Source organism: Lissotriton vulgaris, chromosome 3_1 (assembly GCF_964263255.1).
Source record: "Lissotriton vulgaris chromosome 3_1, aLisVul1.2, whole genome shotgun sequence".
Classification (NCBI taxonomy): domain Eukaryota; kingdom Metazoa; phylum Chordata; class Amphibia; order Caudata; family Salamandridae; genus Lissotriton; species Lissotriton vulgaris.
Window position 1 is genome coordinate 1847897310 of NC_141689.1, and position 72089 is coordinate 1847969398.

The window sequence follows — 72089 nt, forward strand, 5'->3', positions numbered from 1 at the left end:
AAGTTCATGATGAATTGGCAATTGAGTCAAGTCAAGTCAGAGAATTGATATAGCGCGCTACATACCCAGAGGGTCTCAAGGCGCTTGAGGAGGGGTGGGGAATTACTTGTCAAATATCCACGTTTTTAGTTGCTTTCTGAATGCTAGGTGGTTCTGGGTAAGGCGAAGGTAAGTGGGAAGTGAGTTCCACGTTTTAGCTGCCAGGTAGGAGAAGGATCTACCACCCATGGTGGTTTTGTTGATGCGAGGTACAGTGGCAAGGGCTTGGTTGGATGATCGTAGCTGGCGGGAGGGGGTGTAGAAGGACAGTCGTGTGTTGAGGCATTCTGGTCCGATTTCATAGAGTGCTTTGTGTGCGTGGGTTAGGAGCCGGAAAGTGATCCTCTTATTGACGGGAAGCCAGTGGAGGTTTTTCAGGTGACCAGAGATATGTTCTTTACGCGGGATGTCTAATATGAGTCTGGCTGAGGCGTTTTGGATTCGTTGGAGTTTTTTCTGGAGTTTAGCGGTAGTACCGGCGTAGAGGGTGTTTCCATAGTCCAGTCGGCTCGTGACCAGAGCGTGGGTGACCGTTTTCCTAGTTTCGGTGGGGATCCAACAAAATGTTTTTTTGAGCATGCGAAGAATGTTGAAGCAGGATGAAGAGACGGCGTTGACTTGTCTGTTCATCGAAAGTGAGGAATCCAGGATGACGCCCAGGTTCCGTGCGTGGTCTGTCGGGATGGGTGCTTTTCCAAGGGCTTCTGGCCACCAAGAGTCGTCCCATGCAGAGGGGGAGGTACCTAAGATGAGGACTTCTGTTTTATCTGAGTTCAGTTTCACACGGCTGTGTTTCATCCAGTCGGCTACTTCTTTCATTCCTTCGTGTAGGTTAGTTTTGGCGGTGCTAGGGTCATTGGTGAGTGATAGGATCAGTTGAGTGTCATCCGCGTAGGAGATGATGTTGAGGTTGTGTTGGCGGGCGATGGCCGAGAGGGGGCTCATGTATACGTTGAAAAGGGTGGGGCTGAGTGAAGATCCTTGTGGTACGCCGCAGATGACTTCAGTGGCCTCTGACTTGAATGGTGGAAGGCGGACTCTCTGGGTTCTTCCGGTGGGGAACGAGGTGATCCATTCTAGTGCTTTTCCTTGGATTCCGATGTTTCTGAGGCGCTGTAGAAGGGTGCTATGGCAGACTGTGTCGAAGGCTACGGAGAGGTCGAGGAGGATGAGGGCGACTGTGTCTCCAATGTCCAGTAGAGTTCGAATGTCGTCTGTTGCTGCGATGAGGGCGGTCTCAGTGCTGTGTTTTGCTCGGAAGCCGGACTGTGAGGAGTCGAGGGATTTGTTGGCTTCGAGGAAGGCGGCGAGCTGGTTGTTGACAGCTTTCTCGATGACTTTGGCCGGGAATGGAAGGAGCGAGATGGGGCGGTAGTTTTTGAGTTCGGTGGGGTCCGCTGTGGGTTTTTTCAGAAGGGCGCTGAGTTCAGCGTGTTTCCAGCTTTCCGGGAAGGTGGCGGAGTTGAAGGAGCAGTTGATGACGTCTCGGAGGTGCGGTGCTATGATGGAGTCTGCTTTGTTGAAGATGTGGTGAGGGCATGGGTCTGTGGGGGATCCTGAGTGGATGGAGTTCATCAGGCGGATGGTGTCCTCAGTGGAGATTGGGTTCCAGTCATTAAGGATGTTCGAGGGGGGTGAAGGTCCAGCAGATGGTTGGGTGGGTTGGTCTCCGGGTTGGTTGTCGAAGCTGTTGTGGATGTCTGCAATTTTGTTGTGGAAGAATGAGGCTAGGGAGTCGCAGAGGGCTTGAGAGGGGGTGATGTCGTTAGAGTTGGCCGAGGGATTGGTGAATTCCTTGACGATGTTGAAAAGTTCCTTGCTGTTGTGGGCGTTGTTATCTAGTCGGTCCTTGAAGGCTGTTTTCTTGGCCTTTCGGATCAGTTGGTGGTGTATGCGGGTGGCGTTTTTGAAGGCGTCCTTGGTGCTGGTGGTTGGGTCTTTTTTCCAGGCCTTCTCAAGGGAGCGGCAGAGTTTCTTGGATTTCTTAAGATCATCGTTGAACCAGGAGGCCTTCTTGCTGCCAAGTTTGCTTTGTCGTTTTTTCAGTGGTGCTAGGATGTCGGCGGTGTTGGATAACCATAGGGTGAGGTTGGTGGCGGCTTGGTCGGGGTTTGGGGAGTGGGCTGGGGGGTTTAGAAGAAGCGATGAGGAGATCTGGTCGATGGTGATTTTGTTCCAGTTTCTTTGCCGAGTTGGTTGGGGGTGGTTGTTGGGTTTGGGCTTGTTGTAGGTAAAGTGAACACAGCTGTGGTCAGTCCAGAGGAGAGCCGTAGTGTGGCTGAAGGAGACATGATTGCTGGAGGTGAAGATAGGGTCGAGTGTGTGACCTGCGATGTGGGTGGGGGAAGTGACCAGTTGTTTAAGTCCGAGGTTGGCGAGGTTGTCCAAAAGGGTGGTGGAGTTGTGGTCGTTGTTCTTTTCAAGGTGAAAATTGAGGTCTCCCAGAAGGATGTAATCTTTGGAGGGGAGCGCGTGTGGAGTAATGAAGTCCGTGATGTCCTCACTAAATTGTGCGCGGGGTCCTGGAGGTCTGTAAAGGAGGGTGCCTCTGAGTGTGGTCTTGGGGTCGATGTGGATCTGGAAGTGAAGGTGTTCAGAGTTGGCGAGATTGACGTCTGAGCTGGTTGAGATGTGGATGGATTTCTTATGGACGATAGCGATTCCTCCTCCTGTGTGGCCGGTACGGTCCTTGCGTGTGATCTTATAATCTTCTGGGATGGCAATGGTGATGTCTGGGGCGGAAGAGGCGTTCATCCATGTTTCTGTTAGGAAGGCGACGTCCGGAGAGATGGTGTCTAGTAGATTCCATAGGTCAATGGCGTGCCTGTGGACCGATCGGGTGTTGAGCAAGATGCATTATAGGTGGTTAGGGTCGGGAATCTGTGGTGTCATCGTAGCGGAGTTGTTGTCGGTGCCGATGAATTTGCAGGAGTAGCATGAGAAAGGTCCATGGGTCTGTCCAGGAGCGGCTTGGACGCAGTTGGGGGAGCGGCTGGAGTTAAGGGCAAGGAGGGTGGTGGCATCGTAGGTAATGCGGGAGGGCTGGGCAATGCGAGGGCCAGGGGGTCTGGCGCTGGGCGCGGTCCAGGCGCGGACGGGCGTAGACGGGCTTACCTTTGGCGCACCTTCGGCGTGTACGTAGCGCGTGGACGCTGCGCGTGGGACCATCTGACATTAATGGACAGTGGAGGGGGCGGAGCGTGGGAGGGGCAGCAGGGAGGCGGTAGTGTGGCTGAGGGGCGGGTCAGGGGAGAACAACAACAACAAAATGGAGGGTCCGAGGGAAGGCAGGCAGGGGTATCACAAAGAATAAAAATGCAGCGAGTTAACAGTAAGCGCAATCTGAGCACAAGCGCTGGTGAAATAAACACAATTACTGATGGTAAATTGAGCAGTATTCTGGATAATACATGCGCAGACAAGCCAATAGAGAACCCAATAGCCTGAGCGAGGTCGCGCTGCTGAGAGGCAGGGTTAATAAAAGCGCTATGCGAGTGAGGCGCTAGAATATTAGGCAGCGGAAGTTCAGTGATCAGCGCGCTGAAAACGATACCAGGGAAGCACAGAAAACGATAGCAGCTGAAGCACAGGAGGAGCGTGGTGGAGCGACCGTCCGGAAGCAGGTCCAGGTGGTCACAGTTAGGCTGGGAGAGAGGAAGGCTCGATGACCGTGGGTGGGAGGGGCAGCAGGGAGGCGGTAGTGTGGCTGAGGGGCGGGTCAGGGGAGAACAACAACAACAAAATGGAGGGTCCGAGGGAAGGCAGGCAGGGGTATCACAAAGAATAAAAATGCAGCGAGTTAACAGTAAGCGCAATCTGAGCACAAGCGCTGGTGAAATAAACACAATTACTGATGGTAAATTGAGCAGTATTCTGGATAATACATGCGCAGACAAGCCAATAGAGAACCCAATAGCCTGAGCGAGGTCGCGCTGCGAGAGGCAGGTAATTAATAAAAGCGCTATGCGAGTGAGGCGCTAGAATATTAGGCAGCGGCAGTTCAGTGATCAGCGCGCTGAAAACGATACCAGGGAAGCACAGAAAACAATAGCAGCTGAAGCACAGGAGGAGCGTGGTGGAGCGACATTATTCCTCCTTTCTCTTTTAGAAATACTATTGTGAAAATTGCCCATGAAGGACATTTAGGCATATGCATTTCTTTCGCCAGGAGATGTATCAGAGAAATGTTCTGGTGGCCTGGTATCGATGTATGTGTTGAGCATTTCATGCACATGTGTGCCAAATGCTCGGATAGTGATAAGTCAGCCATTGTTTTACGTTCTGAGCCTCATCCTGTGGATTTTCCTCTTGGTCCATGGCGAAAACTGTGTTTGGACATTATTGGTCCATTTCATGTTTTACCCAAACATGAAGTTTTGGTATTGTCCTTATCGACTACTATTCGAAATGGCCATAAGTCAAGATGGTTAAGGAGGTCACTTCACAAAGTTTCATAGAATTTCTTGATGATATTTTTTGTAGAGAAGGCATTCCCCAAGAAATTTTCACCGACAACCACAATTTATTAGTAAGGAAATGGAATCTTTTCTGGAGAAGTGTGGAATTACACATAAGAGAATAGATGTTTTCTATCCTGAGGCCAATGGTCAAGTTGAGCGTTTTAACCGCGTTGTGAAAGAAGCCATTCCATTTATCAATTAAAGTGGGTCTCAATTGGCTTAATACTTTGCAATCCATGTTGTTGGCATACAGGACTTCGCCAAACTCTGTCACTCTAGTTAGTCCATTTAAACTTCTAAGAGGACGCAACTCAGGTACTAAACTTGCTCCTTGGTGGTTAAATTTTTTTTTAGGTGAAGACAAAAATCTCACTAATGGAGACTATGAATTAGTTAGACACAGAGTCGAAAAATGGGTACTGCGAGTAAATAAGGAATTGTGATTGGTGTTCTAATTCACATAAAAAAAGGAGGGTGTTGCAAAAAGGCTTTCCTGTTTGGTCAGTCCCCAAAAGAGTCATCGAAGTTTTCAGAAATGCTGTTAGAGTCGAAGGTGGGAGTGTCTGGAATTTTAACAAAATTTCTTTGGTTAAAGGAGTTGTAAACCTACCAGATGATTCCAGCAGTAATGTGTTCTTAGATGTTGAGCACAGTAATGTTCCAGTTAACCATGATTTACCTCATTTTAACCACATTTATTTTCCTAACAGGAGGATGCAACATCATCTTTCCCTTGGGAGGTTCAATGATTTTGTCATGAATTAATTTAATTAAGAAAAAGGGGGAAGATGTGTCGTGTATATTGAGCGTGGCTGTCACAAGCGTAGTATTCTTTTTGCCGCTCATGACTTTCTCTCTCTGAACACTCATGTTATGGTTTGATTGTATGAGAGGGCAAATTCACCATTACAGCATTGTACTGATAACTTGGGAATGAATCACACAGATTTCTTTGAATAAACTTCTTCGAAGGAACTTATATTCTCCGCTTTGTAATTATCATTACTGGATACTTCTTAACAGCACTGCTCTAGAGCCACCCTGCTCAAGGGTGGCTCTAGGGCAGTGGAGTCACTGTCACTCTATGGCATGCTGCTTCATAGGCCTGCCTGCAAGAGTGGAGGTGAACTTCAGAATGAATTAGGGCGGACAGGCCTTCAAGGTTAACCCACACTGGCTACTGCTAGGGTTCACCTGCTGGTGCTAAGACACCAGGGCTTTTAAGATCTTCCTGGGCCTTCCAAGGTCTAGCATGGGAATGGGCTCCCTCGGGGAAAGTGATCTAGTGGACTGGTCATGAAGGCTGAACCTGGTTCCCCAGTTCCAAATTCAGTAGCTCTGACCATAGTGTCACATCCTCTCCCCCACTGAACACCATACTGCCACACTGCCCACAAACCTGCACTGCACTGACCCGATATATAAACACCTGGATGTGACTCAATTCAAATTACGCGCTGGACAAGAGCAATATGCTGCCTAAAAATACATTAACAACATCCTAGAAAAAGCAAACACTCATAGGGAATGCAAGATTAAGTAAAGCATGTGAAATGTAACCAGGAACTACATGGTTACCTTTTCTCATTATTCAGATATTAGTGAGTGCGTTTGCCTAAAATGTTAAGGCCATGACTACAGGGCACAGAAGGGACCCGTTAAAATGCTGATTGCTTATAGCCTTACAAATCGTAAGCAATATGGTTTAAAAGGACCACATTTGTGAATACAGAACCGCGGTATGCATTCTGTTTTCCATTTCACCCATCTAGCAGGTATTTCAATACCTCCAGGAATAGTGCACTTTCCCACACAGGGAAAACAATGTTGTTCAAAGAGCGACAAGAAAACAAAAATAGTGCTTCACCGGCAAACACCGTAAAGTGGCGCTAATGAGTTTAGGTGTTAAAAATCAATCTGGCCACCTTGCAACCATTCTGCCTTGCTTTAGTTAGTTATTTTTCATATTTTGAATGTTTTATTTCTCTCCACCCTGGGGCTGCACGTAGAAATGGAAAAATGTCAGAAAAATACGAGGTTTCCAGCAAAAGTGTTTTTCTTTTTTGGATCCATTTCACAGGGGAGCAAATAAACGAAAGCAGGAAAGAGAAGGTAATTCCTGTTTCTTGAAGTCTCGGTTTTCACTAAATAAGGAGGAGTTAGATAGAAAGAGAGGGAAGATGGGGAAAAAAGAGGGGGGGGGGGCAGCTGCCAGTGGCAGGTGAACTGGACACTGTCCTTGTCTTCGCTATGCATGAAAGAAAAGACAGAGTCCTTTTCCTTCTGTGCCCGTTCCACCCGTCCCCAAAACCAGAGCCTTAACTATCAGCCTTGGTTATTTCTGCCATCAGGGAAGCATGTTTAAAATAATAAAGTTGGGGAACAGACTATGAAATTAAAGGAGTAGGGGCACGCCGTGCCTTGCCGATCCCTCCCACTTCGACCACTGGTTACAAATACAAACCACAAAGGCAGTGGTGAGCAATGAGCAGAGTGCATACCTAGGGAAGCTTTCAGAATGCCCACAAAAAGTATTTTAGCAACCAGAGAGATGCGTTGTCTGGTACAGAAAAGGGGGTGGTGATGAACAGAGTGTCTGAATTAAACAGACCACTCTTACCCAGTCCAAAGATCAGGGCTTGATCCATCACCGTTATTTATCTCACTGCCCCATCCCAGCTCAGACCCTGGCTATATGCAAATCAGTCTGTCCCTGGCCCAGTGCATCATGGGAACAGGGCAGACTAACTACCAAGCCAATTCTTCACCAGAAAGGAGACAAGCTACCGGGGACCGGTTTCTGGCATTTCAGCCGTCTTCGGCCCGGCTTGCTTGAATCCTGATGGAGCAGTGAGAAAGGGACTCATGTCTGAGTTCATCACCACCCCCTTTTCTGAATCATTTTTGTCCACCATAAGCGTGGAAGGGTATACTCAGATGTGAGTCCCTAGCTCATTGCACCATCAGGATTCAAGCAAGCCGGGCCGAAGACGGCTGAAATGCCAGAAACCGGTCCCCGGTAGCTTGTTTCCTTCCCAGTATAAGAATTGGCTTGGTAGTTTGGTCTGCCCTGTTCCCATGATGCACTGGGCCAGGGTCAGACTAATTTGCATATAGCCAAGTTCTGAGCTGGGATGGTGCAGTGAGCTAAAAAACGGTGATGGATCAAGCCCTGATCCTTGGACTGGGTAAGAGTGGTCTGCTTAATTCAGACACTCTGTTCATCACCACCCCCTTTTCTGAATCATTTTTGTCCACCATAAGCGTGGAAGGGTATACTCAGATGTGAGTCCCTAGCTCATTGCACCATCAGGATTCAAGCAAGCTGGGCCGAAGACAGCTGAAATGCCAGAAACCGGTCCCCGGTAGCTTGTTTCCTTCCCAGTATAAGAATTGGCTTGGTAGTTTGGTCTGCCCTGTTCCCATGATGCACTGGGCCAGGGTCAGACTAATTTGCATATAGCCAAGTTCTGAGCTGGGATGGTGCAGTGAGCTAAAAAACGGTGATGGATCAAGCCCTGATCCTTGGACTGGGTAAGAGTGGTCTGCTTAATTCAGACACTCTGTTCATCACCACCCCCCTTTTCTGAATCATTTTTGTCCACCATAAGCGTGGAAGGGTATACTCAGATGTGAGTCCCTAGCTCATTGCACCATCAGGATTCAAGCAAGCCGGGCCGAAGACGGCTGAAATGCCAGAAACCGGTCCCCGGTAGCTTGTTTCCTTCCCAGTATAAGAATTGGCTTGGTAGTTTCGTCTGCCCTGTTCCCATGATGCACTGGGCCAGGGTCAGACTAATTTGCATATAGCCAAGTTCTGAGCTGGGATGGTGCAGTGAGCTAAAAAACGGTGATGGATCAAGCCCTGATCCTTGGACTGGGTAAGAGTGGTCTGCTTAATTCAGACACTCTGTTCATCACCACCCCCTTTTCTGAATCATTTTTGTCCACCATAAGCGTGGAAGGGTATACTCAGATGTGAGTCCCTAGCTCATTGCACCATCAGGATTCAAGCAAGCCGGGCCGAAGACGGCTGAAATGCCAGAAACCGGTCCCCGGTAGCTTGTTTCCTTCCCAGTATAAGAATTGGCTTGGTAGTTTGGTCTGCCCTGTTCCCATGATGCACTGGGCCAGGGTCAGACTAATTTGCATATAGCCAAGTTCTGAGCTGGGATGGTGCAGTGAGCTAAAAAACGGTGATGGATCAAGCCCTGATCCTTGGACTGGGTAAGAGTGGTCTGCTTAATTCAGACACTCTGTTCATTACCACCCCCTTTTCTGAATCAGCGTTGTCTGGTAGGCTTCAATCTAAACAAATAGGGGCCCATTAGGATGTCGGGCGGTGGCACCACCGCGTTGCTGGCGGTGCGGAAAAAAGCCTTTTTCCGCCCGCAAACACGGAAAACAGGTCCGCCATATTAGCATAGCCAAACATAGGTCAATTCCCATCCGCTGCGGTGCGACGTGCACCGCCATCAGAGTGCGCCCGCCACCGCAGCGGTGTGAGCCAATGGAGACTCACCGCCGTGAGGAATGACATCCGCCCTGCTTCACAAGTTAGGATGCCCCAAACAAGCAGACGCATCGCAGCGAAGACACCACACATTCAGAGACGGCAGAAGCTTGACAGCGGAACGTGAAACCAGAGTCCCGGTCCCCTCCACCCAGTCACGACTGCCATCGACCCCGCTCTACACGTGTTCCCAGTGCTGTTCCTGCTACATCACTATCAACTCATGGACCGCCACAGATTCCGCCGCCGGTACGCAACTACACAAATACAACACACAACACACGAGCTGACTCAGGGTCCAAATCCACAACTGACACCCTGCTGGGGGCAGTAACACATCCACAAGGGCACCCACACATGACTCACCTACCACCAAGTCACCCCTCTGCATCCTGGACACACTTCTACTGAGAACTTGCAGCAATGTCCTGGTCACGTCACCACAGCGCTGAATACAAGGGAAAACATGTGCACAATGCAGAAGGCAGGTCCAGTCCAAGGCATGGACAGGATACCAAGACCCCAGGGACACATCTCCTCCCACCACACATCAGCACACCCCATGAAGGCACAGGCCAAGTGCCCATCCTGTGCACTCCCATGCACAACAACAAGCCAGGTGAACTAACACAATGCACCATACAACAAACAACCAGGGAGACAGCCACTGAAGGAGTGTCTGCACAGGAACACACTACACACAACACAGTTGCAGGGAAACACACCACAACACCACCACACACATGGAAACAAACTTGAGTACAAGCACCAAATGAACAAATACAAGGAACAAACATACAAATGGACGCACAGCCAACATAGTCACACATACATACCACACGCTGACATACACACCCAAAATGCAGACAGCAATGGAGCACAACAAATCAGCAAGCCAAAGTGGGATGTACACAAATAGAAGTCCATGGAGACACACAACAAGCATGTGCACATCACATGCAAGACAAGGAACACAGAACACCCCCCTCAGACCATAAAACCACACATGGCTGGTGCAGTCAGTGAAGTTGAACCACAGGCACCACAGTGCAACAACACAGTGAGACAGAAAGGCATACCAGGTCTAGGCACAAGGAAGAAAGGAAGGACTGGAAGTCAAGCTGGGAACAGCCACACATGCATACAACTACCTCACATGAGTACACCACCAGCACAACACACAGGGCCCATATACATACTCCATCGCTGGCAAACACCAGGAGCAATGTACATACATACCCCCCACACAACAGCAGCACACAACAGCAATACCACACACAAATAAACACACACCCTGGGTGTAACCACAAACATCACACACAGGGATGCCACAGCAAATGTCTGCATAAAAACATCACACAAGCACATAACCCAAAGGAAACACACACAGACCCACAACAAAAACAGAAATACCCTGTCTGCCAAGCTGTGGCAAGGCAATGGGAGCACAGACACAACAGGAGTGCACAACCGCATCACTCAGGAACAAAGCATACACAACATACCACAAATCACACAAAAAGTGCCCCATCACAGAACAACACAGCCACATCAAACCAACTACATATGCACAGGCAAAAAAATGAACAAACACTGCAGGACATCAGGGGATGCACATCAGGCAATGTCAAGGCCACATACACACAGCACTGTATGCACAACAAGCAATTTGTGCATACCAAGCATACCAGTAACACACAGACATGAGTGACACAACACCAACATATACAACACAAATCAAAACAGCACAAATGCAACAGCACACACAGGAAGTGAAGCAACAGCACAACCAATACACATACATCGAACACAACCACAACAGATGCACATATCTGTGACAAAATGGTGGAATCAACTTGAACATAGCACTGGCCAGCACACACAGCTGAACAGCAGATGAGCCACCATGACTACCAAACAGCACAAGAACACCACAAAGGTACAATTAGGTAAATAACCAGAGTGGTACATAGCCCCAGCCCAAAGAAAGGCACCACACAGCACAATGTCACAAATGAAGGGATGAGGAGGCACACACACACACAAACCAAGGGGACAGCTGACATCCAAGTGAAGTGTACTGCACATCATTAGTGGACATGGCAGAAATGCACAGAACAGAATCAGAGGGAGTCCAGTCCCACAAAGAGTAGGCACAAGAAGCATACATAGGTGGGTTTGCCATTACACCACACACACCATGCCATACAGGAGGATAAAAGGCACCATGTGCCTGCAATGCATGAGAAAGACAACCACAATGGCAGTGTGAAGCAGCAGGTCTGCACAGTCTACACAAACAGAATCAAGACACATGGATGATCAAACAAACAAAATACTGATGTGCCAGTCACACACTCTGCACACTCACAAGTGACTAAAACAACAAGTAGGAGTCAGACAGAACAGCATGGACATACCAACACACTGCACACCTCTTGACAACCCAAGAGCACACATCTCATGTAGGCCATGGGACCAGGATGACGGGCCATCACAAGATGACCATATACATACGCAGCTGAGTACACATAACGGGATAACACACATACATGATGACATTGCCCAGCCTGCATGTAACCCTGTGCACAGAGTCACACTCTGTGCTGGCAGTGTCCCCCAACCTGACATGTGACCAATGTAGCCAATAATTTAAAACCTTGAAATGAGACCTGCATCACAGGTCAAATTAACACCACAGATGCCACAAGTATCAGTGTCAGAAAGAACTGAAGTCCCTGTCACTCCTGTGAAAAAAGAGTAGGCAAGCAAAGACCGTGGCAATGTTGAAGTGCCATATAGAGCATGGGGCACAGCCAAACATATGCACCCACAAAAATAACTTTAACGGAGAGAGCTACTCAGTAACGAAAGCTTGCTAAACAAAGCAGGAGGTTTGCGGGGAACAACCTTTATAACGCAAAAACGTACATCCGAGGTTTGCATAACGTGGACGGAACCACACACTAGAGGGCTGCCAATGCGGAAATAATCTTACCTGGTGTGGTGGAATACACGAAAGTTGGATCAAAAACACAGGCATAGCATATTGGAAAGGCTGTTTTATCGCAGTAGGAGCCGCGAGCTAACTCAAAAGGAGATGCTTCGCATTTTGGAGAGACTCACGAGCAGCAGTTGGGGGCAGAACTCAAAGCCCCAGAGAGCAGTGGGGCCGTGCGAGGACCGGCAGCCCCTAACTTTATGACACCTGTGAGCATTTAATTATCCATGGATTCCTGCGTCCCGGGCAAAGGGTGGGCCATCTGTGGCACGCAGAGGCTTGGCTGGGCCACCCCCCTTTCAGGATTTATTTGGACCTGGTTAGCCTGATTGCTATATAGCTATTTTTGTTATAAGTGTACGCATTAGACTGTAACAGTGTAACAGCATTGCTATTGGGTTGTTCACTCCATCATGAGTAGGGGTACCCGCAAGGGGACAGGGGGTCCAGGGGTTGTAGGTACTTTGGATGCATTTCTTCTACGGGCTGAGTCAGTCTTAAATCATGAAATCCAGCTAACACAAAGGAGATTCCATGGAACCTTGTTTTGCCCTGACAGCAGACCCCCTAATCAATCCCCTAATACCTATTGATTCAACACTAAATAGTAGTGTGCACGATGACGAAAGGTCAATACCGATTGTTGTCAAAGTGGCAGTACACCATGATCTTAACCCTCCTTCTCCCACCCCTCCTCCTCCTAGACAGCTTTGCACCCATAAGCAAATGCTGGTGCAGGCAAAGGAAAGGGTTCGTGTTATTTCAAGCAAAAAAAGGAAAGCAGCCACATTACCAACAGCAACTTTTCAAGCTAGCAAAATAGCTAAAACGAGGGGGGCATCCAGGGCGACGAAAAATAACTCTATATTGCCAACTACAGGCAATATTTCTAGCCACCCAGGCGAAATGTCCAGGCCCTTCTTGCCCTAACAGTGGAAGATCAAGTGGTTCATATCCTTGGTAAATTGGAGGAGAGGCTAGCGATTTTACTTGAGCTAGTACTAAACAAATTATCAGATATAGATGCAAGGCTCAAGTTAATTAAGCAACACACTTCCTGCCCCAAACATTTACTTAGTTTAGAGGGTGGTAATGTCCCTAATGAGACTAGACCAGCTACAGTGCATCCCAAAACCCTCTGCCTCTTCGGATGTCAGAGCTAGCACTACTAAAACAGTATGTACTTCTATAGCTAATTCGACAAAATTTCACTCTACAGTAGAGAAGGCAGGGAATACGATAGAGCACACAGAGGGTAGTGACCCGGTTAACTCGGGGGTAGATTCGACACATAGGAGGGAATCCCTAAAGTTACCACCCAAATCCACACCGTATACAGTCATACTTACCAATTTCTCATCACTTAATATAAACTCTGTGGAACATTGGTCCTCCCTAAAAAACAAGGCCCTTAACCTACCACATACCAGAACTGGTTTGGGTATGCACCTCTTTCAAGAGTTCAAAATGATACGTAGAACTCCGTGGATAGGTTTGTCACCCAAAGGGTGTAGGGGTGATTGTGTTGTTCTGAACTTCGGGTCCACAAACCTTGTAAGGACGATCCGGGAAAGGTCAGGGGCTAGGCATTTGAGTAGGGATGGTATTTCTATCATGCCACTCGGGTTTTTCTATCGTAAATCTATTGCACAAATTCCCAAATTGGGCAGTCAATGGTGTGGTCGGATCACTGAAATAATATCGAGAGACAGAATATCGACCATCAAGAATATCGTTGCCAAAATATCGACAGACAAAATATCGAGTTTCTATCTACAAACAGGTAAGTACAAAAATATTGAGTTTAAAATATTGTTTACAAAAATATAGTTTTAAAAAATATTGACTTTACTAAAAACAATGTTAAATTAAATTAATAATAAAAATTAATTACTAAAATATACTTTAAAATACTTAAATTAACTTATAATATTTAAATAAATAATGAAAGTACAAAAATAAAATGTTTTAATTCATATTTCTTAAAACATATATATATAGTAACAAAATATAATGAAATAATACCCAATATTATTAACGTACAATTACAAAAGTGTAAAAATTACTATTCCCACTCCAAAGAGTGCAAGCATAGGGAAAGCGTTGGATAGCGTAGGGGTTAAAATTACTATTCCCACTCCAAAGAGTGCAACAGTAGGGAAAGCGTTGGATAGCGTAGGGGTTAAAATTACTATTCCCACTCCAGTGAGTGCAACAGTAGGGAAAGTGTTGGATAGCATAGGGGTTAAAATTACTATTCCCACTCCAGTGGGTGCAACAGTAGGGAAATCTTTGGATAGCATAGGCGTTAAAATTACTATTCCCACTCCAGTGGGTGCAACAGTAGGGAAAGCGTTGGATAGCGTAGGGGTAAAAATTACTATTCCCACTCCAAAGAGTGCAACAGTAGGGAAAGCGTTGGATAGCGTAGGGGTTAAAATTACTATTCCCACTCCAGTGGGTGCAACAGTAGGGAAAGCGTTGAATAGCATAGGGGTTAACATTACTATTCCCACTCCAGTGGGTGCAACAGTAGGGAAAGCGTTGGATATCGTAGGGGTTAAAATTACTATTCCCACTCCAGTGGGTGCAACAGTAGGGAAAGTGTTGGATAGCGTAGGGGTTACAATTACTATTCCCACTCCAAAGAGTGCAACAGTAGGGAAAGCATTGGATAGCGTAGGGGTTAAAATTACTATTCCCACTCCAGTGGGTGCAACAGTAGGGTAAGCGTTGGATGCGTAGGGGTTAAACTTACTATTCCCACTCCAGAGAGTACTACATTAGGGAAAATAAATATTTCATATATTATTCAAAAATCTACAAATGAATATCTATTAATAATTAAAAAATAAAAAAAATTGTTATGTAATATAATAATTAATATTTTAAAATTACTAATTAACAATAATTATTTCAATTAATCACCTATTATTACAAATTAATTAAACATTAACAATTAATATTTAATATTTAAAAATTATTTTACAATTATTTCCAAATAAATACATTTTAATTAATTGTATTATTTATTTAATTATTAATAAATTACTTCCCCCCTATTCACCTATAAACCCACAACCCGCTACAGAAATTAAATTAGTAAAATGTACATAATTACCAATTAATCAACTAATAAAAATTAATTAACAATTATAATTAAATTAATTACCAAACATACATTTATTAACAATTAATTACTAATTACTATCAATAAATACATTTACATATTTAATTAAACTAATTTAATTACTTCCCACCCTATTCCCCTATAAACCCACAACCCGCTACAGAATTAAATTACGCAATAATTATAAAAAAATATTCATTAAATAAAATTATTTATAACATAAATACACACTTTTCACACATATTATAACATAATAATACACTATAAACAATTATATATTATTAATAAATTGATATTTTTTACTATCTATATTATATACTTCGATATTTTGACTATCTATATTTTTAACAGTAGATATTACTTCACTTACCTTAAAAACGATATTTTTGTTATCTATATTCTGTCCTGTCGATATTTTGTCCAGTCTATATTAAAAACTCGATATTATGTCCAATCGATATTTTGGACTCGATATTATGTCTGTGCACCGGTGTGGTCTGCAGGCCCAGAATCACTATGATTACAATGTGCCCGTTTGCAATAGATTTGAACCATTCTCCAGTCTTGAGAAAATTGACTGACTAAGTCGTTTACCTCTATCACAACATAATTCCCATACCGAATCTGAGCCGGGAAAGGGTGAAGTAGTGCAAGACCCAACACCTGTAGTTGCTTCCCCTTTGCGTACTTATGATATCTCTATTGTTCACAACCATTCACCGTTTCAGGGTTTTACGGTGCCTTTGTTTAGTTCTGGTGACCCAGTGGCGTTCAGCCAAAACAATGTTAAAAATCATCTTCCATCAGGGTGTGGTCTAAACTCTATAGTAAGAGTTACTGAAAACACATGCGCCAAATTGATCTCCTGGAACATAGCGGGCCTAGCGAGTAAAACGGCCACTACCAAATGGTCCGCATTTATAGAAGCGCAGGACATTGTTTTTATGCAGGAGACCTGGGCCACGGAGAAACTTTTTTGTCCAGGTTATATTAACTTTTCAAAATCTGCCAAACAGGGACAGCGAGGTCGGCCCAAAGGGGGATTGGCTATATGGGTAAGGCAGTCCCTCCAATTCAAGCTGGAGGAGATGTATATTGAATCAAGGGATATCCTTATTATTAAGCTGTTCAATGAAAGTCTCCCAGGTATGTTACTCATTAATGTTTATTCCAGAGGAAACCAGGGTGGTAAAGCTTCGGAAACGGTTGCCATTCTAGATTCTTATTTGACCAAGAACCAGGGGAAGACCCAGTCCTCATAGCGGGAAATTTCAATTGTACTTTCGAACCTCTTGATATCAATGATATGTACTTCAGTGCTGAAGAGGATGGATTGTGGTCTATTCCCACACTCGACCTCCCTCCTATTAAAAAATGGTCCAGCGCCGCATTACAATTGAATATTTTCTGTATGGAACATGGGGTGAGAGCAGCAAATGGGTGCACTATTTCGGATCAATCAGGGACGGTAACTTTTGTAAGTGGGCACCGTGCAAGTCGTATAGACTTTTTTTTGCTTAGCAAAGAACTTTGGCCGTGCCTAATGGACATGGAGGTAATCGTCCGTATGGAAAGTGATCACAATCCCCTGCTTCTTTCATTACGCTATAATGGCTCCATGCACGCAGAGGGGTTGGTAGGCAGTCCAGTCCATGTAGAGGCTCACGTGACCAATGATACTCGTCGCCTCAAATGGTCCAAGGTGGCGTTAAACGCCAAGAGTGTGACCCATATGAAAATGTTGGCTTCCAGTGCTGTAGAAAATCTTCTGACAAAGGCGGCACACGAAGTACAAAGAGATAGAGCAGTGAATGTCCATGAGCACCTTTTTAACGATCTTAAAATTTATTTTATCACCAAAAATAAAATATCCAATAAACCGCACGATCGAAAGCAGCAGAATGGTACAATTCATCCTGTCGGACAGCTTACAGATCGCTAGCTGCGGCTATAAGGTTTAAAGACAGGGCATTAATAAATAAAAGTAGGTCTTTATTCAAGGCAGCGCAAGTAGCAGCCAAAAGGGACTGGGATGAGGAGCATTGGGCAGCCCTGCTGGAGGCAAGTACCAGGAGAGATATGACCACATTCTGGCACTTGGTGAAGTGGGGCAATGGCGTTTCGGCTAATGTACCATCTAACCATGTGGAGCCGCAGCAGTGGGTCTCCTGTTTTGGAGGTCAATTCACCTGTGATTCCGTAACAGTGTCTACACCGGTATACCTTCAGAAAGACCCGTTCTTCAGATTACAAAGTTGGAAGTTGAAAATGCCTTGCTCCGGGTCACCAAAGGTAGGGCACCGGGGCTCGATTCTATCCCCGCTGACCTGTTCCTTCAAGATACAGGACTATGGGCTGAATACATCCAGCTCCTAGCTAATGCTATTGCCAAAGGAGCTCGCTTACCCTGTACCTGGGCAAAGCAGTGATTTTGCCCATCTATAAAAAAGGGGATAGATCCTTACCGGCTAATTATAGGCCCATCAGCCTAATAGATTGTATCCAAAAAGTCATTGCATGGGTGGTGCTGTGAAGAATCAAGACCTGGCTAGAGGAATCTGCCATTTTTTCGAATCTCCAGGTAGGATTTCGGCAATGCCCAAGCACTGTGGACTAGGCTATGAGGTTCATTCTGCTATACTGGCACACTGTGAAGATAAGGAAGGGTACCATCTATGCAGCGTTCGTGGACCTTAAGTCTGCGTTTGACTTGGTCCCGCGCAATAAGATGTGGAGGATACTACAACAACTGGGCATGCCGGTCGACCTGTTGGCTTTTGTGGTGAAACTATACACTAACAACAGGTTAGATGGGACAAGAGGGGCAACACCACACAAAAATTCCCGGTTGACAGGGGGGTGAGACAAGGGTGTGTCCTTGCTCCCACACTCTTTTCTAAATATATAAATGGGGTGGTAAACTATTTCAAGGATTTCCCCACAGATGCTCCAACATTAGCGGGGAACAAGATACCACTACTAATGTTTGCGGACAACACCCTCATACTTTCTAAGACCAGACAGAGCCTCCAGTGTGCCCTGGCCGGATTCGAGGAGTTTTGTCAGGAACATGAACTTGTTGTCAATGTCGACAAGACTAAGTACATGGTACTGACGAACTCCCCCAAAGTTGCTGATGTCATCCGGATGAATGAGGGAATCCTTGAACAAACTGAGGCCTTCTCTTACCTGGGTATCTTAATAGACAGGAAGGTTACTTGGAAACCGCAGGTTACACACCAAGCGGCTAGACATGCAACAAGCGGTTTGACATGCTCAACTTGCGGGAGCCTTATTGAAGGAACACAGACAGTCCCACACGAAACCCACTGCATCGGTGCTCCAGCTCTATAAATCCAAAATTGGTACTTCGATACTCTACGGAGCTGAGCTATGGGGCTATGCTAATGTTGACAGCCTAGTCTTGGGTCAGAATAAATTTCTACGTTTTATAACTGGTCTTCCACAATCAACCCCTCTAGTTCCCTTGTTTTTGGATCTAGGATGCAACTCTTTTAGAGAAGTGGCACATTATAGGTTGGTGGCCTATTGGAGAAGATTATGGGTTACCCCAGAACTTATCCACTATGCCAAAGCCTTGTAGGAAGTCAAGGACTTGGATGTCAACAAGAAACTGGGGTGGTTTAGGACAGTACATAATATACTATCAGATATGGGTTTGGTCCACATGTGGACATCCCCAGCGGATAGTACATTTCCTTAAAAATCTGAATTTAAAGGTGTCTACTGGGCCATGGTCAATTTGAAACATATCCAGTCCTCCTCTGACACCTCTCTTTCTAGTATCTTTTTGGATGTCAAGCTGGAGCCCAAACTTGAGGAGTATTGGGATATCATTTCATCAACCTGTGATAGTAAGCTGTTCCACCAGTTTAGAGTGGGGACGCTCCCTGCCAGTAATTTTACTAACAAGTGGGCCAACTCACAATCCAGTAACTGCCCGTTTTGCGTGGACACTGTAGAAACAATAGGTCATATTTTCTTTGCTTGTCCTGCATATAGCAACCCAAGAAAGAGGTGGCTGAAACCAACCTGTGCTAATATGTGTATTAGGTCTAGTTTTGAGGCCCTTCGAATTCTTAAAACTTCTGTGGCTGTTCCAGTTGTGGTAGCAGAAGCAAAGTATCTAGGGTGGGTATGGGTGCTTCGCTGGAAAGAGAAAATGCAGAAGCGTAAGCCCATCCCTAGTGAGGCCTCTTTAAATCTGAATTATCCCCCAGTGCTAACCCCCTAGATTAAATGTACCTTTCTGTCATTTTTTGCATTTTAAAACGTGTCAATGCTTTTTAAATTATTTATTATTATTACGTTTTAAATTTTCAAATAAGGTGCTAGACTGTAGATACTGCATTCTTTAATATACTTTAATATAACTAATTGAGCTGCCCTGTCACTGTTTTCTTATGTATTTTGTATATGTGTTTTAACTTTTGTGATTTTTATTTTTATTTTTGTGACTTTTTTTTTTGTCCTGATCTCACCTTTAAGCATTATGCAAGATGTTACAGCCATTGTTCTGGACCTGGGCTCCCTCCGGCCAACTGCTGATGCATCAGAGTTTTTAAGGTGTAATCATAGGACTGAGGGCCTGAACATTTCAGTATCTACACAGTCTCAGATCTCTGCGCATGGTAATGAGAGTTTGCCATATGCTGTTTTGGGCACTACTAACGCTGCCCATGTCAAGGCGAGCCTTCGCAAATGTGGAGTTTAGCCAGTCTTCCGATCTTGGGGGATTGGGGTCTTTCCATTTCAAGCAAATTTCCCTGCGCGCTATTAGGATTAAACACAGTAATAGTCCTCTATCTCTTGTTGCTAGATCTTTTGTTGTTGCACGATCATCAGCAAAGAAAACTTAAGTCCCATTAACCGTGATGTTGATACCAAAAATCCTGCGCAGGTTGCCTCCAACCCCTTCCCAAAATGTTGCCAACTTTGCACATTCAAAAAAAACTTGGATGCCATTTGCCTTGGGGGCCATACACCTATAGCATTTCAGTTCAGGAGTTGGTGCAAATTTTATAATTTATCTGGAGTGTAATAAATATGATTGGTTACAAAGATATGGTTTTTCTTTAGGTTGGCAGATTTGGTGTATTTATATAGAAGATTTAGCGATGACTCTAGTAACTCCTCCATTATAAATTCAAGGGGAGACTGTCTCCACACCAAAGCCTGAGATGGAGTATCTTTATCATCTGCTTCAACCTAAACTTTGTACCAAGTTGATGCCTCTCTCTTAATTCGGTGATCTGACATAAAAAGGTACTCGGTTTCCCAGTCTCCCATTATGCCCCCGCTCTCTGCTTCGCACCAGGATTTCAGTTGTAGAAACTTAAATTTGGAGAATCTGGGGCCTATCCTAGCTTTCAGAACTTCCCACGGAGACATCCCGTTAATGTCCCCAAGATCAAACCAAATAGGAATTCCTGCCTCCCTAATAGGGCCAGCCAAACCGTCTTTAAGACAAAGAGGGGTCCCCGGGGAATCCCAAATGGGGGCGTGATGAGAATAGTGCCCTATCTTGCACCTTGTCCTAATTTTACACCAGATCTCTAGTGTATTCTTCAGGACCTTCAGGCGCACCTTCTTAAAAAAAATTGTGCTCCAAATTTATAAAGAAACCCTTCAGCACTGCCCCCTTCAACATTACTTGCCAGCTCTCTTAGAAGGAACCCCCAAGATGAAGTTATAGGTTTCGTTAAGAGCATCCTGATGGCTTTAAATTGAAATGCGACCTGATACCAACTAATATCCGGAAGAGCTAGCCCACCTTTCAGCAACCTCCGCCTCAACTTCTTCCAAGATAATTTCACTCCCTTATCTCCCCAAATAAAACTCCCAATCTTACCCTGTATTTTGGAAATATCATGTTGAGGAAATTTCAGAGGGACAGCATTAAAAATGTATGTTAACTTAGGGAGGGCAGTCATTTTGACCAAATTCACCTTACCAAAAATAATCAGGGGGAGATTATTCCACCTTACAAACAGACGGTCCAGTTCATTACTTACTCTTTTCAAATTCAGGGGGACGAGTCTATCCAAATCACTGACTATGGTAATGCCGAGGTATTTGCTGGTCTGCCCCGTCCAGTTTGTTATATTCCAGCACATTACCTCCGTCTTGGAGGAGTTCGCTAGATATCCAGAAATTGAGCCAAACTCCTCCAAGAGGGCCTCCACCCTTGGCATTCTAGTTACTGGATCACTAGTGTAAAGGATCATATCGTCCGTGTATAAAGCTATTTTTGATGTGTACTGCTGAGATTGGAAGGGTTGGATCCGGTCGTCAAGCTTTATTGCCTGAGTGAGCGGCTCAATATATATAAGTCGAACAGAAGGGGAGAGATGGGACAAACCTGCCTGGATACCCTCTGGATCTCAAAGCTTGAAGTAAGAGTCCCATTTACCAAAATGTTTGCAGACGCTCCATGATAGCATTGTTAAAGCGTATGGATAAACACTGGGCCTATACCCATAACCTTTAGAACCTCCCAAATATAGGACCAACAAACCCTATTGAACGCCTTGGCGGCATCTAAAGCGATTACCGCCAAGGGTTCAGATCTTACAATTGCCAAATCAATATTACCAATCAGGAGCTGGGTCTGTTCCTCGATAAAACATCCACTAATAAATCCCTTTTGATTGGAACTTACCAACCCAGGAGCCAATCTGGCCAATCTCCCTGCCAAAATGCCCATAAAGATTTTATAGTCGGAATTTAACAGGGAGAATGGCCTATAGGAGTCAGCCCTCAACGGATCCTTCCCCGGCTTAGGTATTAAGACTATGGTTGCCTCTCGCCATGAACTTGGAATTTCCCCTGATGGACTATAAATTGATTGAAATAGAGGACCTAAAGTTGGTACTATCTCCTCCTCGAGAAGTTTGTATATTTCTTTCGGGAGGGCATCCAGACCAGCAGCTTTCCTCTTTTTGATAACTTTATTTGCATTTTAATTTCCTCCACTGAGATCAGGGAGTCCAACATGTCTCTACCCTCCTGCGTTAGGGACAATAGTGATTTGGTGTTCAGCCAGGTCTGGATTTGATTTTTTGAGGGTTTCAAATCCTCTTTATAGAGGTCTGTAAAGAGAGAGGAAAGGCAGTTCTTTATGTCCTCTATATCTCTAGATTTGTCTCCCCTGTCGTTAATGACTAGCTCGTATGTATCATTTTTAGTACGATCCGTTCTAGCCTTCCATGCTAGCAAGTCACCAGCCTTCTCGCCATATTCAAAGTTCTCCATATTTTTATGTAACCATTGGGCCCTGCACTTCTCGTCTAACTTGCCTCTATATTCCAAGATCTACCTGTATTTTGCCAACCCTTTCTGGTGGACCCTAGCAGGAGGAGATCCTCTTCCAAGTTCTTAATTTTTACTTCTCCCAGTTTTAAGTCACGGGCTTCAGTTTTGTTTTAGGGGATCTAAGGCCATGTAGCCTACCCCTACGGGCTTCAGTTTTGTTTTAGGGGATCTAAGGCCATGTAGCCTACCCCTAAGATTAGTCTTAAAGGCATCCCATACAACTCCTATGGATGTTTAGCCGATGTTAATCTCAAAGAACTCCAAAGAAGAAGCTTTAATACCCAAAATAATTTCCGGGTCAGTTAACATTCTCCTTTTAAGAGTCCATCTCATCTCAGCTATCCTCATTATACTTTTACATGAAAATAAAATAGGGGCATGATCTGAGATGTGGCTGGGGAGGATAGAGATAGCAGTAATATTAGTTGTAAAATCTCTACTCATGAGTATATAATCAATCCTTGAAAAGTGATTATGTTTTTTACTGTAAAACTTGAATCACCTCTCTCCAGACATCTACCAACCCTATATCATGCATCAGGTTTTTCATTGCACGTCGTATATGAGGTGCCCCTATATAATGATACTGATTCGACCTATCTTTAGTAGGATCAAGGAGGAAATTAAAGTCCCCCCCATGATAATAGGGGCATTTTCCAAAATTAACTTTGAATAAAGTTTAGAGATGTATGTTGGGTCATCCACATTAGGACCATAGAAAGACGCACAGACCAAATCCATACCTTCGAGATCCAAATGCACAATGACCCACCTCCCAGTTTGGTCTGTCTGAAAGGATTTTATGGAACTCGCTGACCCTCGTTTTACTAGAATTGCTACTCCGTGAGTATTAAGTACTTGACCGGAGACGCAAAAACGCTCAACCCAGAACGTATTTGCAAACAGATTTCTAGCTTCTTCTGCGGTAAGATGTGTCTCCTGTAGGATACATATCTGTGCCTCAGAGAGTTGTAAGTACTTCATTACTAATCTCTGTCTCCTAGGACACCTCATTCCATTGACATTCCAAGAGACAAACCACCCTTTTGGACAACCTCGCAAACCTCGGACTGAAACAACTTGTCACTACCCCCACCCACATCGCAGGTCACACACTCGACCCTATCTTCACCTCCAGCAAGCATGTTTCCTTCAGCCACACCACAGCTCTCCTTTGGACTGACCACAGCTGCGTTCACTTCACCTACAACAAGCCCACATCCAACAACCACCCCCAACCCACTCTGCAAAGAAACTGGAACAAAATCACCATCGACCAGATCTCCTCATCACTTCTTCAAAAGCCCCCCGCCCACTCCTCAAACCCAGACCAAGCAGCCACCAACCTCACCCAATGGTTATCCAACAGCGCCGACATCCTAGCACCACTGAAAAAACGACAAATCAAACTAGGCAGCAAGAAGGCCTCCTGGTTCAACGATGACCTTAAGAAATCCAAGAAACTCTGTCGCTCCCTCGAGAAGGCCTGGAAAAAAGACCCAACCACCAGCACCAAGGACGCCTTCAAAAACGCCACCCGCATACACCACCAACTAATCCGAAATGCCAAGAAAGCAGCCTTCAAGGACCGTCTAGATAACAACGCCCACAACAGCAAGGAATTATTCAACATCGTCAAGGAATTTACCAACCCCTCAGCCAACTCCAACGACATCACCCCCTCTCAAGCCCTCTGCGACTCCCTAGCCTCATTCTTCCACAACAAAATTGCAGACATCCACAACAGCTTCGACAACCAACCCGGAGACCAACCCACCCAATCCCCTGCAGAATCCCCACCCCCCCTGAACATCCTCAATGACTGGAAGCCAATCTCCACTGAGGACACCGTCCGTCTGATGAACTCGATCCACTCAGGATCCCCCACAGACCCTTGCCCTCACCACATCTTTAACAAAGCAGACTCCATTATTGCACCGCACCTCCGAGACGTCATCAACTGCTCCCTCAACTCCGCAACCTTCCCGGAAAGCTGGAAACATGCCGAACTCAGCGCCCTCCTGAAGAAACCCACAGCTGACCCCACCGAACTCAAAAACTATCGCCCTATCTCACTCCTTCCATTCCCGGCCAAAGTCATCGAGAAAGCTGTCAACAACCAGCTCGCCGCATTCCTCGAAACCAACAAATCCCTCGACTCCTCACAGTCCGGCTTCCGAGCCAAGCACAGCACCGAAACCGCCCTCATCGCAGCAACAGACGACATTCGAACTCTACTGGACAATGGAGACACAGTCGCCCTCATCCTCCTCGACCTCTCCGCAGCCTTCGACACAGTCTGCCATAGCACCCTTCTACAGCGCCTCAAAAACATCGGAATACAAGGAAAAGCACTGGAATGGATCACCTCGTTCCTCTCCGGAAGAACCCAGAGAGTCCGCCTTCCACCATTCAAGTCAGAGGCTACTGAAGTCATCTGCGGCGTACCTCAAGGGTCCTCACTCAGTCCCACCCTCTTCAATGTTTACATGAGCCCCCTCGCGGCCATCGCACGCCAACATAACCTCAACATCATCTCCTACGCCGACGACACTCAACTGATCCTATCACTCACCAGAGACCCTAACACGGCCAAAACCAACCTACACGAAGGAATGAAAGAAGTAGCCGAATGGATGAAGCACAGCCGTCTGAAACTGAACTCAGACAAAACAGAAGTCCTCATCTTAGGTACCTCCCCCTCCGCCTGGGACGACTCTTGGTGGCCAGAAGCCCTTGGAAAAGCACCCATCCCGACGGACCACGCACGGAACCTGGGCGTCATCCTGGATTCCTCACTCTCGATGAACAGACAAGTCAACGCTGTTTCTTCATCTTGCTTCAACATTCTTCGCATGCTCAAAAAAACATTTCGCTGGATCCCTACCGAAACTAGAAAAACAGTCACCCACGCTCTGGTCACGAGCCGACTGGAATACGGAAACACCCTCTACGCCGGCACCACCGCAAAACTCCAGAAAAAACTACAACGCATCCAGAACGCCTCAGCCAGGCTCATATTAGACATCCCGCGTAAAGAACACATCTCTGTTCACCTGAAAAACCTCCACTGGCTCCCCGTCAATAAGAGGATCACTTTCCGGCTCCTAACCCACGCACACAAAGCACTCTACGAAATCGGACCCGAATGCCTCAACACACGACTATCCTTCTACACCCCCTCCCGCCAGCTTCGATCCTCCAACCAAGCCCTTGCCACTGTACCTCGCATCAACAAAACCACCATGGGAGGTAGATCCTTCTCCTACCTAGCAGCTAAAACTTGGAACTCACTTCCCACTCACCTTCGCCTTACTCAGAACCACCTAGCATTCAGAAAGCAACTCAAAACGTGGATATTCGACAATTAACTCCCCACCCTTCTTCAAGCGCCTTGAGACCCTCTGGGTATGTAGCGCGCTATACAAATCTTTTGACTTGACTTGACTTGACTTCTTCCTACCCTGAGTCATCGCCCCTGCCATATCTTCTGAGTTCTTTGACTGGAGTTAGTGGTCCATAAACCATAAGCCTAAAGTGAGATGAGCATTTTTCCATTTTTACCCCAGATGCCCCCCAAGTGCCCCCACCCCACCTCACCCCTCCACCTGTGCCCCTTCACTCCCTTGAGGAACCCTCCCTTCCAAATAGGCTAGCCTATTTAGCCCCACCCACCTCAGCCTCAAAAAAGAGAAAAAACTTACTAGAGCAAAAAAGAAGAATAAATACATGGATTTAACTGCCGCTATATGGAGCATTTCCTGTTAACCTATTGGTCTGTTAAACTGTTATACTGTTACCCTGTTATATTCATATCCTTTTATGATACCGTCCCTCTTTCAATACCCAGGCTTCCCACCTTTTATTTCTGCTATGACCGTCGACTTCTTCTGTGGAGCGGAACTGATGCATTTTATTATTATACAAAGCTCGTTTTTGGGCTGGGAACTTCAGTTGGGCCTTGACCCCTAATCCTTTTAACACTTCTAATCTGCTCCCAAGTTCCCATTGCCTGGTTGCTGTGGTGTCGGATATATCTGATCGTATGTTAAAAGTAATTGGTTCTTGCCCTGTGAGGGAAAACGAAATAGAGCCTGCCTTAAGACCTGCAGATAATATTTGCTCTTTAACAGCATAGGAAAGAAAGTTGACCAGAATATTCCGGGGCTTAAGTTGGCCTTGCTTCCTCCTTTAAATGGGTCTCGTGGACCCTTTGGATCTCCTGGGATAGATTTATATCTGGATAGCTTTTTAATACAGTTCCCTGTTGCAATGAAATGATCAATCCTTTCAAATAAGTCCCTTCAATGGTCTCCGGAATATTCAAAAATCTCAAATTGTTCTTCCAGGAATGGTTCTCCAGTATTTCCAGATCTTCCCTCAGCATCTTATTCTGAACTGCCAGTTTTACCATTCCTGATGTTGCAGAGTTTATTGCCTTCTTAATGACTGGCATCTCTGCCTCAATTTTTTCTGTTCTTACTACGACCTTCTCCGATTTCTGGGCCAGCACTTCACAGGAGGATTTAATCGTTGCTTGATTAGCTTCTGAGACAGAGAATCTACTTGCTAAATCGGCTTGATTCGACTCTGAGATCTTTAAGCCCCCTACCATATCTCCCTTCATTGCCATTAGAATATCTAATAGAGAGTATGCTGCCGATGTATTGCCCCCGGGGATTCTGAGGTTCTCCATATCTACTTCCCCAAGCTCAAGGTCCAGTTTGGGCTCAGGCTCAGGATCAGGATCGGGATTGGTAATGCCACTCAAATCCATCGCCCCCTGGGAGAGAACCTTTTCCTTATTTAGTATAGCACACATTTCTCCCCGAGCTTCCTGAGGACCCAAGGAGGAAATGCACCGGATCCTGACCTTCCAAAGCCTTAAATCTATTGGACAACAACACTTCTCAATGAGGCTGTAGTTCGAATAGAGCTGGCAAAGAGTCTGTATGGCCGGTAACATTGAGTTGCTTAATCCCCCTTTGTTTACATTTTTGAAACAGGGTCAGCAGGGGTGTTGAATCTTTATCCACATCTTTATCCACATCAAGTATTTTAGTTTTGGCCTTGGTTTTAAGTTTAGCAGCCCCTCTTTTCGTTTCTCCTTGACTATTGGAATCGGCCACCTTATTTGGAGTGTTGCTGTGGAAGACATTATTTTTTGGTAGGTTTTCAGCGCGGCTGTTATTCTTGCTTTTATAGCAACCACCTTCTTTCCTTTACTGTTCCCCCTGTTTTTTGGGACCTCCCTTGACCTTGCTTCACCTTCTCCTTCTTTAATAGCGTTGCATCTCTTCCGCTGCCCCTTTATGGTGGTCTCAACAATAGGGGGAGATCTCCTTGGCGTTACTATGGGTAAAGCTATCTCTAAATTAGGGGCTAGAAGTGCTGCTCATGTTCTAAGTGTGTAATGCCCTGGCTTTAGGGGGAGTGTACCCCCTTTACCCTCCTCAACCAACGCTAATTCCTCGTGGTTCCCTCTATTCTCCACCATAAACTGCAAGGAGCTGCCCAAAAAATGGAGACCAGCCTCAGAATACCCATTAAACGGGACAGTTGTTCCACCGAACTTCCCCCTGCAGTTAAAACAAAGAGTCATAGTTGACCGACACTCCCCCTCTGCATTCACTATTGTGCTCAGTTTAAGGCTCAGAAAGACGTTTCTTACTGTCAATTCCAGCAGCAGGCTCACGGGGGCCAACACAGAGCTCCCGGCTCCTATATTCACTGCATCAGACCAGAGACAGAGGCAGGCAGCGTTGCGGCGTTTCAGCAGCCGAGATGCCTCTTCCCACCTCCAGCCGTTCACCATGCCCGCGTCCGCCGCGTCAACTGGATCTACCAAGCCCGCCAAGCCCGCCGATTACACCATTCCCGCTGAGCCGCCAGCATCGAGAACAAACACCCGTCCTGATCTCTGAAGCGCCAGGAAAACACTCCGGGTAAAGACCGATGCTGATATTAGCTCTGCACACAAATTTCACACGCTGAGGCGAGCACGACCGTTTAGCTGCTTTATTCAGTAAGGACACTGACAAAACAGACAACAGGAGTAACTGTCTTTATTCACATGGTGCATAGATAGGCACCAACAGTAGAGAAGAGCAGGGCACAAAATGCACAACATATCCATGAGAATCTGCACAGGCAAGGGCAAAGCAGCAAGGCCAGTGGCCAGTCAAAGGAACACAGCATATCCATGAGAATCTGCACAGGCAAGGCCAAAACAGCAAGGCCAGTGGCCGGTCCAGGGTGCAGAGTGAGTACATGAGAATCTACACAGGCAAGGCCAGAACAGCAAGGCCAGTGGCCAGTCCAGGGTGCATAGTGAGTACATGAGAATCTGCACAGGCAAGGCCAGAACAGCAAGGCCAGTGGCCAGTCCAGGAAGCACAGCATATCCATGAGAATCTGCACAGTCAAGGCCAGACCAGCTGTGAATGACAAGGCCAATGGACAGGGACGGGTGCAGAGTCTGTCCATAAGAAGCTGCACAGGCAAGGCCAGAACAGCAGTGAATGACAAGGCCAGTGGGCAGGGCAAGGTGCAGAGTCAGTACATGAGAAGCTGCACAGGCAAGGCCAGAACAGCAGTGAATAACAAGACCAGTGGGCAGGGCAAAGTGCAGAGTCAGTACATGAGAAACTGCACAGGGAATCGTCCAACACAGCAGAGCAACAAGGCCAGTGGGCAGGGCAAAGTGCAGAGTCTGTCCATGAGAAGCTGCACAGGCAAGGCCAGAACAGCAGTGAATGACAAGGCCAGTGGGCAGGGTAAAGTGCAGAGTCTGTCCATGAGAAGCTGCACAGGCAAGGCCAGAACAGCAGTGAATGACAAGGCCAGTCAGCAGGGCAAAGTGCAGAGTCAGTACATGAGAGGCTGCACAAGGAGTGTGTGCGACTGTACCCTTCCATGGGCAGCAACACAGTCGGGGTTAACAATGGGCAGTGCAGGCCCACCTGTGTGAGACAGGTGTGTGAGAGGAACACCACTCACACTTGGCTGACAGGCAGATTGGGAGCGGGCTGTGTGTCGAGGACAGCAGGAGCACTTGACTGGGGCGAGAGAGGCTCAGGTGAGGTAGGGCTATCAGTGAATTAGCAAGCTAGAGGACTGTTTGGACCAGGTGGTGTAGTGGCACGTGAAGGTGGAGTCATGCAGACCTGTGACACAGTGTGGGTGGGAGATGTTTGAGGGGTGCCTTTCTACTTCTTGGGGATTCGAAATGGCTTCCCTGTACTGGGATTAATGGGAAGTAGTGTGGACACCACAGGCATACACACCAACAAAGCCGCATCAGGAACAGACACTGGCACTCCCTCTGGGGACGTGCTGGATACTATGGAACACTTCGTCTGGCTTCGCCTCTGTCCCTCCTTTCCCTGTTTGCCAGGTGTGCCCCCTACAGGGCCCTCCTTTCCCTGCTTCACTGGGATCGGAATGGGAGTCGAGGTGGTGGGGGCATGTGCCTCTGAGCCCTTATAGTGGAGAAGTGTGGCTCATTGGTTAGAGCGGCAGACCCTGATGCAGAGATCTGGCCCGCTACCAGGGGTAATTTCCCGCCTCGGCGGCTCTTGGACTTAATCTTCCCGGACCTGATAATTCTCGCCTTGGTGCCTAGTCTAATCATGGGTCCCACTCTGTGACTCTGGGCAATAGCTTGCTTAATCTCCACAACGGCCCCAGCAGCGCTTGGATGCCTGGCTTCACCTTGGGGGTGCCCAGGAGTGGACATCTCACAGGAAAGCCAGGAAGGGTTCCACAGCGGAATGAATACAGCGCTACGAGACCTCAGGGTAGAAGTGCGCTATATAAATACAAACACATTTACATTTACATTTATTCTAGGGTGTACCCTTGCCATGCACCACCTTCTAAGTGGTCACAGAAACTGCATGCCTCTCTTTGCGTGATGCTTTAGGGACAGGAGAGTCCTTAGCTGGGGATGCCTCTGAGGCATGTGAGCCAGAGGTCTGCTTCTTTGCTTTTTTGGCCTTGCTTTTGACTGATGGGCTTTTGACAATGCATTCTGGGCTGGCTTTGCTCTTCTGTGGGGATGGTGTCTGCGGGTGGGACCGCTTGGGTTGTTTTTGCTGTGTGCTCCGTGTGCTGTATCGTGACTGTGATGTATGTGATCCGTGGTCACTATCATCAGACGTGGCCACTACCTGGGGGTTGGACAAAGGCCCTGGAGCAGGAATGGGAGTATGTGCCTCTTGAAGGGCAGACGTCACTGTGGAGGATAAGGCCTGGACAGTACAGTGCAGCCCACCCACGTCGGAATGTATGCCCTCCATGTAAGCAACCACCTGGGCTAATTTTTTGTCATGGTCACTGAAGGCATTGAGGAGAGCTGCCCTGCCCACACAAAGCTGGCGCAACCGACTCTGCACTGAGGGCAGCAGGGGGGACAGGTGTAGGTCCGTGTCTTACTGACACAGACACAGGCAGCACCAGAGGAAGTAGATGGGAGGGCGGGCACTGGCCGCTGTGTGGTAGAAGATGATGCAGCGTCTCCATTCCCTGTGCCCACAAACATGGACGCATCCCCGCTGGCATCAGATGATGTGGTACTTTGCGTCTCAGGCTGGGATTCCTCCTGCAGACTCCGGTCCCCCTCTGAGGCGCTGGTGACGTCTGTGTCACTGGGCTCCTGTGCAGCTGTAGTGCTAGTCTCATCACCACTGGTGTCCGGCTCCTGTCCCTCCGCGACCACTGGTGAATCTGCATGAGAGAGATGCAGGGACAGGTTAGTGGCAGCAACAGAACAAAACTATGCAATCAATGCAGCAACAAAAGAGGAATAAATCGACATGTTGCACATCACACTCTGCAATCGAATTGCAGACACTCACTACATAGACCCCAAAAGTGGATGTGTAGCCCTGATTATCTGTCATGACTGAGCCATGTCATGGCAACACAGCACAAAACCTTGCTGTGACGGAAGTCTACCAGACACACAACTACGTCTGTGCACACCTAGGGACATGATGTGGGCACACCACTTGTTGCCACTAACAGACCTGGATGTAACAGGAGGGGACAACACAGATACCGATTACAACATGACAGTTCACAATAGCAAATAGCCCATGCCAACCACCATGTTGTACTCTGGCGCCCGAAGACTAGTGCACATTGTTGTCAGATGTGTAGGCCTCAACATTCAATGTACGCATAGATGAAGTCACACTCAGATTGGGAACACTGCTGTTCACTCCCAATTAGATTCCCCAAACTACCCCAAAGCTGAATAACCATGAAGAGCACAACACAGACGGCAATAGGAATGCACAACAGGGAGGATCACTTTTGTAAGAACAGTTTGGGCAAATGCATTACACTGGCACCCATCCCAGGAGCCACTTACATGACACTGCACCACTCCACCAACATCACATAGGCCACCGCTGGCACAGGCCCTGTACACATGCATCTCCCCACAGCCAAAGTCACCCTCCCCAAATTCTCACCCCTGCCTTGCTGCTGATCCTCCTTCAGATGTGCATCCAGCTCAGGATGAGTCACTGCCAAGATGCGGCCCATCAGTGGTGTCATGCTGCGCCGTGTAACCCCACAGTGCGAGGGAGCAGCCCCAAGCTCATCTCTGCCATGTTTTTTGCCAGCCGGCTGATGTTGTCCCACCTCTTGTGGCAGTGGGTGCGCCGTCGGTTAGATACCCCCAGAGCTCGCACCTTTGCTGCAATGGCCCTCCACACGGCCTTACGCTGGTGTACCTTGAGCTGCAGGCATGGGAGACAAGAGGGGGAAATGATCAGGGACAGTGTCATGTGCCAACATCTATCAGTACAGTAGCAAAACACAAACTCATAACCAAATCTAATCTCTGTCCATTCCACCCCGGGGTAGATCTCACATGGGTACTCTGCATGGGCTAAGCTGATGTGACTCATGTATTTATGAGGGCGTACACAGTCCCTGCACATCTCACACACATGCAGGATGACAGCACTGAACCCCCTATGTGGCTTTCACATATCTCCAGGACTTTGCATGTCTGGCCACAACATACATCACATATCGAGCTGTATCTGTGGGTAGACTCACTGTGTGCAAGACTGTGCAGCACTCAATGTCCATGGCCTGTGAATATATCAGTATGTCATGTGTGTTGCATTGAGGGACATGGACTCACAAATAAAATATAGCTCTACACAAGTGTGGTTGTGTGCAATTCTACAGGGCTGAGAGGGTACATAGTTGGATTTGACTGTGAAAAAACATTAATAAGTGAAGTGATGTGACCTCGGTGGGCGGGTACTGTGCTGACCATCTGGGATTACACTGAGATGGACAACAGGAGCACACACAGCCATTCAGCCAAGCAATCACTGTCCTAGCACATGCATGGCCAATATACTGTGTCACTGTATGGCTGACAATGCAACACACTTCACTCATACCTATAACTGCAGGCAGGGAAACCTGTGCCACTGGGACACACACTCCTCCCCCCTGGAGACAGCATGTTTTTCAGTGCATGACACAACCCCGCACCCTTAGGCACCCTCATCCATAAATTGTCCACAGAGCGCGGGGTGCCTTGCGGTATCGGAGAGGGCGGTGGCAGCACTCCTGAAGACCCGCTTGAGCACTCACGAGTCAGACTGCAATTGGGAAGCAACGCACAGCTCCTCCTCTGCCTCTTTTTATCTTTGTGATTTTAAATAATTACGATCAATTTTGTCGTGCTTTGCACATCTTTTTAAAACTCATTGCACCTACCTCATCTCTGGCCTGACTACTCTGGGTGCAGCGGGGGTGATCTAATACCCGCCCCCTCCCCCGGATGTGCCTCCCTGCCCCGGTCCATCACGGCTGACGTGCCGCTTGTTGTGGAGGGTAGGCGCCATCTTGAGTGAGGGCCTGGATCTTGGCGGTGCCACTTGCCTGCCTGCGGTCTAGCTGGGGGTGGGGCTCATCCATAAATTGCAATGACCGGCCGGAAGCGCAGCGGACGAGCGCAGCGGGCACGACAGAGGCGCGCCGAAGGTGCGCCTAAGGTCAGCCCGTCTGCGCCCATCCGCGACCGGCCGGAACTAGGGGCTGGTCATGCTGCTCATTTTACCACCTTTGCCGCTTCTGAGCTACTTAGCATGCATGCCCGGTGGCCCCTCCCCATGATGATCGCCCTTAGACTAGACTCCCTTGGACTTTATTGCCCTTGTGACTCTTTCCCCGAGTTCGAACCCTTGCCAGCGCTCCCTTATACTCCGGCTGCCTGGCCTTTGGTAGCTGCCCCCCTGGCACCTAATATTAGACCTACTAGCCCCAAACTACTAGTGAGCTACCTCAACACACGGTCGCTGGTCAAGCACCAGCTAGAGATCTTTCAGCTGCTTGACGCAGAACACCCTGATATTCTTTTTATCAGTGAAACCTGGTTTAATGAAGAGTCTTCTCCGGACATACGAGCTGTGGCTCCGCCCGGCTACTATGTCTTGCAAACCAACAGAGCCTCTGGTAAGCCAGGCGGGGGGGTTGCAGCCTTCATCAAACATCACCTTAGATTCTCTGCCCTAGAAGGGACTTGTATTCCCTTAGTCGATTGTCTTATAATTAGGTTAGATTCCCCTGTGGCCCCTCCTCTCTGCGTCTTGGTGTACAGGCCCCCTCAGACCATGCCCAATTGCCCTTCTTTCTTTGGTGACCTACTATCTCAACTGGTCATCAACAACTCAAAAATTTTGATCCTTGGAGATTTCAACTACTGGCCGTCTGATGACAGAGAATCTGTATGCTCTTCTACCTTCTCTGATCTTCTGACTGGCATGAACTGTGCCCAACATATCAACTCAGCCACGCACATTAAGGGCCACACCCTTGACCAGGTCTGGACGTCCAACCTGGACATCACCACCCCTTGCATTGTTCCGTGCACTTGGTCAGACCACTTTATTATTTCCTTCTCTCTCTCTATTCCTTCCCATGCTTACCGCACTTTAGAGGGCGACCTTCCTGCCAAAAACTGGAATAGGAGAACTTGTTTCCCTTCTCAAAGCCTCTCCCCCCCTTATGGGGTGTGATCCTCTGGACACTCAGGCATCCACAATAAACCAAAGGAGAGAGTGAGGGAATTTGTTCACAAAGGTGAACGGAGAGTACTCCTGATCCCCTAGGTATCAATAATAAACAAAACAAGAGAGGAGTACCATCAGAAGTAGCTTAGTTAAAGCGTTCTGAATGGAATGAGTTGGATGAAAAAGAAGAGAGTCCTTCCTTTCTAAGAAACCCCTCACTCACCGACCTAGTCGGTGACATGCTTCATCATCGGGGTCCACCCTGACAGCCGAATGCCATCAGGGTGTGCTGCGACACCTGGACTACAGTGGAGCGGGTATTTTGTGTGTGAAGTGAAAAAAATGTGTTAAAAATTGTCCTGGTATACTTGTATAGAGAGTTTTTATTATCAAGAACTGGACAATATTAAAATATGTGTGTGGATACGTTTAGGTGTTATGACCGTGTGTATCTCTTATGTGTGAGGTCTACATGTTTCAACCCGTCGTTGGAAAAAGTTCTGGGTTTTCGTCAGGACCAAAAAGGAAAATGGGTGGTCAGGACACACTAACGCCCTGCCGGTCCCTATTTCCCTGTGCACAACTGACAAAATTAGGTCAGAGTGAAAAGCTCATAAACAACAGTGGTTGAGCTGAAAAGCAAAAAGACCTGTAGGAGAAGAAACGTAAAAGGTCATAAATATAATTAATACAAGCCTGTTACGAAGTGCCATGCTGGTTCTCACGTGTCTTCTGCTGTGTCGTACATTCCATTCAAGGATATTTGTGATCGGTAGTGATTTGTTATCACTAACGCTAGCACACTTCTTCCATTGGTGATGTGCTCGGTGACCACTAAATACTCACTATAGGCATTCAGTCAAATTAAGCACTGAATCGTGCGTGGAAACACAATCTCACAGTGCTATTAGCGTGAGAGAACAACGCAGTGAAATCTACGTGTTACACCTATGACTCATACTTGCACACTCTGGTGATGTTGGTGCGCTAAGTGGTTAGGTGGTTGATTAGTAAATTATCATTCAAAAATGGGTAGCACTCAGCACTTCCGAATGCTTGACAGGTTTGCTCACGTGCAAGTTAGAGTGAGCACTGATTATCGTAGTGAATTTGCCCCAACAAACAAACACTCACATTCAGCAGTCACACAAACAACTCACAAACATGGACGCACAAAGGGGAAGTAAGGCTTACTCCTATTTAGGATCTTTTAGGCATCACGGGGTGGAGGGAAGGTAAAACCATGCTGCCATATTCTGCGAGGGAATTAGAGGAGATATCTGTTACGGATAGGGTCTAAGGATACTGAATCAGAGTTATCAGTACCGGGCATGGAGTATTACTTACAGTTCAGCTGGTCACAAAGTTCTAGGTACCTACTCGCCTCTCCGTGCCTCCCCGTAATGATACGGGCGCCGCCGGGATTGTTATAGCGGCTACCGTGCTTCCGGGTAGGGCGTGGCCCCGTCCATGCGTGATGACGTCATGGTATCTCCAGAGTGGAAAGAGAGGACGGGGCGAGTACGTTCCGGGCGTTGCTAGGCAATGCCAAACAGGATTGTTTACATGAGCGTAAAAAGCGATCCTGTAATGGGGGGACTAATTGCAAGGAACAGAGGCTGTGAGTGCACCCAATTAAGGCAACACACACAAAACTCGGGGTTAGATTACACAACTGCCGGAGTGAGAACTTTACAAGAGGAACGGGGGAGTCCCTGGTAGTGTTGTTAATTACCTAGGTGGGGGGTATCGGTGGTTCAAAAAAGGTAGTCAAATGGCAGACCTTGGAGGTATTGGGAAGCTCACTGTCTATGGTGGTTTTTAGTTAATGTTGGCCCAAGGAATATTATCATTCAGTCCTGTGACATGGGTGGATAATCTATAAATCCATCTTTGCTCTTTTTCGAACAGCCGTTTTTGCATGTTAGGTCCAGCTTTTATTTGTTCAATCACAGTCCACCACATGTCATTGGGTGTGTGGTTATGTTCAAGAAAGTGGTCTGTCAGTTTAGTGGCATTCTTTCTGCAGCGAATAGTGCTGCGATGCTCGCATATTCTTTGCTTGATTTTCCTTGTAGTCATTCCCACATAGCGTTTGTTGCATGTGCATATGATCAAATAAACTACATTACAGCTGTTACAGTTGGTGTGGGAAAGCTGTCGCCAAATTTTTCCAGTTTCAATGTTCAAAGATTTGGTGTTGCTTGTTAAGTGACAAACACAACAGTCTCCACAGCGAAAATGACCAATCACATCAGGTAAGCCCCAAGTCTTTGTGATAGATTGGTTGTCAGGTACTTCTTTTGCTTTTGGTCTAGTGTTGACCAGTGTGTCCTTCAGACTTGCTGATTTTTTGTAAGAAAACAGAGGTTTTTCCCAGCGTAGACTTCCAGTGCTGAGAATGGACCAATGTTTTTTGATACTCTTTGATACCTGGTTGGAAACACTATTGAAAGTAGTAACACAGGTGAGTGGTATCTCGTTGGCTGTTGATGTCTTTGGTTCAAGGAGAGCCTCCCTTGGCTGATTTCTGGCTCTTTTTTGGCAAGTATTTATGATTTTGGTTGGGTATCCACGTACTCGAAGTTTTTCAGAAAGGTCAGAGGCTTGCTTTTTGTACTCAGTTAGCTTGCTACAGTTGCGTCTGAGTCTCAAAAATTGACCATAGGGCAGGTTCTCTTTGAGAGGACGCGGGTGAAAACTCTCAAACTTGAGTAAGTTATTTTTGGCAGTGGGTTTATAGAACGTTCTGGTTACTAGCCGGTCGTTCTCCTTGGTGATCACTACATCAAGAAAGACTATTTCTTTTTCGCTGAAACAGTGGGTGAATTTAAGGTTCTGGTCGCATGTATTGATCCAAGTGATGAACTCGGCCAGTTGGTCCGGTGGTCCTTGCCAAATAGCAAGGACGTCATCAATATAGCGTTTCCAGAATTTCAGGTTGTCTCTAAAGGGGTTGTGATTACTAAGAATGAACTTGAGTTCAAAATCATAGACATAGAGTCCGGCCACACTGGGGGCAAAAACACTGCCCATAGAGGTACCCCCAGTCTGGAGGAATAGGGTCCCCTCGAATTCGAAATAGTTACGTTTCAGTGCTAGCCTGGCACACTCAATGATGAAGGCCCTTGGTGTATTATACTCCCAGTTTATGTTACCTAATGTTTTCTCCAATACTCTCAGGGTGTCATCTTGCGGTATGCTTGTGTATAGACTCTCTATATCAAAGCTGAGCAGGATGGTCTCATTATCCACTGTGATATCTTGTAGAAGATTTAGGAGACTTTTTGTGTCCTGTAGGTAGGTAACTGTTTGTTGCACAATAGTTTTTAGAAAAAAATCGCAGAATCTGGAGAGTGGTTCCAGTAGAGATCCGATGCCAGAGACAATCGGGCGACCTGGTGGAGGTAGTCTCCCTTTGTGCATTTTTGGCAGAGTATAGAAATATGGTATCTTGCCTTCAGTGTCACATAAGTATTCCGCTTCCTGTTTAGAGATTTTTCCCAATGCTTCCGCTGTTTCAACTAAGCCTTTGATTTCAGATTGCAATTCGGCTGTAGGATCTGATAGGAGGATCTGGTAGTTCTTAGTGTCACCTAGTAGGCGTAGGCACTCTTTACGGTAGGCATTGGTGTCCATAACTACAAGCCCGCCCCCCTTGTCGGCAGGCTTTATTGTTATGCTGTCACAGCTTCGGAGGTCTCGTAGGGCATTACATTCAATACGGCTCAGATTTTGGAACTGTGAGTTGTTGGTCATTTTTTCTACATCATTGTAGACAGCTTGTTCGAAAGTGATCACTTCTACAGGAATGGCATGGGTCGGAGGTGTAAAGGTAGATTTCTTTTTTAATCCACTCTCATTCTGATTGTCACTTGTCAAATTAGGTTCCTGTTTCTCAAAGAAGGCTTTCAGTCTCAGCTTTCTGAAGAAGCTAGCTAGTTCACAATGCAACTGGAATTTGTCCAAACGAGCGGTCGGGACAAAACCCAAGCCTTTATTAAGTACACACATTTCTGTTTCAGAAAGTGTTCTGGAGGATAAGTTAGTAACTAGGTCCTCGTGTTGCTTGGTCCTGCCTTGCTCCTGGTCTGCCCGCTCACTGGTTCGTCCTCCTCCCAATGTACCTGAGTTTGTTTTCTTCTTCCCTTTCCCCGCCTGCCTCTGCCTAAAAAAGGAGGGCGGTAAGGATTTTGTTGAAATGGCGGTGGTTGGAAGTGTGGTTGGAAGGGTGGTTGCCAACCGTACATGGGAAACTGTGGTGGATGGTTATACGGATCATGAAACATCGGTGGATTAAATGGTTTCCACTGGTTCTGACCTCTATAACCTCCCCTAGCCTTTTGTTTCGGAGTGCTAGAGTTTGAGCCATTGCTACTATTAGATGAAACACTTGATGCATCTGATTCAGGGGTAGGTTTTGTTGTTGGTACAAAGTCTGGGTCAGAATATGGATAAGTTTTAACAAATGAGAAACGCTTCAAGTCTTTTTGGAACTTGGTAACCTTTTGTTGTGTTAAGTTTTCTTTATACTCATTCATTTCCTTATTAATTTCATCTAGCTTCTTTTTGTATCCAGAGATGGTGGCTTTTATATGAGTTTCTGTTTTCTGGATATCAATCAAGATGACTTCCGATAGCCTCAGAGCTGTCTTCAAGATCAGCATGATCCAATCATGCGTGCAGTGCCACGCTATTAGGGCCCAGTCTTTTCTGAAGGTGGCATCTTCTAGAAAAATGCGTGGGGCATTAGTCACAAGAAGGCCCTTAGGGGCCATGTTGTTGGACACATATTCCTTCAGGATGGTACCATGAAGTATAGTTCTAATTCTGTTCCTCTTCATTTCAGTTAATTTTTCCCAATCCCCCGTCTGGGAGATTGTTTGTGATATGCTTGCATCAGCAAATCCAGAGATATCTTCCATGATAGCATCAATTTCCTCCGTGGAATAGGAGAGGCCTTTATTCTCCGCCATCGTGTATCCGATGTGCAAGAAAAATGTGTGTACTGAGTGTGGTGTTGAGTGGGGAAGGACAACTCTCACAGCTGTACGCTGCCTAGACACAATAAACCAAAGGAGAGAGTGAGGGAATTTGTTCACAAAGGTGAACGGAGAGTACTCCTGATCCCCTAGGTATCAATAATAAACAAAACAAGAGAGGAGTACCATCAGAAGTAGCTTAGTTAAAGCGTTCTGAATGGAATGAGTTGGATGAAAAAGAAGAGAGTCCTTCCTTTCTAAGAAACCCCTCACTCACCGACCTAGTCGGTGACATGCTTCATCATCGGGGTCCACCCTGACAGCCGAATGCCATCAGGGTGTGCTGCGACACCTGGACTACAGTGGAGCGGGTATTTTGTGTGTGAAGTGAAAAAAATGTGTTAAAAATTGTCCTGGTATACTTGTATAGAGAGTTTTTATTATCAAGAACTGGACAATATTAAAATATGTGTGTGGATACGTTTAGGTGTTATGACCGTGTGTATCTCTTATGTGTGAGGTCTACATGTTTCAACCCGTCGTTGGAAAAAGTTCCGGGTTTTCGTCAGGACCAAAAAGGAAAATGGGTGGTCAGGACACACTAACGCCCTGCCGGTCCCTATTTCCCTGTGCACAACTGACAAAATTAGGTCAGAGTGAAAAGCTCATAAACAACAGTGGTTGAGCTGAAAAGCAAAAAGACCTGTAGGAGAAGAAACGTAAAAGGTCATAAATATAATTAATACAAGCCTGTTACGAAGTGCCATGCTGGTTCTCACGTGTCTTCTGCTGTGTCGTACATTCCATTCAAGGATATTTGTGATCGGTAGTGATTTGTTATCACTAACGCTAGCACACTTCTTCCATTGGTGATGTGCTCGGTGACCACTAAATACTCACTATAGGCATTCAGTCAAATTAAGCACTGAATCGTGCGTGGAAACACAATCTCACAGTGCTATTAGCGTGAGAGAACAACGCAGTGAAATCTACGTGTTACACCTATGACTCATACTTGCACACTCTGGTGATGTTGGTGCGCTAAGTGGTTAGGTGGTTGATTAGTAAATTATCATTCAAAAATGGGTAGCACTCAGCACTTCCGAATGCTTGACAGGTTTGCTCACGTGCAAGTTAGAGTGAGCACTGATTATCGTAGTGAATTTGCCCCAACAAACAAACACTCACATTCAGCAGTCACACAAACAACTCACAAACATGGACGCACAAAGGGGAAGTAAGGCTTACTCCTATTTAGGATCTTTTAGGCATCACGGGGTGGAGGGAAGGTAAAACCATGCTGCCATATTCTGCGAGGGAATTAGAGGAGATATCTGTTACGGATAGGGTCTAAGGATACTGAATCAGAGTTATCAGTACCGGGCATGGAGTATTACTTACAGTTCAGCTGGTCACAAAGTTCTAGGTACCTACTCGCCTCTCCGTGCCTCCCCGTAATGATACGGGCGCCGCCGGGATCCAACCTGCTGTGTTGGCTCGAATCCGCCAGTGACACCATGGATCCTCTTAAGCGAGTTAGGCTTAAACGCCTCCACGACGCGCAGAGGTGGTTTTCGGGGGAGCTCAAAGATCGGAAGCTCAAACTTAGACAGGCAGAGCGGTGTTGGCGGCGCGATTACGCCGCCGACAAAATCTGACATTCACCTCCCTGCTCAAGGATTACAAATCAGCCATCCTACAAGCCAAAACACTTTACTTTTCAAAAAAAAATCTTAGATTCGGCCTCTAAGGCTAAAGGTATCTTTTCTATTGTCACTGAACTTTCTAACCCAGACAGGGTCACTCTTAAGCCTCTCCCTACCCAATCCCTCTGCGATTCCTTGAATTCTTTTTTTATTGACAAAATAATAAAAATAAAAAATAGTATCTCCTGCACCCCCCTCCCGGTTCCCACCACCCCCATTACTACATCTGCTAAATCTAATCTTCAAAGCATCACTCAGATACCCCCAATTTCTGAGGTGGAGTTCTTAGCCTTTTTAAATAAGGTCACCTCTGGCTCCCCTCACTGACTGCTGCCCTCCTCACGTCCTTCAAGAGGTGTTCTCTGCTCGTCCTGCCCCCCTCTGACCCTTCTCAATAACTCTCTCAGAGAAGGCCTGGTCCCTAATTCCTTTAAAAACGCCGAAGTAGTCCCCATCCTTAAAAAGCCTAACGCTGATCCCTCGCTAATGAGTAATTTCCACCCCATCTCCTTACTCCCCTAACTGAGCAAGGTCCTAGAGGTTCACGTCACCTCTGTCCTGAGCCTTTTCATTGAGCACTCGCAGTACCTCGACCCCCAACAGGCCGGTTTTAGACCCACCCATTCCACCGAGTCGGTCATTCTCTCGGTGATGGAGGAGCTGCGGAGAGGAGCGGACTTTAACATCAGTCAGGCTCAGGTGCTCCTGGATTTATCGGCTGCCTTTGACACGGTCGTCCATGATATCTTGGTCGGCCGTGTCGGGGAGGCCAGCATCCAGGGGACAGCCCTCAACTGGGTCCGCTCATTTTAGAGCAATCGTGACAAGGCCGTCCGCCTTTCTCAATTTACCGCGGACCAGGTTGGGCTATCATGTGGCGTCCCTCAGGGCTCTTCCCTCTCCCCCCTCCTCTTTAACCTTTACCTTACCCCTCTGATTCGGTCCCTGCGAGGAAGCCATGTCACTGCTTTCAATTATGCAGATGACATCCAGCTTAATTTTAACATCGACTCCTCGGACCAATCAGTTGATAATTTTCAGTTTACTCTGCGCCACATCAGCGACTGGATGGGAGCAAACCACCTGAAACTAAACCCCGATAAGACCGAGTTTGTTCTTATCGGGGGGGCCTCCAATCCATGGAATTCCAATTTCTGGCCCTCTGAACTCGGCAGTCCCCCTTGCCCTGTCGACTCTGCCAAAAGCCTCGGAGTGATTATTTCTAAAGATCTGTCAATGAAGGCGCAGATTAATTCTGTGGTGTCTTCCAGTTTTTTCCATCTTCAAACTATTCGGAAGATCGCCCGCTTTCTCACGACCAAGGCACTTACCCTGGCCTTCCTGGCCCTGGTCATGTGCAGAGTCGACTACGCAAACTCCCAATATGTCGGGATCCCGGCCTACCAACTGAACTGGCTCCAGAGGGTCCAGAACCAGGTGGCCCGACTGATCTTTCACTAGCCCAGACATCAGCACGTCCGTCCCTTGCTAAAATCCTTACAATGGCTTCCAGTGGACGAGCGCTGTTATTTCGAACTGGGCTGCATCGTCTTAAAGGCGCTGGCTGGCCTCGGCCCTGCCTTTATTTCTTCTCTCTTGTGCAGCTATGTCCCCTCCCGCAACCTCAGGTCTTCCCGCCTGGCCCTGCTCACTATCCCTTCCTTCAAACGCAAGAAACATGGGGGGATACGATTTTCCTTCCTTGCACCTTCATTTTCGAATGCTCTTCCACCTGAGTTCAGGCTCACATCTTCCTATACTCAGTTTAGATCTTCTTTGAAAACCCTCTTGTTTCGCACGGCCTATGATTAGCCTTTCCTTTTGACTGTCTTCACCCTTTGTTTCTCAAACCGTTTTGTTCTCCTGATGCTTACCAGCGCCAAGAAACCGCATGGTGAAAGTGCGCTTTATACGTTTTTATACATAACATAACACAACATTTGGGGCACCATACAGCCTTGGGTACTGTGCGAGCACCTCGTCCACCAGGACCCCCAGCTCCTCGCTTGTGAATGGACTGGCACAGATCTTCTCTCTGTCCTTGCCATCCCTGTGGACATGGAACACCTTTGGTGGAATTGGGTGGTGAGACGTCTCTGGTAACAGTCCCAGGAGGCAGCAGCAGCCGGTCAGGCTCTCAGGCAGCAGTCCCTGGAGGCAGAAACATATGAGGGGTCTCAGGCAGCAGTCCCTGGAGGCAGCAGCAGATGAGGGGTTTCAGGCAGCAGTCCCTGGAGGCAGCAGGTCAAAGGACTCTGGCAGCAGGCTCTGTGAGCAGTGGAAATGTGAGGCTCACTTCCACACATATATAGCCCCCTGGGGTCATTTCAAAGGTGTCAAGCTGTAACAATTGGTTGTCCAGGTCTGCCTCATTCAAAAGCATCCAATGACCACCTGTGCGGTGGCAGTGCACGCCTACTGTGATTTTCAAAGCTGCATCATGCCACCGCAATCATTGTTTCCATTGGCTCTAGTGCATGCTTCATGGCGGTGATGCACCGCAGGGGCCCGGGGTGCGCTACTGCGATGGTGCATCTTTCAAAAGCATCCCATGACCACCTCCGCGGTGGCGGTGCACACCTATCGCAATTTTCTAAATTGCATGATGCCACTGCAATAATCTTTCCCATTGGCTGTAGGGCATGCTACATGGGGATGACACAAGGCCGTGGCCTGGCGGTAGCTACTGCGATTTGGGGCACATACCTTGACATGAGGCACCGCGATTTGAGTGGCAAAACATGCAAACCGCCATATGGGCATGTCTCCATGCCAACGACTACCGCACATGTGTCAGGGGGGTGGCAGTGACACACCGCCATGGCCAGGCAGTAGCTACCGCGATTTGGGGCACATACATTGACATGAGGCACCTCGATTTGGGTGGCGGAGCATGCCTGCCAACAGCCATTTGGGCATGTCTCCATGTCAATGGCTACCGCACCTGTGTCACGGGGGTGCCGGTAACACACCGCCAGGGCCAAGCGGTAGCTACCGTGATTGGGGAACATACATTGACATGAGGCACTACGATTTGTGTGGCAGAGCATGCCAACCGCCATTTGGGCATATCTCCATGCCAATGACTACCGCACCTGTGCAGGGGGGTGCAGGTGACACACCGCAGGGTCCAGGCAGTAGCTACCACGATTTTGGGTGCATACAATGGCAATGTCCATCTGGAACACATCAACAGTGCACAGTGGCCACATGGTGGAGGGTACATCTTCCTGCACACAATTCCAATGTTCCATTGACCCCACTGGTGCCTAAACATGCCATGGTTGTGTATGTGTGATGTACATTGGTCTGTAGTCCCTAACATGTCATAAATGCATTAGCTGGTTGATGAGGCAGGTCAGTGTTGTAGTGGACTCTATAATGTGTACACATATCAATGTGTTCAGGGGCAGTGATGACCTCAGCAAGGCTTGTCTCACTGTATGATGTAGTTACTTACTAGTGCTCTTCTGTCTGTTCATACACGCAATTGTCAGTACACCTCCAACGGTGTTCATTGTGTTGAGGATGTGCGCCAAGTTAGAATGATGCATTGAGGTGTGACAGGTACAGCAGATGAGTATGAGACAGTGGTGTTAATTTGTCACACATTGGCTGGATGCCACGCTCCCAGGCGTACACATGTGAAATGTAGCCATTTAACTTTGTGCATTCATATTGACCTATGTGGTGTTTAAGGCACTTGTTTATTGTAAATCGGGAGGTGTGCCCTCTGTGTGGCCCAAACGTCCACCCATTTAACCTGGTGTGTCACTCAATTGTCAAGTCAGTCTTTGTTTATTCTGTGTCATCCAGAATGGGATATGCTGTGGCCATCTCATGATGGATTTCATTGACATGTGTCCACTTTCATCTCAACTAGGAGGAGGCCAAATCAGATTCGTCACTTGACACTGCTGGAGGACATGGAGGATGTGGCGATCATTCGCAAATTCTGTCTAGTTAGACCCACCCTGAGGACCCTTTGTGATATGTTGGAGCACCACCTGCAGCCTCGCCGGGCATATCCAACAGCTTTCACCCCAACTTATAAAGTGAGGCAGCCCTCCATTTTTTGCCACTGGATCGTTCCAGGAGACTGTGGCCAGCACTGGTGAGAAGTCTCAACCGATGTTCAGCATGGTGCTGCGTGATGTTCTGTCCACCATGATGATATACAAGGACAGATATATCCATTTCCCCAGGGGTGCTGAATTGCTAGCTATGAAGGGAGACTTCTATCCCCTTGGGCACATTCCCCATGTTGTTAGTGCCATAGATTCCACACATGTCAGTCTTGTGCCACCACAGGCAAGTGAGCACATTTTTCATAATCGCAAACATTACCACTCCATCAATGTGCAGGTGGTGTGCCTGAATGTGTGTGCCAGATTCCCCGGCTCAGCCCATGACTCCTACATCCTGAGGAACAGCATTGTGCCCCGGCTGATGGCTAATCTGCTTTCCGAGCATGCATGGATTGTGGGTGAGTATGCCTAGTCGAATGTTGTGCTTGGTGTTTGACCTGCTGCCCTCTGCCTGTACAACATTGCAATGTGTATTTGTCATACCTAGGTGACTCTGCATATCCTAGACGTCCATGGCTGCTGAGCCCACTGCGGAATCCCAGGACCCCGGTTGATATCCGATACAATGAGGCCCATGGGAGGACACGTCGTGTGGTGGAGCGTACTTTTGGTTTGCTCAAGTCACGTTTCCGCTGCCTGAACAAAACCGGAGGTGCACTGGCATACCCGCCTGGGAAGGTGTGTCAGATGGTAGTGGCATGCTGCATGCTCCACAACCTGCCCATTTGCAAGGAGATTTCCCTGCTCCTGGATGATGATAAGGACCCAAAGCCCCCACCTGCACAATAACCTAGTCCAGTGATGAGGACAGTGGAGAGGAAGAAGGTGGTGACATGTGTCAACAGCTCATCACCCACTACTTCACTTGAAGGTGGGTGACGAAGTCCAACATATACATTGTCTGGTGAGATTGCTGCCATCGTGCGAGTGGTATGAACAGCCAGATGTAAAGTCACCTGTGTTTGGATGTGTGACTGTGACATGTCATCTGTGAACGTATATGGGACGTGTATGTTGACACTTTTTGCCCATTGTGTTGTCTGCATGTTGGCTTATGTAGATGATTTGTGTAGTGTAATGTCTGTGATGCCACACTCACACCAGTGAATGTTGTTCTGTTGTGTTTCCCTAGGTGCCTCAAACTTATCCTTGCCTACATACAGTACATACTTCGGATACATCATGCAAATTTTGTAGACTGTACATCCTGCGCGAAAGACAAAGCTGACACAATAAAAGTGTGTAAGGTATTTTATTTACAAAGTTGACATGTGAGGGGAGTAGACAGATTTACATAGAGGTGGTGATGGACTAGTGAGTTCACAGTCATGGTAAATGAGATGAAAGAATAGATACCACATTGATGTAGTGACCAAGTCCAACAGACAGGTGCCATTCACAAGGCAGTGTGGGGAAGGACAGTCCAAACAGTCAATGCAGTAGGGAAGAGGGTTGCCATCAGGGCTGGCTCCTTGACTGGCGTTTGGCTGGTGCTTTGCATCCAGAGACTCCCAGGCTTGGTCGCTGGGCTGGGGGGCCCTGGTGCGGTGCCAGTGGCATCTGAGGACTCACCCCTCTCTGTGGCCGCAGGGGAGGATGCTGAACTGTCATCCTGTCGCCCACAAGAGGCGGGTGGAGGAATTGGTTGGGACGCAGACCTGTCCCTCAGTAATGCCACTTGTTGGCCCATGAGGTCCACCATTTGTCCAATGGTGTATTGATGGACCTCATCAGCAAGATGAGCTTGTGTAAAAGATCGTCCGATCGGCCAGTTTGACCCTGGGCCTGTTTGTATGCCCCAGGGACTCTGGTGATGTGTTCCAGCGATGGGGCCCCAGCCTCTTGGTGTCTGGGGGTGACCCTGGCCCTCCCACCTGCTGCCACAGACCTATCGCCTAGCCACTGTGGGTCCCCGCATACTCTCCCTGCCATCCTCAGTTGTTGGTGTGGGGTGCTCATCTCCTGGGACAAAAGAGGGGGTTGCAGTTGGCACTGGTGTTGCTGGTGGTGGTGATGGTGGATGCACAGGCCGTAACAGCAGGGGTCTGCTGTGCAGTTGGTGTTGCAGCAGGATGGAAGGGGAGGATGGGGTCCTGGGACTTTTTGCTCCCTGGCACACCAGATGGGCCGGCCTTGAGCTCATCATCCTGAAAATCCTGGGAGTCTAAATCCGAGAGTCCGTGTACCGGGGGAGACTGGCTCTGCTGGTCGTTGGTGTTGCCCTCAGCAGTAAGTTCTTGGTCACCTGTGGATTGATTGGGGAATGGTCATTGTTGTGCACTCTGCAAGCATTGTGTTAGATGTGTGTCATCCACTGTCTGTACACTACACAATTGACTGATCTTCACATCGTTTTCTATGTGCACTACTGTGCCTCCTAACATGGTGCAAAGGTACATACATTACTTGTACATGTTATGAGGTATTAGTGCATAACATGCAAATCATGCAGAAATCTTGTTCACAGGGACCTGTTGCCATGTAGGGACCAGCACAACATCTTTTCATTGTTGTCTCCTGGTTGATTTGTCTGACCTGGCAGACGTCACATCTGGCCAGGGACTGGCCATTGTATTGTACTGCATGACTTTGTCCTGTCATGTACAATTTTAGATTTATAAGCCCACACATGCTTTCTAAATATTAAAATGGTCCTTGCTGATTGGGCCACCTGGCAATGCACTCATCAGTGTGTGCTGTGCATGGTTGTGCCCAGTCTTCCTTGTGCATGTGCACTGGTGTGTGACTCTTTGGTAGCTGTGACAGTTCCCTTTGCTTACCTGTGTGCATACTGTGCGTGTCAAGCGGGGTCGGTGTGCATATTTGTGCAATGAGAGGGCTGGTGTTGCAATATGGCAGCATTTCATTAGTTGCAAATGTGTGGGTGCACGTACAGGCTACCTACCTGTTAGGTGAAGGTGAACAATGCAATGACTTCCAACTGCTTCTGGGTGGTGTGGGGGGAGGTCTCTATCTTGGTAGGCTGTGGGCCAGGAGGCATGGTGGAAGTAGTGGTGCAGGCCTCCCTCCCCAAACAGACCTCACAGGGAAGATTGCTACCTACCTGTTAGTTTGATGAGGGTGATGTATTGGCTGACACAGGTTTGTGGATGGGGTGGGGGGAGGGCTCCATCCTTCTGGGGTGCGGGTCAGGTGTCATGGTGGGAGTAGTAGTGCAGGCCTCCCACCCCCAAACAGGCCTCCCAGACAAGATGGCTACCTACCTGTTAGGTGAAGGTGAACAATTCAATGACATCCAACTGCTTCTGGGTGGTGTGGGGGGAGGGTTCCACCTTGGTAGGCTGTTGGCCAGGGGGCATGGTGGGAGTAGTGATACAGGCCTCCCTCCCCCAAACAGACCTCCCAGGAAAGATGGCTACCTACCTGTTAGGTGTAGGTAAACAATGCAATGGCTTCCAACTACTTTGGGGTGGTATGGGGGAGGGCTCCATCCTGCTGGGTTGTGGGCCAGGGGGCATGGCAGGAGTAGTGGTACAGGCCTTCCCCCCAAAAACAGACCTCACAGGGAAGATGGCTACCTACCTGTTAGTTTTATGAGGGTGATATAATGGATGACACAGGCTTGTGGGAGGGGTGGGGGAGGGTTCCATCCTGCTGGGGTGTGGGCCAGAGGAGATGGTGGGAGCAGTAGTGCAGGCCTCCCACCCCCAAACAGGCCTCCCAGGCAAGATGGCTACCTACCTGTTACTTGAAGGTGAACTATGCAATGGCATCCAACCGCTTCTGGGTGGTGTGGGGGGAGGGCTTCATCTTGGTAGGCTGTGGGACAGGGGGCATGGTGGGAGTAATGGTACAGGCATCCCTCCCCCAAAAAGACCTCCCAGGCAAGATGGCTACCTACCTGTTAGTTTGATGAGGGTGATGTAATGTCTGACATAGGCTTGTGGGTGGGGGAGGGCTCCATCCTGCTGGGTTATGGGCCAGGGGACATGGTAGGAGTAGTAGTGCAGCCCACCCACCCCCAAACACCCTCCTAGGCAAGATGGCTATCTACCTGTTAGGTGAAGGTGAACAATGCAATGGCTTCCAAATGCTTTTGGGTGGGAGGGAGTGCCCTATCCTGCTGGGGTCAGGGCCAGGGGGCATGGTCAGAGTAGTGCTATATGCCTCCATCCCCCAAACAGGCCTCCCAGGCAAGATGGCTACCTACATGTTAGGTGAAGGTGAACTATGCAATAGCATCCAACTACATCTGGGTGCATCGTCCACCATGTTTTCTATGGATCGTCTGCTGCGGTGGCTATGCTGCAGCTCTTCCGCTGGATCTCCCATTCACTCCAGTGTGCGACTGCAGAGGTCGGAGACAGCGGATCGTACCATGGGAGCATCGGGGATATCCTAATTTCCTGTGAGGTGCCTCCGCTATGCTTGCGGCGGGTTGTAGATTTTGCGCTGCGTTTCTGACCGCCGCGGTCGCATTTTGGACATCATCGCCCGCAATGGGCATTTTTTATTTGCCCGCCACCGCCGCGGTCGTTTTTTTGGGGCGGTTGATCCTAATTTGACCGCCGGTTTATCCACGGTCCCGGTGGACGGTTGTTTTCCGCTTTCATGGCGGTCGGGGTGATTTTCTGACCACCATCTAATGGGCCCCATAGTCTTTTCCAACGCCACACCTAAAAAGCAGTTGCCCAAGAACCACGTTTGTTTACTTGGTTTTTCTAAAAACTATCATAATTGATGAAAATTCAGATGTTAATATTTGTGCATGATTAACTTACAGTGGCATTAGTCAGTGCATGCTGCCCAGTTTTGCATATTAGCAAGTGTGCTTTTGAGGGTGAAGATTTGGCCCCCGGACTGTAATGGTAAAGCAGAACAAAATCACGTTTCCCCTTCTCTAATATTAAGTCAGCAAGAATGACAACTGAGCTACTCTTTGCCTCTGTCCAAAATATTGCAAATATTATCCTGACTCCTTTAGGAAAACAAAACACTATGGGGCTTATTAACAAACCCCTTGTGCCACCGGTGTGTTACTTTTAGTATGGGAAAAAGTGATGGGATAAAGTGAAGTAAATAAGCCCCTGTGTGTATTCAATAATCGCGTTAATAGTGGAAAAAACAGAAACAGGAGGCAAGCAACCAATAATAGATATGGATTACACATCAACTTGAAACTTACTTTTACTTTGAGTTGTCGTTCTACTAAAGAGAGGGGTCCTATTTAGGTTCCACTATGAACTACAGCAAGGGATCAGACACGTCATCCAGGCACTTCAGTCAATTATATTGCCGAACAATTCCAATGTAACCGTGATTTAAAAAACACATGAAGAAATCCTATCCAGTTATGTGCAGCAGAGCTGCACCTTTTTAATCAGTTTTGCACGTAAAAAGAAAAGAACACAGTAATGAAACTCCATAATGAAACTCGTTAAAGCTGTTTCTTTATAAATTATTGGTTTCATAATCTCAGCCAAGTCTCACTACAATAGTGCATTAAAATGTGATTAGTTGAGCTTTAAGAATGAATACACACCCTCGTGGTAGCACACCGAATAATAACTATTTGCCCTGGGGAAATGTTAAAATTATGCCACCTTTCTCACTGGCTGGGTGTGATTTTGATTATGAAGGCAAGCTGTTAAAAGGCCAAGTCTTTTTGTCAGCTTAGATGAAGTGATACTTTTCCACCATGCAGTCTGGAACTAGAGAGATATTCAATGCTTTATCATCGATTATGTCCCAAGTGCCAGTTAAGAATCAGTTAAGGGGGGTGAATACCCACCTCAAATGATAATCACAATACTTGTCAGAGTGAACCACCATAGTCACTAAATAAACCTGTGCTTGACCCTCTGGTAGCTTGGCACAGCATCTGGCTTTATGCTCCACTCAAGAAATACAACACAAGATAAATTCCAACCAATTTTGAAAAATAGAGAATTTTTTAATAAAGATGACACCAAAATGAGAAAAATCCAATAAGTAGAACCATATATATAATTTTTTAAAGAGTGAAAAAGCATGTAGCGCCAAACGCCGGGGCATGCCAGTCCGGGTCAAAGTCAATAGTTAAGGCCAACGTCATGGCAGGTAGGTTGGATGCAGGGACCATGTTTATTCCAGTGGAAAGTGGACCTCCTGACTAAGAAATTATTATGGAGAAAGAGCAGTTGTTGACATGTCGTCAGTGGGACAAACTGTAAGCTGGATACAAAGTGGGACTCAACCACAGAGGATTGATGAAGATTGTGGTCCTGGTGCCGTGGTTGATGAAGGTGGGAAAGATCCAAGTAGCTAAATTCTTAACCCAGGAAGGCCTTGACACAGATTGTGTGCTTCTCAGTGTCAGTCCTGATGACGCCATCTAGATTCAGACCCAGAATCTATTCTGGAAGTCACATATATTCTTCAGCATAGCAAACTGGAAAGTTGAGGCAACCGGTGATTCAACACTGACAGCCGCAACAGTGATCCTGGACTTCATCAGTTTTTTATACAAACAGCTGGAAAAAAGCTTCTATGCTCTTCATCTTGCAGTTTGTGGACAGGAGGAGTACATTATAATTCCAGGCAATGGTCCAGGACGTAGGGGCATCACCGGGGTGTTAGGATTCGCTTCAACAGAGGTCATGTGTAGTGACCATAACAGGACCAGTTGGAACTGGTCAGCTGAGAGGTTACAGAAAGACTTCTGGAACCTTGTTGTGTCTCTATAGCTCAGGCAGGAGGTTAGCCAAAAGACAATTGGAGTCACTTCTGGGTTCCTGGGTTCAAGGCAAGAATATCCAGTCTTCTTTCAAGTTCTGCAGACAGTATGACAGTCCTTTGTCTTGTTCTTCAGAGGCCCAGGAGTGTTCTGAGGAGAGACGTTTTGGATATAAAAAGCCTCAGCATTGAAATGTTATCTCTGTCAGAGACAACAAACAGAGTCTGCTAAAGCACAAGTTGAATCAATCAATCCAGGATTTGTTAAGCACGGCAAATCACCTGTGAGGGTCTGAAGGCACTGAATTGTATGCACAGGGAGATTAAGTGATTTGTCCAGAATCACAGGTTGTTAACACTGACCCAAGACTCAAACATAGTTCCCACTGACTCCGAAGTCAGCAGCCCAGTCCGTTACACCATACCATCTCCCTTTACAGAGTAAAAACTAATTTTGATCCCACTGTTATTGATGCCACCAGGTTTTGTGAAGTTACTAAGCATATAAACGTAATGTATATAATGTCCAATTTCCATTACAAAAGGAATACCCCTTATGGGACAATACATTTATTGTGAGAGGGAAATGTAACTGAACTAGGATTTCCATACCACTTCACTCCCCATGAGTAAGTCTTGACTGTTGGACCTCACTGCTCCAGAAAGTAAAAAAATACTAAAAAGAAGGTTCTTGGCAATTGAGTGATTCTCATTGGTGCATGGTCTCAATTACTCTTGATCACACAGGCCAAAAGAACTGGCCTACTATTCACAATAATAAATTCTGGCTGCATGTATGTCACTGGAATTGGAATTTAAAGCCAACTGTGCTTACAGGCATTTATACAGTAAAACTGATTGCATCAGGCCAGTCACAAACTTTGCCTCAGGGGTGATGTACACATCCTGCCTCAACCAAGTATCTTCTTTGGAGCAGCGATCTGTGTGAGACCCTGATGCAGAGGATAGCAATGCCAAGTACTCTCCAGCTGGGAAGGCTAATGGTCCGATGCACAAAGAACCTTCTCAGTTGTGGTGGATGCTCCGGAGTCATGGCAGAGTCTCCCCACTCCTGGCAGAATCTCCGTAAAGAAAAACTGCAGCGCAGAGAATCCACCACGACTGCATAGGCTCTGAATTGGGCCCTAAGTGAACAGCCAGTGATGGTGGGAATTGCTTGATATGAACACATGCGGCATAGACCTAATGAGGGCACAGGACAATGCCATTGAGTAAGGGCAATGATGTTCAAATTACTCAGTGCCACATGGGCATCTTCACTAGAAGACAGTGTTCCTTTGGCCAGTGTCTTTTTCAAATCCTCCAGGGAGCAGCACAGGAAACTGGCCATCACTTCCATTGCTGGACAGTTGAATGGCAAATACCTAAGCAGAGACCCTTGTCTATAGGGCCAATATCTTGGAAAAGAGTGAGCAGTTGGACCGAAACAAGTGGAGAAAGTTTTCTACACCTGTAAGATTATGGGAAATCCATATCTGGAACAGAGCGTGACTTGGTTCACAATGACATCAGGGTGGCACCTAATTGCATGATAGACTCATGGGTTTAGACATCAGGTTCAAATATTTATGACAGCGGTTCTACTAAGAAGCATGTTCATTCTCACATGGACAAACCATGTCTGGCTTCATAAGTGTGCCTATGCCATACATACTAACTTGTCCAGACGATACCAGAGACACAGTGTATGACAGGCATACTCCATTAGGGCAAATGTGTCTGCTGCTGATACTCTTGTAGCACTAATACATATTTGTTGTTAAGGAGTTGTGCTCAGCTGTCTTTAACCCCCCACACAGACATGAGGAGATGAGGAGTCAGAGAGAGCCGTGAGACAAGTAGATGGGCAGAGGGAATGCGGGCTATATGGTCTGTGAGATAGGGGCTGAAGGGGATGATGAGGGAGACAGGGAAGAGATGCACATACAGGTGGAAAATACATTGAGAGGGGACTGCAAGGAGATTGAAAGAAATGAAAATAGGTAAAAAAGAGTACTGTGTGCTACTTGACCTTCGTGGGGTGAGCCTCTGGATTCCACAATGCCCAAGCCATGCAACTTTGTAGTAGTCAATTTTGGATTTGTTTACATAAACCAAATTGTACCTAGTTCAGACTAGAATTTTATTGATTTGTCGCTTTTGCATCTAGGAAAATGAGTAGAAGATATGCAGCAATATAATATATTAGGCTCATAAATTGTGGGGGCTGGGAATATCGAAGACAGAAGATTCACAGGTCACAATATTGTGACCAGAATATCGAGAGTCAAATGATCAAACCGTAAGTTTGTATAGATTTTCTATACCTAACTCCACGGATACTACCTTGGTTACAGTGGCGGCTACGGCAGAGGAGCATCGCCCCACTGCTGCTGTGCAGTAGTAAAAGAAAGAAAAAATAAAATGATCATAGCATGATTTTATTATCATTTTATTCTTCCCTGCTGTTTGGTGATACACATGTCTTCAGTGTATGATGTGGAGTTAATAATGATAAATGCATACCTCCATCTGTGCACTTACCTCTTTGCTATTTTGTGCCTCAATTTTCTGATCATGATAGTGTGACCCGCTGGTATTTTAGCTTCAATATTCTCTACCTCTATCCTTATAAAGTGCACAGCACTTTCTAACCTTTGAGTTCAAAGTGCCCTTGTTGCCCTCGGAAAATGATACAAAGAAATGCATACAAATCAAGATTGCTGTTTACTGAAATCTCTTGGAAGACATACAGTTGTTGAAAGAATTAGGTCTAAATTGGTCCACTGATGATGAGTTTATTTCGAGAAGCAGAATGCATGCTAAAAATCACTGCCAGGGCAACGGAGTGGAAAGCAGATGGTTGAATGGTCTGCCATTTAAAAACCAGTAAAAGGGAGCAAAACCTTCCAGTGCATATAGAAACAGCGAAAAAATCCGATCATTAACACATGAAAAGCTAATGTGCTTAATGGCCATAGATAGTTCCGAAAATGTGAAATGTCATGATCAAATTGGAAGATTGCAATGAACTGCACCACACACGAGACTGCAGCACGGTGTAAAATCCTATCTTATTATTATGCTGACCATTATACAAACAATTAGGGAGAAAGTGGGTTGAATCATTTGATAAGGAAAAGCCAGCATATAATTATGAAAATGAACTATTAGTCTTAGTTGAAGATTAAAGCAACATGTGCTTGCCTTAATACAGAGCCCAGATTTGTTTAAAGATGTTTTTAAAGATATATTTGAAGCTCAAAAATGTTTAGCTCCATGTCTTAGAATTACACAATTTCTTTTAGTGATTTTAAAATGGCTTAGGATCAATTTAGCTAAATGTTTGTCTTGAAAACAATAATAGATTAATATAAATGCCTCACAGAGTTTGGGAAAATACGTTGGGTATATTTTAAAGTTCAGTGGACATTCTCCAATTTCTGAAGCGCCTGCTAAATCTGATTACAATCCACTATAGGAATTACCTCTGATGTTGGTTCAACCATAGATGCACGTAAATCTGAAAAAGTCAAATTCATAATCATATGTGAGCTAGTCTATTTGATTTGTTAAGTTTGAGCCATGAAGTATTGTCTAATCAGAAGAGGCTCTGTCATGCCTTTGTGTGTAGAGCCCAGGCGCACATAACCTGTTTTTCTGATAAACATTTCTGCCCAAGCGTTAAATGGTTCACTGGCTGAATCTGGGTTAACTTTGAACATTTGTTAGTGATTAGAAAAGAACACAGGGGCATATTATCAAGGGGGTTTATCTCCACTTTTTTGGCTTTAAAAGCCAAGAAAGCGGAGATAAAATTATCTCCCTATTACCTAGCTGTCGCTAACACCAGTTAGCGACAGCTAGTAGGAGATAGCGACCATCTTGGGCCCCGCTTTGCATGTCAGTGATATTTATCACTAATGACATGCAAAGTGGGCGTGCCAAGATGTTAGCAACTGGAAACAGTCGCTAACATCGCTATCTCTTATTACCAACTTTTGGAGATATTCGCGCTAAGCTAACCAAAAGCTAACACCTGCCCTTGAGCAGTTCTTAGCCATATTATCCAATGGTAGGTGGATAACATGGCTAAGAGCATTAGCTCGGTAATGCATGAATATAGCTGACTTTTCAGCGATATTTTTGCATTTCGGCCGATTTTTATCGCTTAGGAGATAAACCTTGATAATAGCAAGGTTCCTAAGTGATACAAATCGCCCCAGCTTGGCGATAAAAATATCGCCGCTAAACCAACATAGCGATAATTATCGCTAGTTGTTGGTAATATGCCCCACAATTAGGACCTGATTCAGATCTTTGCGGACAGGTTTCTCCATCACAATGGTGATGGATATCCCATCCACCAAAATATAAACCCCATTATTTCCTATGATATTTATATTTCGGCAGACAAGATAGCCATCACCATTGTGATGGAGTAACCCATCCGCTAAGCTCTATGTCAGGCTCTTAATTTCATTCCACAGCTTCTGGAAGACCCATAGTCTCCATTTCCCAGTATGACTTTCTGTGATATTGTAGTGAGAAGGTGTTGAAATGCTGTTAAATGCAGAGCTGAACTATTCAATAGTGGGTGGAGAATAATGGTGAGGAAGAGCACCATAGCATAAAACATGTACTCAGCCATCTTTATTTTATCACTCAAATACTCTGGAAGAACTTACTAGGTACAGGAACTACAATGCATGAAGTAAGTGCACGTCTGGGTTATAAGGGAAAAGTATGCAGGCTGATTGTGGATCCCCGCCAGTAGTATAATAGATCCTGTTTAAAAACTCTTGTCTGGCCAATGACATTTCACGACTTTCTTAGAACGACCTGAAGAAAAATGTACTCCAGAACTGGGCAAGCCGGTTTCATGACCTGTTCCATATCTACTGGGAAAACATCCTGCTGGAAGGTGTCAGCTTCAAAGATATGTATGCTACGAAGATGCAATCATTCTGGTCTTGGACCCAGAGAGGGGTATTCATGACTAAGAACCGAATTACTGACAGGTATAGACGGGTTCGTGGAGGCTTGCCCGAGGAGACCAATTGATTACCTGCTGTCTGGGACGTACACGTGCCTGCCTGTTTCCATCTGCTGGTTCCTCCCTGCCGGGACGCAAGGAGCAACAGCGCCGCAGGTAGAAGGAACTAGCCTTCCCAGGGGGCACCGCTATCGCGCACAGGAGCGCGTCATCACCTAGCGCCAGGCGGCGCTACAAAGCGGGACTCCGCCCGCAACGCGGGACGCGAGCGGGACGCCCGGGGCGAAGCCCGGGCAAAGGGCGGGCCCTCTACGGCCCTCATCGGCAAGAAGAGGCTGGGCTGGGCCAGAGGTCCTGGTACGAGGACTACGTAAGTCACTGTCTTTGTTTTGTATCTACTTTGACATCGCCCTTTATCACTGAATGGCAACCGCAGCTACAAGCCCTGCTCATGTGGGGTTGGACAAAAGCATTACCAATCGAACATTGGACGATTACTTTTTCAAATCAGTTGTAGAAGGTAACAAGGAGCTTACGTTAGCTGAGAGGAGGGCAGACCGCCGTCGCTCTATCGAGCGCATTAAAAACAGAACATTCTCAGAACCTATAATGTCTGTATCTCTGGGTGACGATTTGATTAGTACCCCAGCAGACAACACCTCACTGACTCCCAGTGTACCTTTGCTTCTCCAAGAATGTTTAGCTCCGGCAGCGTCACCCACCCAAACCCAACAAACCACTCCAACAGTGACTAATGTCCTTAATAATACTCCTAAGATCCTGATATCTCCTACAATAAGGCCCGGTAAAGTTGTAAGAGGCAAAAACTTGAGGCTAGTGACACAAAAAACGCATGGGCCCCCTCCATCTAAAAGAAGAAGGAAAACAACAACTGTGAATAAGCCCAAAATAAGTCACACCGAGTTTGGCAAAAAGATGCACACTGTCACTATAACACCAACGGGAGTTCCTGATACCAACCAAATCATAACAGTCAGTCCTATTCCCCCGACATCTTTAGCCCAAGCAACTACAGAATCAGACACTACTCACATCCAGATGGAGGAGGACCCGCAACCCGCCACCCCTAAGTCATCTGGACAATATTGAGTTGATCATACGTAGCTACATGCTTGCATTGGCAGAAAGGTTTAAGGGGATGGAGTTAAGACTGGGTAAAATCGAGGGGGACTTGTCTGCGTTAGGGAACTCTGTACGCTCACAAGGGCAATCTAAAGTACAACACCAACAAGTCATCACAACAACCCAATCCCTCCTAAAAAATACTGTGGGTCCCACACCATCTAAACCCAGCACAAGCAATAGCCGGGCAGCTGTAGCAACCCCAGCTGCCCCTAACCCCTTAAACGTGGCCCCGAAAGCACATGGTGGCAACACCTGTAACAATCCTTTATTAACAGCCCCAATTGCTGTTCAGGGCAGACCTACCACTTCAATACCACCCAGTAACACAACCACTTCCACCAATATTCCATCCAGGGAACCTAGCACTCTCCCGGATAGACTCCCTAGACCTATAGGGAAGGAGAATAACTGGGGTGTAGGGGGCCAGTCTAGGATACCACCAACAGAACTCCCCCCAGAAGCATTACCGTACGTGGTCATACTCACTGGGGTCCCGGAATTGCCTAATGGTAAAAAAGAGGGATACTCACAATTAAAAAATAAAATAACGCATTGGCTCTCTCTTTATAGACCTAACCCCATTGCGATAAATGGAGAGATAGTCCATGTCCGGCGCCTGTCCTGGTTGGGGGGCAGAGCGAAGGACATTGGCGGCGATGTTGTTGTTATAAACTTTAGAGACAGAAAAGCTGTACATCATATCTTGAATTGGCCATACGGCAATGAAAAGAACTGCATAGTACCACGCCCCCTGACGTACTTTTACCCTAGATCCACTGTCTTCCCCCCACATCACTATAATAACAACACCCTCATCACTTCGCAATTCTTCAATATTGAGTCTGCTTTGAACCCTGTATACATGCACCAACTGGCTCCACCACCAGTTATACATGGGTGGAACACTATACCTTTTAATCATAAAACAGGATTTAATGGGAATATGTCTAACTTGTTACCATTCACGCCTTTAGAGCTTTCTAATAGGTTTGAGGCCTTTAGCGGACTGGAGGATTGCGACTGATGCCTAGGGAGTGCAGAAGCTATGGGGGGAGGGGTAAGTACATCATGCACTACAAGGTCAGCTGAGAAGCTGGGGTGTCGTCGCAGTGATAAAGATACACACACTGTTCCAACAACTGCTGCTAAAAACAGTAGTTCCCCTAAAGTATCACCTACAGTGTTCTCTGTGGAAATCGAGGCGCCTTCAACACTCCTACCAGACACAAGGCCAGTAAATGGTGACATCGAAAGTGGCGCCGACAAGACAGAAAGCCCCCATGAAAACCACCCTAGTATACTTTTGTCAATTATGGATTCTCCATCTAAAATTGAGAACCCTCACAGCCAGCACGGGGCATTTGTCCCTATATCCGAGCATCGGGAGCCAGTTGTAACAAGTACTGCGGGCTTGGCGGTAGCAGGCGCAATGTTGCCTACTCCAACATCTACTCCATTTACCAGAGAGTCTGTTATCTGCCCTGCACCCGAAGACTGTGTAAATTTAATCTCATGGAATATTGCAGGCTTGGCAAACAAGTTACGGGACCCAGTATGGCTAACATTCATTAGAAAATTTAGCATTGTGTGCCTCCCAGAAACTTGGATAGAGGATGAAAACGTTCACATCGAGGGTTTCCTAAGCTTTACTATCCCAGCGATTGCCTCGACTAGGGGCAGAGCCAAGGGTGGCCTGGCCATTTTCATCAACCTAGGCCTGCGCTGTAATATAAGTAACTGCCACAATGTTAGTTTGAATATACAGAAGATTGACATAAAAAATGGCAAGAATGTGTTGACACTGGTTAACTTTTATAATGCTAACAGTAGTAACGAAGCTTGTAATATTGCCTCCCTAATTGACATATTGAGCAAAAATGTTCACACTGTATCACGGTATTTGATGATAGCAGGTGATTTCAATGTCCAACCATGTGGTAACCCAGCTAGTACGCCAATGGGGTCCTTAGGGTGTAATATTGAGGACGGTTTTCACTTCTCCCATAGTAGGGGCGGTAAGATCTTAAACGACTTAGTGAATGAATACAATTTGACTGTAGCTATGTCGTTGGTCCCCGATACAAACATCTTTGACACCCCAACTTTTAAAGGACATGGGCAGGGATCCTTCATTGATCATATATTATTATCTCCAGATGTTGTTCAATGGGTCTCGCACTTCACTATCCTCACTAGTGTATACAGCGATCATAATCCCCTTGTCATAAACTTGTGCGGACCATTATTAGCAAAACGACAGTCACGCATCGATCATGGCACGCTAAGGTGCGTAAATGGCAGGCGTCGCATCAGATGGTCAATGATAAATCAAGACACCCTGTATACTAAAATAACCAGCGCATGTGAAGAGGAACTGTCTGTTTGCCTATCGTCTGATTCAACCCCCTCGAATATTTTGTTTAGGTTAGAGGGGTTGGTCACCAAAATTGGCTCCATGCTCACAGCGCCAACAAAGGGACATAGCGAGAACAATACCAAATGGTTTGACCATAACTGCTCAAAGGCAAGTAGGGATCTGAAATACGCATTAAAAACTAAACCCAGAGATCGTGACCTGATAAAAAATCTCCGCTTGGCCTATAGGAAAGCAATAGCTATTAGAAAAAAGGAAATCAAGGCCAACTTCATTGAATCCCTTTTAGACCCATCAGTGTTGGGGAACAGCAGCAAGTTTTGGCAAATAATTAACAAACCTCTGTTTGATAATCCAAACGACACAGCCCTTGGAACAAACATCCCAGAGGGGGAGTGGGTGTCCCATTTCAGTACAATTTTTAAGAGTAATGAGCTTCGGGAAGACTATGATTTTTTAACTTCAACTGCGTCTCCATTATGCTTCACAGTACAAGAGACTGTTAGGGGAATACAGGGTCTAACCATCAACAAGGCCCCGGGTCCGGATGGATTGCCGCCGGACCTGTTTAAGTCCAGCATCCCTTTCTGGGCTCCGGTTCTCACGGCTGTAATAAACGCAGCGGTGACAACTGGATGCCCAAGAATTTGGGGTCTCTCGACTATAGTCCCCATTTTTAAGAAGGGCGATCGCAGTAGCCCGTTATGTTACAGGCCAATCTCTCTATTAAATTCAGTAGTTAAAGTGGTGGGGGGAGTAATTCTCAACAGGTTATCTACTTGGGCTAAAGATAACAACATCCTTTCACCCATACAATACGGGTTCAGACCAGGTCACTCGACCATTACGCAGTGTCTGAACCTATACCTTATCCTAAGCAAGTACACACTGGCGAGACAAGGCACTGTCTACATGGCATTTATGGACCTGTCGTCCGCTTTTGACTGTGTAGACAGAAGCCTATTATGGGCTACTTTGCTGAGAATGGGTATAGAGAGGAACCTTGTCAATTTTCTCGCTGATCTGCATACAGATACAAGAGCGAACGTCCGTTACTCCCAAGACCTTAATGTAACGGACAAATTTAAAATAAACCGGGGTGTCCGACAAGGCTGCATCTTGGCCCCATTTTTATTTAACCTGTATATTAACGAACTGGAGGAATTCCTTCTAAACGTAGAAGCAGATTACCCCTTAGTTGAGCGCAAAGGGGTACCTGTATTACTCTACGCCGACGATGCTGTTCTTATTTCTAGAACAGCAATCGGTCTCCAGAAACTATTAAACTCCTTCCACAAATTCATGGAGTCACGTGGCTTAAACATAAATAACTCCAAGTCCTACGTTATGAAAGCAGGGAAGGTTGTCCCAAAAACTGTCTATTTTAGTATAAACGGGGAGAAAATTCCATCAACCAACTCCTTCTCTTACCTCGGGGTCCTGCTAGATCACAAGTTATCATGGGGCCCAGCAATCTCTAAGAAGAAGGGAGAAACATCAAGGGTCAACGCGGCCATCCTTGGCTTTGCAAAAAAAATCGGCAATTGCCCGACGGCCGCATTGCTTAAACTGTACCAGGCAAAAAGCGTTGCTGTTGCCTGCTATGGGAGTGAGCTCTGGGGCTACCGTAAGATTAAAGACCTAGAGGTTACAGAAAATAACTTCCTAAAAAAGATTCTGAGACTGCCCAGGGGCATTGGGAACTACTCGGTACACGAGGAGCTGGGGATCCCCTTTTTAGGCGACAGAATAGCAGTAAGCCCTGTCATATGCTGGCTGAACTGTTGGCTGAATAACGACATCCCATTAACACATGCCCTATTGAAAGAAGCCTTACAGCTAGATGGGAGGTTTAAAGTACCGTGGGTGAAGTACATAAAGGACAGCCTAACGGGAATTGATCGACAGGATCTGTTCCATGCCCCAAACACAATTACAAAATCTGACGTGAGCTTGGTTAAGAATGCTATACTACTGTTAAGATGTACTGACAGAGAAGAGGTTGAGATACAGAAGGTCAGTGTTAGGAAACACCTATTATTAAAAACATGCTTGCAAATGGAACCTTACCTGACCTGGCCTATGTCCAGCTATGAACGGTTTCTGTTAACAAGGTTCCGCTTTGACCTCTATCACCTTCTACTGGCAGTCCCAAGTGTTGCCAGCTTGTGGCTGCGACGGAAAGTCTCCTCAAGACCTGGCACACTTCCTTTTTATCTGCCCCTACTACTCCACCCCACGGAAATTATACCTTAAACCGTGCCTTAAAAAATTGAGCTTCACACAAATTAAACCTGCATTTTATCACTTACAACTACTGAATAGTGATTGCACTTTATTTGTTTGTAACTTTTTTAAAAAAGCCATTTGCTTTAGGAAAAGCATGGATGGCTAACCACGATGTTAAAATTTTAGGTGCTTTTTAAGATTACAGCTATTTATATTTTTAACCATATACTGCCCATGCTCATTCTGTTTGATATATTGTACTGTATACTGTGTCATTATTTGTCATCTGAAATGAATTGTCTGTAATGTTTTTTAAATGTGTGCTTATAAATTGTACTTTTATGATTGTAAAACCTACAATCGAATAAAGATTTTGAATTGAATTGAATTGAATTGACTAAGAACCCTGAACAAAGTAGACCTGGTGTAAATAATCTCGTTTTGAAGACATTTGGCTTTGAATGTATACTGTGAATCCACAGTTATCCTGCAGCCCTGGATGAATCCCCTATTTGACTCCATGATCTATTGTGTAGTATTGCAATTTTTGAAGTATTAATAAAGGGTTTTTCTCTAATTTAACATAATGGAGATCTCTAGGTTACTCCTTAACATTATTATTCAGGAGTTAATTCCACTCAGAACATTCACACAGGCTGAGCAGCTAGGGACAAGTTAACATAAGAGATAGATAGCAATGGGACATTACTACAATCAGCTGATCAGCTCATTTGTTTGGAATCATTCATCCAACTCTGAGTATCTTTTAAAAATGGAACTCTCACCCTCATGATGGTAAACAGACTATTGTCAGCGAGAATGTGCATGGTGTGGTACATCCATATAATTTGTTTCACTTCCATTTCCTACATCTTTCTTCCTACTCTTTTCTATTTGTAGTATGCCTTTAATCATCCCATTAAATCTCTCAACTTCTCCTTTTTCCTTGTGATGGTATACTGAAGTGCACTGATTTTCAATGCCATTCCACTTAAAAAATGTCTCTAACTCTTCTGGCTTAAAATGAACACCATTATCAATTACCAATATGTTTGGTAAATCTTCTCTCTGGAAAATGTAAACTAGAAATTTCACAAAACTACTAGCATTAGCGTTCTCCACTCCAGTTACTTCCCAAAATTTTGAAAAATTATTTATAGCCACCAAAATGTCACTGCACTCACCCTTTTCATCAATTAATGGTCCCATAATATCCACTCCAACTGTTTCCAAACCAATACTGGGAAATCGAATGAGGCATAAAAGTGGTCTTAAAGTTACGTGTGATTTATCAGCGTTCATACACTACTAGCACTCCCTCACAATCCTTTCCACCTAAATAGCCATACCAGGACACCAACACCTTTCGTGATCTTCATTTTACTCTCAACTATTCTCAGATGCCCTTCGTGGCATAGCTAAACAAGATTATGTCTAAGGCTCTCTAAGGGATACACTCTTCTACTCCAAAGAAAAAATCTGGTACAACTTCCCTGAATTCCTTACTCATTACCTTTTTTTTGCCCATTCTTTACCAAAAGAATTTACAATTTGACATACAACCAAATCTTTCTCACAAGACATTATGGCATCCAATCCTTCAATTCCTTTCCAAGCCACACTCAAATCTTCCCCATTGTCTTCAGGCACTTCACTCAGTGGCAATGACATCCTACTCAAACAGTTGGCTACCCTTACCTGAAACTTACTGAGCCTTGTACTTATAATCCAAGAGTATAATGGATAACCAAGCTATTCTAGGGGGTCACAGACAGCAAGACTTCAGTAGTTAGCAACTTAGTGAGAGGTTTAGAATGACATCTGATCAGAATATCAAATCCCCACACAACGTTCATGAAATGTCCCTGGCCCAAACCATGACTACTGTTTATTTATCAATCAAAGAGTAGTGTTATTTCTCTGGTAACAATGCCCCTGAAGTAAACTCTATAGTAACTTATTTTCCAGTGCTATCTAGCCGGGAAAAACAGTCCCAGTTCCCTTAAAACAAGCATCAATAATTATAATATATTTCTTTTCCAGATCTAAATCATGCAGGCCTTCATAGTATTAATATCCTTTTTTATCAACTCAAAATCTGACTGAATTTGGAACACACAAAATAAACGAAACATTCCCCTTTAGCATTTGTCTCAAATTAAACAATGTCTCTAAAAAACGTATAATCTTGCCATACAATTCTACCACCCTTAGAAAGGAACTTACCTCATCCTTACTAGAATGTGCTGGTGTGTCTCTAATCACTTTCAGTAATTCTTCCTTCAGTTTGATTCCATCTCAACGTATATCATGCCCTAAATGATTCAGACCAAACTTTCATTAAGAAAGTTCTGCAGTTGGCCCTTGTTTTTCCAGGGTAACCAAACCTTTCCTTAAATTGAAATCATGTTGTTCCTTGTTTTTCCTCATTACCAAGATATCATCTTGGAAAAACATGATACCTTTAAAACCCTTAAAAAATGTGTACATCAATTTTTAGAAAACAGCGGTTGCTGACACCAGCCCAAATGAAATCTGTATATACCTGTAACAGCCCATATAATGTGGTATGATCATTGCTTTCAGGGTGTAAACATACCTACTGGTAGGCAGGTGACAGCCAATGGCTAAAACCATTTGTTTCCTTCTAGTCATACCCAATATTTGGTTAATTTTAGGTAACAGAAATATTTCAATCACAATGTTATCATTGAGATCCCTGACATTAACACCAATACGATTTTCTCATTGACCAGCCTGGATTCAAACAAGGAAGCGACCCATTCTGACTTTTGCACAGGTCTGATGATACCTGCTTCTAATAACTTCTTAATGTTTTTTCTACGTCCTCCCTTACAATCCAAGGTACATTCAGAATTTTGTGAACCTGGAGTTTAGTTCCTTTTTTCAAAAGTGTTTTATGTGAGAATCCTTTGAGAGCACCAATTTTCCCAGAAAAAAACTCATGTAATTAATTTGACAGTTCCTTGTCAGTAGAATTGATGTCTCCAACTAATATCACACGCTCAGGACTATTTGTGTCTAAAAGTATGTCCAGTGTCCTTTGATGGATCAACCTAACACAGAAACCCCTTCCTCTGTGACATACAATTTCCCTATAGATTTATTGTCTCTAAATCTCACAGTCCTATACACAACCATCGCGGTGCGAAAGGGGGGTATTGAAGGACGGAGCATCTGAACCAATCAAACACTCACACCCAGTCAACAGATCTGGGTTTAATCCATCACCGTTCTTTAGCCCACTCTGCCACCCCAGTTCAGACATGGCCATATGCAAATCAGTCTGACCCTGTGCCTCATGGGAACAGTCCAGCCCGAACTGCCAAGCCATGCCTTCCCTGGACCGGATTCAAGCTTCCTAGGACGGTTTCTGGCATTACAGCCGTCTTCAGCCAGGCTTGCTTGAATCCAGTGGCGAAGTGAGCAAGGGACTCACGTCTGAGCATACCCTGCCAACTTATGGCGAAAAACGCGGTACAAAAGGGGGGTGGTGATGGATGGATCATCTGAACCAATCAAACATTCACACCCAGTCAACAGATCTGGGTTTAATCCATCACCGTTCTTTAGCCCACTCTGCCACCCCAGTTCAGACATGGCCATATGAAAATCAGTCTGTGCCTGTGCCTCATGGGAACAGTCCAGCCCGAACTGCCAAGCCATGCCTTCCCTGGACCGGATTCAAGCTTCCTAAGACCGGTTTCTGGCATTACAGCCGTCTTCAGCCAGGCTTGCTTGAATCCTGTGGTGAAGTGAGCAAGGGACTCACATCTGAGCATATCCTGCCAACTTATGGCGAACAAAGCGGTACAAAAGTGGGGTGGTGATGGACAGAGCATCTGAACCAATCAAACATTCACACCAGTACACAGATCTGGGTTTAATCCATCACCGTTCTTTAGCCCACTCTGCCACCCCAGTTCAGACATGGCCATATGCAAATCAGTCTGACCCTGTGCCTCATGGGAACAGCCCAGCAGGAACTGCCCAGCCATGCCTTCCCTGGACCGGATTCAAGCTTCCTTGGAACGGTTTCTGGCATTACAGCCGTCTTCAGCCAGGCTTGGTTGAATCCAGTGGCAAAGTGAGCAAAGGACTTACGTCTGAGCATACCCTGCCAACTTATGGTGAACAAAGCGGTACAAAAGGGAGGTGGTGATGGACGGAGCATCTGAACCAATCAAACACTCACACCCAGTCAACAGATCTGGGTTTAATCCATCACTGTTGTGTAGCTCACTCTGCCACCCCAGTTCAGACATGGCCATATGCAAATCAGTCTGACCCTGTGCCTCATGGGAGCAGTCCAGCCCGAACTGCCAAGCCATGCCTTCCCTGGACCGGATTCAAGCTTCCTAGGACCGGTTTCTGGCATTACAGCCGTCTTCAGCCAGGCTTGCTTGAATCCAGTGGCAAAGTGAGCAAGGGACTCACGTCTGAGCATACCCTGCCAACTTATGGCGAAGAAAGCGGTACAAAAGGGGTGTGTGATGGACGGAGCATGTTAACCAATCAAACACTCACACGGAGTCAACAGATCTGGGTTTAATCCATCACCGTTCTTTAGCCCACTCTGCCACCCCAGTTCAGACATGGCCATATGCAAATCAGTCTGACCCTGTGCCTCATGGGAACAGTCCAGCCCGAACTGCCAAGCCATGCTTTCCCTGACCGGATTCAAGCTTCCTAGGACCGGTTTCTGATCTGTTGACTGGGTGTGAGTGTTTGATTGGTTCAGATGCTCCGTCCATCACCACCCCCCTTTTCTACCGCTTTGCTCGTCATAAGTTGGCAGGGTATGCTCAGATGTGAGTCCCTTGCTCACTTTGCCTTTGGATTAAAAAATTAAGTGATTAAAACGCTGTTACGGTTGTTGCGCAAAGAGTTAACAGATGTCTCCAACTCAGTTTCAGTGCAACATTTCTGATGATCTGTGGTATTTGTTTCAGTCGGAGGTCAGCAGCAGTTAAAAATGTTACCAGGCAGCAGCTTAGTTGAATGTCTTCGCCAGAGAAGCTTGCAAGCACCGCTTGTCTGCACAACCGTATTTGGTTCTTGTTAAAGAGAGGTCTTACTAGTAACGGGCGCTCCCACATCAGTTATGGTTATGATGTGGACTATTTCCTCCTCTCCTTCCCCACAAAGACGGCACATTGCTGGCTTCGGAGGGCGCAACCATGGGGGTATTTTGGAAACAAGAGTCTGCAACAATCAAAATCTGAACGCCATCAATCTAATCTTACAAAAATGCTTTTTTCTGCAACTTAGTTCAAACTTCCAGCTATGCAGTTGGCTTTTCACCTGTTGAGACGTACCCCCAGACCACAGTTCTTGTTATCTTTATCTACATCATCATTTGTAGAACATGACTCAGATTCTGAATCAGTAAATAATAATTATGTAAAGGAGATGGTATTAGCACATGGGGATTGTCAATTAGCTGATGTGATTGCTATTGTAAGAAAAGCTGAAGTGTCAAAAAAAGTGAGCCAAGGCATCTATAGAGAGTGCAGGGTCAACATCCAAAGACATAATGTGTAAAGTCAAATCTAAAAAGAAGCTCAGAAGTTTAGACCAAGTAATTCTGGAATGAAAAAGGTTTTAGACAACAAAATCTGTTAATGGCAAGTCAGTTGGCACTGATTTCAAGAGAGGAAATGTAAGAAGTTTTATTGATGCAGTAGCTTAGACCATCTTGCATTAACTAGAGATGTTCTACTTTAAGCATTAAAGCACTTTTTGATAAGGTTTGTATGAAATCCAGTTAGAGTAACAGAGTTAATGTTGTAAAGGAAGTTATGTGCATTACAATTTAGTCTCCAATAAGTTCATCATTCAATGGACCAAATCTAAAAGTTATTACCATTTTTTAAAGGAAAAAACATATTTGTCACTGGGTTAGACTTTCCTTCTTTCCTGCAGTAAAACCTGAATCTGTCAATGATAATACAAACTAATTGTGAATAATAGTAATCTAAATCAGCTATTATATTTCTTAAATTCCATGTGAGGTCTAGTTTTCTTGTCAATCCTATTATAAACCTAGAGGCACAGGGGACCTAAAGAGTGCAACAAAATCATTTTCTTCGTTTCTTGGGGCGGTTTTTTATCCTCAAAAATATCAATATAGTTAATAAAATGCTCCTTCCATTCATGCCATTTCAATGTCTGATCTCAAGGGGGTATCAAGGAAAAAGCTGATGAAGTACACATATCTCAAATGGTAAACTACAGAAAAAAATAAAAGTAAACACAGTAAAGATGCACCCCATCCATGGGTGTCAGTTGCTGGAAAATTATTTAACAACAGTCAATTAAGAGTTGAATGTGTGAGTCTTACTTTTTTCAAATGCACTCTGGAACGCTCGTATATGACTACTATCATTCCTGACTTAAACGCCAAAGAGGTGAATAAATCTCAGTCATATACCTCTGTATACACATGTGCACTGTGACAGAGCATTCAGAAGTACTCATGTATGATAATAATCGCCGAAAGTTCATAGGCAAAAACACCCAATCTAAAATGGCCGCTCTCTGAGTTCGCAGTGGATGACCTTGTTTTGTGATGACTTTATGGCACGGTGAAGGTTCTTTGCTCCTCATGTGTAAGCACTGAATGCTTTGCAAGGAGTTTGAAGTTGATTTGTCCCACACTAGCAAATTGAAGCTTAATAACACTGCGCTCAAACTATTTTGGCCCAACTTTTCTTGTCAACAATAAATTAAAAATACAATATATCTGAAGGGTGATGTGAAATCTATTTTCCATTATGATTGAGTTCACTCTCATCCATTAGCTCTGTCTTGGACAACAACCATCAAAGGTACCCTGACATTTTTTGAGTGGTACTTGGGTTCATTGGGCCAAGACTGAAGCTCTTCACCAATTCTTTACACTCAATAAAGTAATAAAATAGAGAAAAGTTCAACTCTTTATTTCCGTCCTGGTCAGCACAACTCCCATGACCTCTCCAGCCACTTTCTTTCCAAATCTCCCAACTGCCAAAAATTCACAACATGACATTCTATGTGACCTGCTAATCTTCTAAAATGAAAAAGTACAGAGAAACAAAAAGGGGCAATGCCACACACTTTCTCCCATCTAGAGTTGGTCCTATCCATATGAGGTATGCTGGCATCACCAAATCGTCTGCAGATCTGAAGATACTGTCACACTAATAAACAAACTTCCATTTTCCAGGAAGATGATTAGAAGGGACTTGATGAAAAAAACGATGTTGACCTAAACCATCTACTCCTTTAACAGCAAAGTGGGTATTTAGACCCTCATGTGGCTGTCATACAGCCAGCATTATGGAATATGACACTGTGGTCTCACAATATTGATGGAAAAGCTAAAACACTGAAAGAACATGAATGGCCCTGCTCTGTCAAGTATCTCATTTTTTCTTTCCAACCGTAGATAGAAAGTTAGGATTGGATAAGCTGAGTCTCCATATACCTCTATCCGGTGGCATCCCCAAAGGATAATTCTCTTGTATGTAATACCAGATGGGCCTCCAATTGTATGTAAACAACACAAACTAGCTTGCAGATAGATAACAAATCACTTAATTCCAGCCCATTGCATTGTGCCTTTGACTACGTGCTCCACTGGATGAAGGAGAACTGCCTTTGCATTAACAGAGATAAAATGAATATCAGTGTAATCAGTGCAACTGAGCTCCTCTCATTCCCCTTCTACTGGCCTTCAGTTCTACAATCCCCTCTGTCCCCCCACACTAAGCTACAATCATAGGGAAAGGTTTGACTCTGAACTTTCTTTAATACCCCATGTCAACTCAGTAGTGATGTGCATCAATCACTAGCTCTCATTACTACTGCTCCAAATCAATCACTGTGTGCAGCAGACCAGAATCCTGATCACGGCGTACAAACATGATTTCATCACCGACAGATGGTTTCGATAAGGAACTCATTACCAGCATGCAAAGGCAACAGAACAAGGTATCCTAACCTTCCACAAAAGCTGAACCACATTACACAACTCTGGAAACTCCCCACTGGCTTCCAGTAGAAGCAAGAATCTAATGCTTTACACTGCCCATAAAGCTTACTGGGGCAAAATCCATGAATACATAAAGAGAGTGGCTCCACACTACACTCAAGCAAAAAATGTCCACTTAACAGATGATGCATCCGTGATCATTCAAGAGGATAAAACAGATAGGCAGAATCATAGGAATAAAGGGTGCCAGACTGTGGATTGCCCCAAACCCACCTTAGAAGCCAAAACTAATGACATGTTTCCATTGGTGTGATGCCCGTGAGGCACTACAGTGGATTGCTTGGAGTACAACAAAGCACACAGCTAGGTAGTGAACACCACAAAGTATGTATTTGATCTCCTTCCCATTAGTATGTTGTCCCTCCATAAGAGTTGCTGTGTCTAGCAGTACCCCCTAAATAAGAAAGGTTATCTCATTGTGGTCAATGTGGTACATGTTCAAACGTTGTTCTCTGATTCCATGCACCCATGCCTCCAGGAAACAACGATGATGAAAGTGAAGAAGAGTACTACATTGCACAAGTCAGATAACATAATTTACAAGTAATGTTTTGTGTATTGAATAACAACAATGCAAGTCTATAAGAACCATTTTAGGTTTGACTGCATGTTATGGTACATACCACAGTTTCTATCTTCATACTAAACTACGCTAGTGATCTGTGGTTGAATTTGTGTCCAATATGTCTTGACAAACATATTAGCTTACATGCTATAGGGCATTTTATCAATGTGCTAATACATGCTCTGCTTGACATCATTTGTAGAATACAGATCTGACTATGGGAAACTATGAAGACCTCAGTGACATTTCTGTTATTGGGTGCTTATTTTTGGTTGGTGCTGGCACTTGAATAAGGTTATTAAGAAAATTTCTCTCACAGAAGATAATGCTGCCTTTGCTCACAGGAGCCATGCATGGATGGCTCTGTGCAGCTACAAACCATTTGGGCCACAGACATACTTTGAACTGGGGTACTCTAGGAAGTCTAAAGAAGCCTTTCTAAAACACAGGTTAGGAATCCTGCCATTACAAACTGGAGCCCAGAGGGAAAAGACGCAGGTTACCCTCCACTCACAGTTATTCATCAACTAAACCTGCTCCATATCTGATAGGGTATCTTGAACATCACCTGCCTCCCTTCCTGGTGAGGATACTTCTAGTACACGCCACTTCTGCAGTACTAACAGGGTGTTCCTATCTCCTTCTTAAAAAACTGTCTGTGTCTGTGTCTCCAACACCAATTCCCAACACCCACCTCAACTTAAAAAGTGTTGTAAAAAAAGTGTGAAAAGTGGGACGGGACCTCAC